Raw genomic sequence first — 72,089 nt, forward strand, 5'->3', positions numbered from 1 at the left:
TAAAATGAAATGTAAAAGAGTAGGGAAAAAGAATGCAAACACAGATAACACGCCGATGTGTTATCGAAGAGGAATCCAAAGAACTCAGTGAAAAACCTTTTTGTTGCCCTCCAAGCGGTAATCGATCCACTAGACAATCAGTTGGGATACATGGGTTAGCAAGAGACCCTCCAAGCCTAATCTACTCGCTGTACTTACACGCTCCAAACTCCCACTCCAACAAGACTTCTCGAAACCGTGTCTTGTCTAACTCTCCAGATCCCGCAACAAGCTCCATGTTGCATCTACCATCCTTGACTTCTTTCAATACTTCCGAGCAGCACCAAACGATCACTTGACACTCTAAAATGGTGTGTTAAGTGTTTGGGCTATCAACCTTTCAATGGTATGGAAATGAAGAGGTAGGAGTTGAGGAAAATCCACAAGCTATTGTGTGGAGGATTTTGGGTATAACAATTTCTAACTCTCAAGGTGTTTGGCTAGAGTTTTCTCTCAGAAGCACTCCTTAACATTTGTGGGTAATGTGGGTATATATAGTATGGGTACAAAAAGTGTGTATCAGATAGTACAGTCTGGCAGAACAAAATGTCTCACGGGTGTCTCGCGGGAAGGTCTTACCCGCAATATACTCGCGAGACACAGCTGTCTCCATCTGTACTGACTCTTCGCATTCCAGTCATGTGCAAGACACATGCTTCACTTCGCGGGATGCTTAGTCGCGAGCTACCCGCAAGAACTCTTCTGGCTTCAATTGCTTGAGTCTTCACACACTCTCTCTCTCTATCACACAACCTTTACAATCAAATCTCACAATAAATACAGGGACAAAAGATATAATAAAATTACAATCAAATTTGGCACGGAATAAAAGCCAACTAAAACCATAGTTGTAAATCACAACTTTACAATATGAAAAACCTGCAATGTTGGACAATCAAGAATGTGTGAGCCTAGCAAGATACGTTATTGACATTCCAGATTTTTTAGTGTGGATGGAGGATATTCCATCACAATTTTATTGTGCACTTCAAGTTGATTTAACCGGTTCAAGTTAATCAAAGTTTCTTGTTTTCCCCCTTAAAAAAGAAAAAAAGAAAAGAATATGCGAGGCATTTGTATTTGAACAAATTAATTTATTTTCGTCAACGTTTTTTCTTATTATGATTATTGTGCAAAAGTACAATTGTCCATTTTATTTAAAGGAGGCTTTTAAAATATATGCCATAACTTTATCTATAGGTATGTATGTATTTTTTTTTTCTAAGTGCTAAGGTAAATGAAAATTGTGAAAGCTAGTCCAGTGTGTATGTATAACAAAATTATGGTCTTGAATGGTAAAAAAATATTAAATTTCTATTTGCACCTTTCCGGTTTGGGATAATTTTGATTTTGTCCCATAATGTTTAAAATTTTGGACTTAGACCCCTATCCTTTTGTAAAATTTTGAAATAGGTCATTCTATCCATGCTCGTAATGTATTGATGTATTTGTTAAGTAATTTGTTTTTTTGAGAAAAAACCCTAGTCTTATTGAAGAATTAAGGGAGGCTGTTTAAATAAGCCTGAGTTACAATTTCAATGTTTAGTGGTACATTGTTCATCCAAACAAATAAAAGAGGGGAGCAAATTGCTCTTCATGCAAAAGAATGTGCTATAAAGTTGCAGTGCCTTCGTACATGGGAAAAGCATATAGGGGTGGGAAAATGGACGCTAGATACTAGACATAAGTAACCAGATGGTCATATTGAGCTAGGTTGCTAGAGTCTTTTTGTAATGCCTTGATGAGGATCTCTAAATCGCCTTTTAAAATTACCTGGTCCACTCCAATTTCTACTACAAACTCTAGAGCGCATCTTGCTGCTAGTGCTTCCACTTCAATGGTGATAGGCCAAGAATGTATTGACTCCTTTGGTAAATTAATCAAATAATTAGCTAAGTGAATTAATTAGATTCAATTACATGCAATGAGCATTGTAGCAGAAACAAATCACCAAATAACTAAATGTAGCAGAAATAAAATTTGACACGGGTAATTTGTTTTCGAATAGGGAAAACTACTGAGGCAAAACTCCACCGGCTGAATTTAAGGTCACCACTCCTGAAAATCCACTATTATCAAAACAAGCGGTTACAAGTAAAGGAATCCTAGTAACTTATACTAACCTACAGTTGAACCCTTACCCCAATACCCAATTGGACTTGTAATGTAGTGACAATCTCTCATTTCAATGTATGGTTCCCAGTACGTGACTAACCAATTGATGCGTGGATCTAAGTACGTGACTAACCAAAGTTCTTCAGTTCATCCACACGATGAAGATCAAGATCAAGAAGCTCCTTCAAAACCCTTGGCGCACAAACGCAGCAGCTTCTTAATGAGAAAGATGAACTAGGGCAAATTGTCTTCGGTCATAATTTGAGTGAATAATCACTTTGGATCAAGTTGCATCACCTTTGACGGCTCTTAAAATAATCCTTATATATGTCTAGGGTTGTGAGAAAAGAAACCCTTCACAAATACACATGGATATACGTGAAATCAGATCTGGAAATCTAAATTTCCTAATTTTTGATAGATACAACTATCGAGCTATTTGTCGAGTTTTAAATATTAAATCTCGATAGGTACATCTGTTGAGCTATCTGTCGAGCTTCAATGAATAGTACACTTCTCCATTTGATTCTTGGATAGATTTGCATGGTTTCAATACTTGGAATTGAACTCTTGTTCCTTGAAATATTAAACACATCCTAAATCTATCCAAATACAAGTAAAGTGCATTTTGTCAATGGATGAGCCAATTCTATATGACATATGTTCTAACAAGTTCCACATATGTCCTAACAAATGGCCGTGAAAGGTAGGTGTATTTGTTGTGTAAGAGAAGCCATAACTAGTCCAACTTGGTTCCTGATGATCACTCCAATTCCAGCACATTGTTCTTTCTCAAATAGTGGCCCATGAAAATTAATCTTATACCATGATGTGAAAAAAAGGGTGCCAGGATGTTAAGGGTCTAATCAATGGTGAAGTTGCTGCCGAGTGGTGTGAGGTATATTCCAGAAGTGTCTCTTTGGCTTGCTGCAAGATCTGGCTAAGTGTACAAGAGTGCTTTCCTAGCCTGAGATTGTTACGACTATTCCATTTTGCCCAACTCACTATTAAGAATAGAGTAGGGTCTCTATTCTCGGCAAAGATACACCCAATTAAGTCGATGAAGTTCGAGCATTGTTTGAAGTTGTCATGGTTCCATAGTGGGATATGGTTCATATTTCTCTGAATGTTGGGTAGAGATAAAGAGGGTGGATGAAATCTTCCTGGTAGGTTTTTTAGACTTCACATAAATCAACAGTAATAATCTGTCGACATACCAGGTTGGTATTAGGAGGCAAAGAACTTTTACAAGCAAGTCATAGTAGATTTTTTACCTTTCCGAAACATTTAAATTCCAAATGGCCTACAGTAGGGGTTTCAAATGCTCTGAGGTTGAAGGACCAGTTTATTGGGTGATAAATTCATCTTGTAAAAACTTGTATCCAGACTTGATAGAATATTCTCTAGTTGAGTTATATGGCCATGTCAGAATATCGGCTTTTGGAGTTTTGCACAATGGGATTTTTTGATCGCTGAAGCTTCAAAGTCCAGCAAACAATTTTCCAAAATATCCTTCCTCTAGCTCAGATTTTCTTGATCAATAAAAGTATTGACTATTGCATTGGGGTCTATATGCAAATTTGGTGAGATAATTTTTGGCTTTTGTTTCACTGGAAACCAATTATCATGCCAATTCCAAATTGAGTGACAATCTCCCACCCTCGATACCCCTCCCCTCCAAATAACCTCCCTACCTTTGATAATGCTCTTCCATGTGTATGATGCTGAGCTTGGATTTTTTGCCTCCATTAATGAACATGTGGGGAAATATTTCTCCTTGAAAACATTGTATAATAATGAGTTTGTATCATGGAGCAAGTGCCACATCTATTTTGCCAAGGGTTTGTTGCTGAACATAGATAAATCCTTGAATCCCATTCCACCTTGAGTTTTAGGCTTACACATTTCTTGCCATTTAATCTAGTGGATTTTTTGGCTATCTCTACTTTGCCCCCAAATAAATCGGTGGATAAGAGCTTTAATGTCCTAACACAGACCTATCAGAAGTTTGAAGCATGTCATGGTATAAGTAGGCAGTGCTTGGGCCATTGCCTTTATCAAAATTTCCCGACTCGCCTGAGATAGTAGCTTGCCTTCCATCCTTGGAGCTTCTTCCATACCCGTTATTTGATGTTTTCAAAACTCTCCTTCTTTATTCGACCAATAAAATAAGGCAAGCCCAAGTATTTTTCATATAATTGTACAGCCGGTACCCCAAGATCATCTTTGATCAAATCTTGCATATCCTGTGATGTTGACTTGCGAAAAAAAATATAGTGGTTTTTGCTCTGTTTACTTGCTATCCAAAGGCCTGCTCATATGTAGCAAGGATAGCTAGTAATTTATAACACTCATCTTCTTTGGCCCTGCAAAAAAACAAGACTATCATCTGCAAACAAAAGATGAGTTAGTTGGGGTCCATTGCAACGAATAGAAATTCCCGTGATGTTGCCAGTATTGGCTGTCTTTTGAATTAAGCCATGCAAAACTTTTGTACACAACAGAAATAAATATGGATAGAGGGGATTGCCTTGTCGAAGGTCTCTACTAGGGGTGATGTTGTCATTGGGTTTCCCATTTATCAAAATTGAGTATGTGGCTAATTTGTGATGGATATCGTCGAGCCTTTTTTTATGGACGGTAGTTGAGACATCATACTTCAATTGTGTTCTAGCAGATTGCTCCAATTATGGCAAAGTTGGTATAGTTTTATGCACGAAAATGATCCAAAAATAGTTCTTTTTGACCTGAAAATAGTGAAATATTTAATCATGACTTTGACATTTTTTTTGATATCTCATCCGTTTTAACTCCGATACTAGCCCGTGATCAATCATGTCAAAGGGAAAAAAAATATGATCTACAAGACGGTCCAACATTTATCCTGATCAGATGGTTGGAACAAAAAGTCAACTTTTTTAGTATCACTGGTTAGGGTTTTCGGTCTAACTCTTGCCAGAAATGGTGAAATTGACTTCGGTTTTTTGCATCATCGTCCGATTGGGGTAAATTATGTTACTTTTAATTTATTCCCCACTTTTGGTTTATTCCCCACTTTTGGCTTTAAAAATCATAGTTTTCACCCTTTTCTATGCTTTAAAGCATTATTTTGACGCGTTAATCAAGGCCAGACAAAAATCAGTATTGACAAAGGGGCAGGGCCCCGCAAAGCCCTAAGGAGTAGGGATTGGGGAAGGCATGTCGCCCTGCCATGCGAGCTAGGGCAAGTACAGAGTAAAACAAAGCCACACGGGACAGGGGTGAAGAGCCCCGTCCTTCAGCCCCGCCCCGCCCTAGCCCGCCCCAGCCCACCCCATGGCCATCTATCCTTAGGTACAAATGTCATTATAAGATAAATGGTACCTTATACATGAGAATCTTAAAATTAAGCAATAATCATTAACTTGTTTTGACTTTGAGAACAAAACCATACATCCCACGCACCTTTTACTAATTTTTATTAACATTTGGCCAATGTTTGATAGGTCAAAACTCAAAAATCCAGCAAAAGATTGATTTACCGAAAAAAAAAAAAAAATCCTCAATAGTTATGTATATTTTCCATTGACAATACAGGGTAGCAAAACAATATCTTAACAGAAAACGGCCACATATATATATATATATATATATATATATATATATATATATATTTATATAAAAGACTTTGACCAATCTTTATAAAAAGATGTTCGCCACAAAATGGTGATGCTCCAACATCAAACATTCAAACCCTTAAAAAAATCAGATAAAAAATAAAAGTCAGAGCTCTTTTATTTTTATAATTAGATGATATTTGTTCCAAATAACTAAAAATTGGTACAGCCTTCAATGCATTTTGTTACTGTGATGTTACCTGCACTCTAACCCTTGTTAAGAATACAATGCACTTTGACTCTGTGATGTTACCTGCAATCAACTGTCAACTTCCACCAGCCATTAAAAAAAAAAAAGTCAAAGCTATATATAAAGATGGATGACATTTTCTTTGCTCATTGTCTATAAATAGATTGAAGCTTTATTTATTTGATAACCTTAAGACACAAGAACAAGTGAGAAGAGATCGAGCAAGCAAAGCAAAAAACAATGCCTTCTCAAGAACAACCCAAACTCCCTATTATAGATTTCTCTCCTAACAAATTGAAACCAGGTACAAGTCACTGGGTATCCATATGCAACAATGTCCGGCAGGCTCTCGAAGATTACGGCTGCTTCGTAGCATCATATGATGATAAAGTCATCTCCTCGGAGCTTCACAATTCTGTTTTTGATTTGTTAGTGGATTTATTTGATCTCCCTTTGGAAACCAAAACCCAAAACACTTCTGGCAAACCTTACCATGGCTATTTTGGCCAAAACCCATATATGCCACTCAATGAAAGCATGGGAATTGAGGACGCACAAATTCTCAGCGGAACTCAAAACTTCACAAATCTCATGTGGCCTCGTGGAAACAAATGCTTTTGGTATAACTATATTTCTATATTTAATTATAATCCTAAAAATTTTATTATTTATTTTTAGTATTTGTATATATATATATATACCTAATTAATTATTTGTTCCTGCTTGTTTAGTGACACCATATACTCCTACTCAAGGATTGTTTCCCAATTGGAACGTTCGGTGAAGAGTATGGTATTTGAAAGCTATGGAGTGAACAAGTACTTTGATTCTTACATCAATTCAACCACATATCTTCTTCGACTCATCAAATATAGTGTGCCCAATGAGAACGAGAGTAACATTGGCGCCATGTCTCATACTGACAAGAGCTTCTTGACCATACTACACCAAAATGATGTGAGTGGTCTAGAGATCAAAACAAAGGATGACAGGTGGATTCATTTTGAGCCTTCCCCTTCTTCCTTCATATTCATGGCTGGAGAGGCATTCACAGTAAGTGTTACAGTCACCAATTTTAGCTCAATGCTAGCTTGTGCAGGATATTTCATATAAACAAGTTTAGTCGGGAATGAGCTATGTTTGACTTTTTAGTTTCTCCAGTAATGAAATATTTGTAGGTTAATCCTTTAGGAAATTACAATTCAATTGATTTTTGGATACAGTAAAATTTTATTTTCATTGATGATAATGTACATACGAAATTATCATCAAAAATAGAAATTAAAAAGAATGAAAGAATAAAAAATTGATAGGGTGCTGACAAATACTTGTTTTGATTGGCCCAGGCTTGGAGCAATGGCAGGATATATTCCCCTCACCACAGGGTTGTAATGAGAGGAGACAGACAGATATTCGCTTGCATTGTTCTCATTCAATTGCGAGACAATTCAAACACCAAAAGAGCTAGTCGACGATGAAAACCCACTACAATTTAAGCCATTTGATCATCAAGAATTTCTTCGTTTCTACAGCACTGATGAGGGCCAAAGGCATCCGTGTACAATCAAGGCCTACTGTGGTGTTGCCTTTTGATCTAAAGAAGCTCATGGTTAAACTCTATTGATTGAAGAGAACTTTGCATGGTTTTAAAAACCGGTACGGTGAAAGAACCGGTCGAGGAGCTAATTACCGGTTTTTTATGGTCGAACCGAGGTCCGACCGATGGTCGAACCGGTGACGTCATAAATAATTTAATTATTATTTATTTAAATTATATAAATAATTAATAATTTTTTAATTATATATAAATATATATATATATATATATATATATATTAACAAGTGTGTGTAAAAGTAAAACAAGTGTAAAAACAGTAAAATATTTTACAAAATCACTCAGTCACTCATCTCTCCCTACTCTCTCGACACTGTGCTTTCTCAAAAAAAAAAAAAAAATTTTCCCTTCCACAAACCAAACCTCCAGCCTCCGATCCACTCCCAGATGCCACTCATCACCGGCCATCGATCCACTCATCGACGCCATTCATCACCGACCACCGATCCACTCATCGGCGCCATTCATCACTGACCACCGATCCACTCATCGGCGCCACTCATCACCGATTGCATCTCCACTGCCATCGGCGCCATTCATCACCGATCCAATCATCAACGATCCACTGGGTTTTTTTCTTTTTTCTTTCCGTTATCCTCCATCGTCGTCGGCCCCACTGTTTCTTGGCCACCTCCACCATCGTTGATTCATTCTTTTAATCTCAGTTCTGGATTTTTTTTTTTTCTCCTTTATTGCTGTGTAGCTTTATCGATTTGGGTTTTTGGATGTTTTATGGGTCATGCGTGGTTGGGTTTGTGGGTTGTGGTGGATGGTTGGGATGTTTTGTGGGTCTTGGTGGTGGCTGAGTTGTGGGTTTTGGGTGGGTAGTTGAAATGGTTTGTGGGTAGAGCAGACTAGGAATGAGCTCAAAGGGCGAGGGCGTGCCGTTGTGCCGCTGTGCGTGAGGCAGAGAGAACAGAGTGAGGTAGACAGTAGAGACTAGAGAGAGATTGAGTTGAGTTGAGCGGCCTTGAGAGCTTGAGGTGAGTGAGAGAGTGAGGCAGATGAGAAGAGGGGGCGTGAATCGTGAGGTAAGAGTGAGATGGCTGATGAGAAGAGTGAGTCAGTAAGGACTTTAGGTTAGTTTTGAGGAGCAGAAAAAACGACGTAGTTTTGAGGAGCAGAAAACTTAAAAACGACGTAGTTTAGTTTGAGGAGCAAAACCGGTTTGACCGTGCCGGTTTCCGGTTCTCAGGTTGAACCGGCCGGTTTTTACTATTTACCGGTTTTTAAGTCATTTCCGGTTTTATACCATAACCGGACCGGATTGAAAGCCGGTTCCCGGTTGAACCGGTCGGACCGACCGGTCCGGTCCGGTTTTTAAAACTATGGAACTTTGAGGAGAAAAAACTTTATTAGAATAATATTTGAAAAGCAAATGGAATTTTAAGAAGGAGCGTGTTGTGTGCAGTATAACTTATCTTACCATCCCTTAAAAGTTATTATGGCTTTTGAGTGGATTTTGTGGGTGTTTTTATATTAGAACTTATTTTCTCAGCCTTGTATGTGTGTGTGTTTGTTTCTCAATAAAAAAAAAAAAAAAGGAAAAAAAGTAGAAAGAGAGTCATACAAGATATACAGGAATTAATGGATGTATTTGTAAGATAAAAAATTGACACAGGCTCGTTACCTTGATTTGAGGAGCCATGATAACTTAATGGATCGCATGCCATCTTGCCATGCATCATTAAAATATCTGTCCAATCAAATTTTTACTTTCCAATTACAAATATAGTGCCCGTTTGGATTCAAATGAATCCAGCGTCTGCGTTTTCTGAATTTTTTTTTTTTTTTTTTTTTTTTTTTTTTTTCAGTCGCATATTATGACCAATTCAACTGTGAACAGTGCACAGATGCACTGTTCACGGACCCACATATTCCACTTTTTAACAACTTTTTTATTAAAAATGGGTCCCACAATACTATTCACACATTTAAAAATTATTTTGCTACAGTGTTTTCAGTTTCAGTTTTCAGTTTCAGGAAAAATAAGCTCAATCCAAACGGACCCATATTGATTAGAAATAATCTCTATTTTGGATTTATTTTAGTCAAATTATTGTAGTGTTTCTTTTTTCTTTTTCAGTGTGACCATACCATCATACTTGATCGATACATAGCTCTTGAAACATGACGAAAGCTCAAGATTTTGATAAAATTCAGAATTACATTACAGTGTGAGCATACCAAGTGGTCTTTGTATGTAATGCTCTATTTGTTTCATTGTAATTTTTTTAATGTAATTCTCAATTTTATCAAAATTAAATCTTGAGCTTTTGTTATGTTTCAAGAGCTATGTATCGATCAAGTATAATTACAAAATATACGGGTGATATATACTATATTAAAAGGATGCATCAAATCGTTCCTAAAAAAATATGAAAAAAAAAAAAAAAAGAGTTACTGCTTAGACATGGGCTCTTGGGCCTACTAGGCCTATTATAGTCTAGTAGCTACCTTCAAACTCGTATTGACTCGTGAGAGAGCAAATTGAGTTTGAAGACAAGATCATGAAAGTGGGATAGTGGATGCAATATTAGGTTATCAACTACTTGATCAACAAGTTACTGAAAATTGTTTTTCTCTAAGAATTGAGTTAGAGAAACAACTTAAAAAAGAAAAAAGAAAAAAAAGAACGTTTTATCAATGATTCGAGGAAATATCTTAGATATGAAGGGGGGACAAAACGTAATTGTAGCATTGTTATATCTAGCAAGTGGTGAAGAACGAAGTGATAATTAATCTAAATATGTTTGATACGCTTATAAATTATGCCATTGAAAGTAATTTCAATAGCATTTTGATTCTCATAGTAAAAAATTGTTATTATAGTAGAGCATTCAACACCTAAGGCTTATAGGAGGCAAGCAATGGCACATGTATAAACCTAAGGTGTAGACACCTCACTTTGTACTCGGTTAATAATCTTTAGTCCCCAACCCCAATGATGAGCTTGATATGTTAAAAAAGGGTAATTGAAGTGTTAGATTTTGTGTCCTAAAATCCAATATATTGGCATGTTATAAATAATTAAATTATTTAATTATATGAGACTATATATAAATGAACTAATGGAACATTATCATAATCCTTGAGATGCATTGTATGTGATTTAGTTACAGAAGATATAAATCACAAGTTTCTTGTAAACTCAAAATATAATTCGTAGTTGGTGATGAAATTGGGCGTTTCAACTGCGAAAACTATAATACACCAACTAAGATGGTTTGTCTTGATTATGGAAGTGGAGATTTTTACTTGATGTGTTGATATGTCTTAAGTGTGTAAGACATATTGAGCTGGATTGCTATAAGATTAATTATTCAATTAACAACTGTCACATGAATAATTAATCTCATGACTTCTAACTTCATAGACTCTTAATCTTGAAAGGATAGTGAACCCAATCATGAAATGTAAGTTACTTTGATATATCAGAAGTGAGATCTAGTTTAACAGTCAAAACCTCGGTATGTTGGGTAACTACACGTAGTGTTGAGGGAACACATATTCTCAAAATGGAATCTATAATCTCTTTCTATAGAGACACAAAATATCCACTTGACATAAGTTTAATGGGAATTAGTTATTCAGGGCCGGCCACTTTAGTAAGAGTTACTAAAGTTTATATTTTATGAAATTAGATTTCATAAATATGAATAACTAAAGGATTAAATTGAATACTCAAGGAATAAAATAGTTATTTACAAAGTGACAGTTTATTATGACTTTGTTCACTATGGATATTTCATGGGGGGGTCAAATGATATCTGTAGGGATATTGGGCCCAGGAACTCTTTATTTATATATATATTGGGCCTGGGGCACAATTTGAGGATGTAAAGTCGTCTGAGGAGAAATAAACATTGTCAGGGGAGTTCGTGTTAGTAAATGAAGAAGTTAGTTTTAGTTATAAGGGTCCAGGAGGTTGGGCCGAGGATGAATGTCTCCTCGGCTAACTAAAGCTGAGGTCAAAAGAGGTGGTCTACCGTCCAAGGGAATGTTTCAGGAAATTCTGTTGATACGGATAAGCATCACAGAAACTTAGGATAGGGGGGAGTCCTAAAATATCCAAGGAAAAAGCTGCTACCACCACATTGAATGCTCTGCAGCTAACCCTATGGCCGCATTAATGTGGAAGTGATACTTGAACAGTGGTTTTCAGCCTTACAGCTACTACACAAAGACTTCAAGAAGGTGCTGATGGGACAAGCATCAAAACCAACCATCTGACTTGCACATGGAGGGTAAAGATGAAAGGGGAAAAAAGTATACAAGAATAAGGAGGCAATGAGAGAGAGGGATCAAGAAACTAAGAGAAAAATACTGTAGCAATCAAGAACTGAATTTGTAATCAAACTTGAGATATATATATGAACTGATCTCCTCGAACTTTACCGAGGACGATTTTCTTTAGTTCAAATCAGTCTAGCTTCCTTTTCATGTCATCTGAATCCATTTTACTTGTTTTCCAACTTATTAAAACTCAGTTTTCCAACCCACTCTCTACAAATTCATTGTATTGGGTTTTTTGGGCCTAAGTTCATCCATCAATTGGGCTGGGTACCCAAATTGAGTCCTTACAATTGGCGCCGTCTATGGGAATTACTGGTGTTATAGTGAGTCTAACGATCAACGATGGTAGGTTCAGGTCCAAACCAGGAAGAATCTATAAGGTCTCAACGTCAAGATCACTTCTGTGATCTTGAACAAAGGAGAAACCGAGAGGGAAGTATGCACACTACCCATACTAGAAGCCAGTCTCGAGGTGGGAGTAGCATCTCTCATGAGAAAAATGCTAAGGACATGTAGCTGGAGATTGATCATTTAAAGAGGAAGTTGCGCCACGAACAGAGAAGGCGAACTCCCTCCATTTTTGACTTCTCTTTTAACGGTGAAGAGGATGGTAATTATAGACGCAGATTAAGGACTCCTCCTAGTGAGTTTTTCTCATATGATGAGGACTACCATCATGAGCGCAGAAACAAAAATTCATCTTCCAAAGGCTTGGGGAATGATGCTATAAGTAGAGCACTCAACCAAATTTCTAGGTCACCCTTCATGCGCAGAGTTGAGGGAGGGAGACTTCCTTGGCAGTTCACCCAGCCTACATTCACCTTGTACAATGGTCGAACAGATCATGTAGAGCACGTGAGCCCCTTCAACTAGAGAATGGCCATGCACTCCAAAAATGAGGCTTTGATGTGCAAGGTGTTCCCCTCCAATTTAGGGCATGTGGCTATGAGGTGGTTTAATGGCCTAGGTACAAGTTCCATTGATTCTCTCAAGGAGCTCACTCAGGCGTTTGGATCTCATTTTATCACGTACAGTAGAGTTCCTCGGCCCTTGGATTCCTTATTATCCATGTCCATGTGAGAAGGGGAGACCTTGAAAACATACTCGGACAGATACTGGGAGATGTTAAACGAGATTGATGGGGATTTTGATGACGTGGCTGTAAGGACTTTCAAGGTCGGCCTGCCCACCAAGCATGATTTGAGAAAATCCTTAACCAAGAAGCCAGTAAGGAGTGTGCGTCGGCTTATGGACCGCATTGATGAATACAATAGGGTTGAGGAAGACCAACAGCAAGGCAAGGGGAAGGGTAAGGTTATTCCTTAAGAGATGAGGGATTTCAGGTCGGACCGCTACAACAATAACAAAACCCGAAGGGATTTTGCTGGACAATCTGGATCTATGGCTCCTTAGGTGGTTAACATTGTATTCTGAGAACTGGTGCATCAAGTCTTGGAAAAGATCAAGAACGAGTCATACTTCAAATGGTCAAACAAAATGGGAGGAGTCCCCTTAAGGCGTAATCAAAGCCTTCATTACCAATACCACCAAGAGTGGGGACATTCCACTGAGGATTTTAGAACTATGTGGAACCATCTGGAGAAACTAATGAGAGACAGAAGGTTACAACAGTTTTTGTATTGGCCCAACGGGTAGAGAAACCAATCAAGGTCAGGGGCTTAGGGAAGTGCTTCTTCAAGGCCCCCGTTAGGCACAATTAATGTCATCTTTGCTACACCTGGGAAAATTGGTTCTCATCCTTCCTGGGTGATGTCTGTAGCTCGACTACTAGCCGATGACTCTAATTCTGAACCGAAGAGGGTTAGATTGGAGATCCAATGGGTACTGAGTTTTTCGAATGAAGACAAGATTGGAACCATCCAGCCACATGATGATACTTTAGTGGTCACCCTCATAATAGGAAGGTATGATGTGAAAAAGGTGATGGTAGATCAGGGCAACAGTGTAGAGATTATGTACCCTGACTTATACAAAGGGCTGAACTTAAAGCCTGAGGATCTGATAGCCTATGATTCACCTTTGGTGAGTTTTGATGGGAAAGTTATCATCCCAAGGGGTTAGATTAGGTTGCCCATGCAGGTAGGTTCAAAGGTGGTTGAAGTGGACTTCATTATGATGGATGCATACTCTCCTTACACGGTCCATTGTGGTCAGACCCTAGCTTTATGCCCTAGGAGCCGTTTCTTCAACTCTGCATTTGAAGGTGAAGTATCCATCAGGGGACCGGATTGAGGAGCTTATGAGGAGTCAATCCATGGCTAGGCAGTGCCTCGTGGCTGCCATCATGCATCAGCCTGCAGCTGAGTCCTCGGCCTTTACTGAGGGGGGCTCATAGCAATCAAGGATTTTGGTCCTATCTACAAATATGGTGTCGGGAGAGGTAAAGTGTGAGAGGTTGGAGGAAATTGCTATAGATGGTGATCCGGAGAAGTTTTTTTAGGTCGGAACTCAATTGCCTCCTTGGGGGAAGGAAGAACTGTTGGCATTTCTTAGGAGGAATATTGATGTGTTTGCTTGGAATGCCTATAAGGCTCCTGGGGTAGATTTTGACTTCATTTGTTATCATTTAAACGTCAACCCAGCTGTCCTCCCTAGAAAGCAACCACCTCAGCGTTCATCTAAAGAGCCTTCTGATGCTGTCAAGGAAGAGGTGAACAAGCTTAAGCGGGCAGGGGCTATCAAAGAAGTATTCAACTCTAAATGGTTGGCTAATACAATGGTAGTAAAGAAGAAGAATGGGAAGTGACGCGTGTGTGTAGACTTCACAGACTTGAACAAGGCCTGTCCAAAGAACCCCTTCCCCATGCCTCGAATTGATCAGCTAGTGGACGCAACTGTAGGCCATCCTCGGATGAGTTTTTTGGATGCCTTTCAAGGGTACCATCAAATACCTTTATCCTTGAATGATCAAGAGAAAACAACTTTTGTCACTTTTACTAGGAATTACCACTACAAGGTGATACCCTTTGATTTGAAGAATGCGGGGTCCACCAATCAGAGGATGATGACCAGGATGTTTGAGTCACAACTAGGGAAAAACATTGAGATTTATATAGACGACATGGTGGTCAAGAGCAAAGCTGGAATCTGAGCACGTTAATGACCTCGGGAATATCTTTGAGATCTTGAGGAGACGCAAGCTACAACTTAATGCTTCTAAATGTTCTTTTGGTGTCGGATCAGGAAAATTCTTAGGGTACATGGTTACAAATCATGGAATTGAAGTTAACCCTGACTAGATTAAGGCAATCAACAATTTACAGCCACCTCAGAATCCCAAAGAGGTCTAGAAGCTAACAGAGATGACTGCTGCTCTAAACCGATTCATCTATCGGTCAGTAGGCAGGTATAGGCCTTTCTTTTAGTTGTTGAACAAGTGGAAAGGATTTGAATGGACCGAGGAGTGCATCCTGCCTTTCCAGTAGTTGAAGGATTATCTTTCTTGGCCACCCGTTATATCTAAACCCGAGATGGATGAGGTTTTGTTTGCTTACATTGCAGTGGCCCCGCACACGGTGAGCTTGGTGCTGGTATGGGTTGATAGTGGTGTACAGAGACCAATTTATTATGTAAGTAAGTCACTACATGAGTTTGAGGTCTGTTACCTACCACTGGAGAAAGTCATTCTGGCAGTGGTGCATGCAACATGTAAGCTCCCCCACTATTTCCAATCGCACTCAGTTGTTGTCCTAACCCAGCTCCTGCTTAAATCTCTACTTTGGAGTGCTGATTACACGAGGAGGATTGCCAAGTGAGGTATGATCCTAGGGCCTTTTGATATCAAGTACATGCCTCATACCTCTATCAAGGGTAAGGTTCTTACCGATTTGGTGGCCGAGTTTGCTGAAACCCCACTAGAAGAGAGAGTGGAGAAGCAGAACATGGATGAAAAATCGGTTGGTGCCATCTCCTTACAAGAACCTTTGTCCTGGAAGGTATATGTTGATGGTGTAGCGAACCACAGAGGATTTGAAGTGGGGCTAGTTCTGATATTTCCAGAGAGAATCATAATTGAGAAATCCTTGAGATTAGGCTTCTCAACCACAAACAATGAGGATGAGTATGAAGCTCTGTTCGGTTTATAAGATATATGTAATAAAAGTTCATTTTTGTTGGTGAAATATGAACATATATTTGTAATGTTTTCTTGATGGTGTATCTATTTGCAGCCACTCAACCACTTGGTGGAAAAGGAAAGAAGGCCAATAAGGGCAACAAAAGCAGTAAAAGAAGCAGAACATCTGATATTTTTTGTTTTTGTTATGGTTCCCACAGTTTATGTAACTGGTATTTAAATTGGTCAAGTGCTACAGTTTAAGTAACTGGTTCCCACAGTTTGGTTGGAAGATGTGCATGTCTGATGTGTGGTGGACCAGTAGTTAGGTTTTGGTTGTAAACCTCTATGCATATGGCTTAAAGACAAAACTGATTGTCTTTACTTTTGGCAGATGATAACATTATATATGTTTAATCAATGCAACAGAATTTATATTTGAAGAAATTTGCAACAGAAATTTTATTTAATGCAACATAATTTTTTCAATGCAGCAGATTTTATTTGTATTATTGAGTTTTATTTAATGCAGCAAATTTTATGTGTATTACTGAGTTTTATTTAATGTAGCAGAAATTTTTTAATGCAGCAAAATTTTGATGCAACAGAATTTTTTTAATGCAGCAACATTTTTTCATGTGAAATTGAGCACTGTGGTTGCTTTGTTTTTCTGTTTTCTTCTTGTATTTAATCTGGAATTAGGTAGTTTAGGTTAAGACTGAGGAGATTTTTTGTTTTGGAACTGTCTATTATCTCATTATGTTGAGATGGAATTTTTCAAAGCTGGAGACACGCAAAAAGGAATAAAATAAATACATATTAAACAAAGGCCTAAATCTGATTCACTGATTGTGTATTCTTTTATCTTTTGATTTGATGGTTTCATGCTCACCATGCAGTCCATATTAAACAAAATCTTTTATGGATGAAAACAGCATTTCAAGAATCCACTGTGGTTGCCTCAAAAGGTGCTTATAGACACTTATAGTTGAGCTACTAAATACTAAAAATGGCTCTAGTGAAGCCTAACTTAGAAGTTTTAAGAAATTGGCCACTTCAGCCCCTACAATACCAGTTGGAGGAAAAAGGGTGTGGTGAAACCTTACCATTCAGAAGTAAAATAATTGGAAGAAAAACCGTATGATACTAACTAAAAAAGTAAACATAAACTGAATGCAGTCTTGAGACAAATGTCATAAATATAAGACACCAACGTAATCACAACATTTCAGGGTCAGGGTACAACTTTGGGCTGGCAACCTCCCGCCATAATAACTTGTCCTTGGGCACACAAAACTCATGTGAATAAGTGGCAAGTTGTTGTTGTAAAGTATAACATGGGTCAATATACCTCATTGCATTGACATGTTCCCTAATACAAACTGTAATCACATGTGAACAAGGGATCTTATAGATTTCCCATTTGCCACAAGTACATGTGTTCTCCAGCTACCTTACTTCATGACTATGGTCTCCCCCATCAGATTTGTGTGGATTATGCGTCGTGCAAACCTGATATACACCGTCTTGCTGGTTAAATGGCCTCAGATAGTGTCTTGTCCCCTTTTTTTGTAATTTGCTTCATGTTTCTCCATGGCATGCTTTCTGAACTTCTGACCATGTTCAATATCGCCCAATATTTTAGTGCACCGATCATTGAAATAAGCGACAAGTTTGCACCAAATGTAGTCAACCAATGCAGATATAGGTAGTCCACGTGCACCTTTTAGAACTCCATTGAAATACTTGGACATATTGGTAGTCATTGCCCCATAACGACGTCCACCATCATGTGATAGTGTCCACTTCTCCAGACACTCCTTCATTAGATAGGAGTATGGCTTCTTTTTTGCTATATTGGGATTGGGATCCTTACTGAATTTGAGTTCAACTTCCTTAAGGCAATCCAATATTTTTTTCAAGTTTGCGATCTTGATGCTCGTATCCTGCTTTCAAGGCCAAAGACTTTAAGAATTTGTCATTAAATTGAGTGTTGAAGTTGCTGGCCACATGTCTAATGCAATATCTATGATATACCGGAACATAATCATTGGGCCACTGTGCAATGGATGATATTATACCTCTATGTCGGTCTGATATTATGCAAATGCCGGAATCGGGTACCGCATCCCGTATCGCGGTCTGCAACCAAGATAAAAACCATCCCCAACTAGCCCCCATCTCATCATCCACAACCGCAAAGGCAAGCGAAAAAATCTCATTATTAGCAATGGTAGCCATTGCAATCAACAACTTTCCTTTATATTTTCCATAAAGATGAGTTCCATCAATACTAATTACTGGCCTACAATGTGCGAATCTAGCAATGGAAGGAGCGAAAGCACAGAACCCATACTTGAATATAATAGTAACCGGTATGTCCCCGTTGATTGACCGAAAAGACACTTGTGTACCCGGATCGCTATCCTTATATGCCAACAACAACTTCTGCAACTTTTGATACGACTCTTCCCAATTCCCATGTATGTTTGCAATAGCCTTTTATTTCGCATCCCATATCTTTTAGTACGATATATCATGGTTAAACCTTTCCTTCATCAAATTTTGGAGACCCTTTATTTTGCTGGTGTGATCTACAAGTACATATGTATGAAGTTCTTTGGCAAGAAAATTGGAATCCATCATTTTGTCATCTTTGTTCACCCCAACTGATGGACAAGTGTGAGGACCACCATATATTGTGACGGCCCATAACCCGTTAAGCTTCCGTTGCGAGAATGCTCGAACTTTCCATGCATATGACTCATTCGCGCACTTCACACACAATCTTTGCTGGTTCGACCGCTCAGTTATATAATTCTTGTTGTTGTTCATAGAGTAAACTATTAATGCCTGTCTCGCCACCTCTTTATTAGGGAAAATCAACCATTTACTAAAATTCATTCCCTACACCCAACTTGATGAAAATTGTATCTCAACATTTGAAGGATCAACTATATTATCCCAAGTGTTTGCATGGAATGACAGGCCATGAGCTTCATATGTAGGGACTGTAGGCTACACACCTATACCATCGCCTATATCATCTTGAAACTCTATAGCATCATCATCATGATCTTCCATAACATCATGACGGACATTGTCAACATTTTCATAGTTTATAGTATTCTCATGAGAGTCATCTCTCCCAATCATCTCTTCATACTCATCTCTACCATGATCAACATCATCTTTGTCTTTCTCTTCCCTCCCTAGAGATTGAATACATTCTTGTTGATAACTAGATCCGCAAACCTCCATTGGAGTTGGTGTCTCTTGGCATGGTGGTGTATAACCCCCAACTGTGGTGCACGGGGTAAGAGTCGAATAACTATCCATATGTAATGATTGGAATTCTTCCCCGCCACCACCCTCCAAAGTTGTTTGTTGCACATCTTCACCGCCAACTTCTATACGAGGCTCCACACTTATATACAACTTGGCAGCTTTTAACTAGGGCGTAGAGTTTATCCTGTCAAACATAATCTTAACATGCTTGTCTTCTTTTATTTCAATAGGCGTGAAGACAATACGATCATTGAACACTGCATGAGGAGCACGATATATAATTTTTATGTCATGCAACTGACGATCCAAATCCAGCTCTTTCATAATTTTCTTTTTCAACTTCTTCAAATTGATCTCTCGCCATTTTTTTAGCTGAATAATCTCTAACTTTTTACCAAGCCCTTCATATGTCACCCCATAAGTCACATCACTGCAGGGCTCCCCACCATAATATAGATATAAATCAATCGAACTCATTACAAGCTTATAAGTCAAATAAGTTTACTAAAAGTTAGTGACGAATATAATATCTTTATTCGATATGAATTACAAAATATTGCCTCAAGGCAAATATAAAGATAACATTGTATAGTCCACCAAACAATTATAATCAATTGAAATTTTATTCTCTCCAAGCAAAAATTCGAATTTTTTAACTCAAACAAATTTTTACATGGTTGCTAACTTTAAAAAATTAATATTCGTTACACCTTATAACTAACAAAGCATTACACATTACAACACATTTCAAATAAATAATATGTTATCCATTCATTTGCATTATACATAACAACACATTACAAAGAAAAACCCATTGCATATTTCAAATAACAACCCATTACAAAGCACAAATAACAAATACAAAAAACAACAACAATAATAATAACAACACATTACTCATCAACAATATAAAAGTGGTATGTGTATATATATATATATATATATATATATATCTACCAAATGTAAAAGTGAGTATATATATTAGCCAGGTCTAACAAAAATTTTTTTAAAAAAGGTTTGAATATTTACCTACAAATTGAAGAAGAAAAGCTTTAATTTGTAGAATGATCAATGTGATTTGTAGAAGAAGAAAAGCTTTTTAATTTGTAGAATGATCAATGTGTGTGAAAGGTAGTTTTGGCGTGGGAGAGAGTTGTGAGAAGTGAGAGTTGAGTGGAAAGTGAGAGTTGATCAAAGTGTATAATCTGAGATGGTTGGGGTGGTTGTAAAATTTATTGGAACTCGAGTCTATCAAACTCGAGTTTCATTTAAATAAATTTTTACCGTGCTCGCATAAATGAGATAGGTGGGGTAGGTGGTGAAACTTATTAGAAGTCGAGTATGCTATACTCAACTTTTAGTGGAAGCTGAGTTTACTAAACTCGACTTTCAATAGTTTACCGTGCTCGCATAAATGGAGGTGGTAAAATTACTACACTTGGAAGTCGAGTGTACTATACTCGATTTTCACTAGTTCTACGTGGCTTTTTTCCTCTTTTTTTAATTCACGTCAGAACTGATTTTTAGTAGGAAGTCGAGTTTGCTAAAACCAACTTCCAAAAAGAGTCCAACTTACTAATTAAGTTTGAACGCATGCCATTTGTCTAATATTTTTCCGAAATTGTACTGTTTAGCAAATTTAGCCCTAGAAATACACTTGAGAGTTAGAGATTGTAAACCCACAATTATCTACACATTTCTCTTAGTTTTTCTCTACTCCTACCTCTCTAATTACAAATCCTTGAGAGGTTCTTAGCCCAAACACATACCTCACCCAATCTGAGTGTTGAGAGTTGTTTTGGTGTCTATTAGAAGCATTGGATGAAGCTATTCTTTGATGGATGAAATTTGGAGCTAATTGCAGGATTCAGATAACTAGTGAAAACAAGACTTAGTGAAGTCTGTTGGAAGTTGGAACTCAAAGGGCTCAAGTACAGTGGGTAGATTAGGCTTGGAGGGCCTTTTTGATATCCTTGTACTCAAACTTTATTCACTAGTGAATCATTTCGGCTTGGAGGGCCGCGGAGAGGTTTTTACGCCGAGTACTTCGGTTTTCCTCTTTGATAACATGTCTTGGTGTTATCTCATGTTTGCATTTTTCTTCCCATACTCTTTGTGCTTTACATATATTGTTTTCTGTGTATACCTATGCACTAGATTGTAGTTCCGGTTAATTGCATTTCATTTACTTTTATTCCGCATTTAGTTGAGTAGTTTAAAAGCAATTTAGCCGTAAGTTTAAAATTGAGGGTCTAAACAAGTTTTAGTGTTTTACACTATTGAGCTTTCAGATAAGTTGAGTCCTAAATTGCCAACTTAAACATGAGTTAAAGTGGTGAAAATACATGAATCACATAGGGAATGAAAGAGACCTTGAATGGGTTTATATTCAAGTGTGTTAGTCATAGTGTTGGCCCCAAGGGGCAATCCACTTTTATGGAAAAGGGAGGACCTACCCAAGTGGGCTTGCCAAAACAATATTTTGTCCACCCCAATATCCCAAAAAAAAAAAAAAAAACTCTTTATCTTGGCCCTAGAAGAGCTTGATTTACAATTCTTGAAAATCCAATGGATGAGGTTTTATTAATAGACTCAATTTACATTGATCGAATGGTCAAGTATGTAGTAGAAAGCATGACCCTAGCTTGAGCTTGCTTTGATAAAGTAAAACCCTGACTAACTAGGACATATAATTTAGTCAAAGATTTGATCGTCCGAATATATTAACCACCATTGGGATAATGGTGGAACTAATCACGAGCCATGATCTAATGTAGGACAAAAATAAGATGTCGTGAAATTGATAGTCAAACCAAAACAACCGAAGCTTGGAATCAATGGAAAGTATTCGATGCTATCTTTCTAATAGCAAATTGTATTTAAATGAACTTCAAAATATGTGAATGCATAAACCAAGAAGAAAAACTAATTTTTTCAAAGCTTTTACAAGAAGCTATCCATCTAGAAAGTTTGTTGGAATTTGTGTGGAAACTAATTTATAGAATAATCAATTATTTGTGATTGCTACCAACTCACTCTTGTAGGGCAAGGTTGGCCCAACAATACCAACACAAGCCTAATAATGCTATGCTACCTTTGACAGTTACCACTTAATGCTCCATTTAATGGCTCAGCTCAGCAAAGCGTCCTGGAATTTATGTCCAAACTTCCACACTTATTAGAGCATCCACATTGATGGAGTTATTTTTTTAGTTATTTGGCACTACAAAGAACTACTTTATCTATTTTACCTTTTCACTTTATAAAACATCTAACATCAGTAGTTTTATTTTAGCTTTCAACATAATAAAATAATATATCTACTACAATAAATAATTTATTTATTTATTATTTTTTCTCTATTCTTCACTGTCTTCACCACTATCTTCAGGCACCACCTCCACTACCAGTGTGAAACTTAGCACAAACCCAACAATCCCAAATCAGCACAAACCTAGCACAAACTCAACACACAAAGACGAACCTAGCATAAACTCGGCAGAAACCTAGCACAAACACAAACACAAACTCAGCCCACAAACACAAATCCAGCACAAACTCGACGATGATGGAGCTTGGGTAACAGATCGTCGATGGGGCTTAGGGAGATGGGGTCTCGACGAGATGTGTCTAGGGAGATGGGGTCTCGACTGGATGGGTTTGGGGAGATGGGTCTGTGGGTCGGTGAGCTAGCTAGCAAAGCAGAGAGGAGAAATGAAGCAGAGGACAACACAGAGAGAGGAGAAACACAGAGGACAAACGAGGCAGAAAGAGGAGAAACGAAGCAGAGAGGAGAAACGGAGAAAAAAAATTAAAGAGAAAAAAAAAAATTTATTAAAAAGCAAGGGGAACATAACATTTAATAATATATATATATATATATATATTTTACATGAGCTATCGTGCACAGTCAAAAGTAGATGTGCATTATAGCTGTGAAGCCAAAAAATATAGTTTTGGCATTGCCAATGTAGCCACATTTTGGTATTTGATGGTGCTAAAAATAGTAATATAGCTTTTTAGCACCACTAATACTAGTGCTCTCAGTTGCAAATGTAGATATGACCAAAATGATGTCGTGTGGTATAAAAATAAAGAGCAAGACTTATATATAATACTTAGGTGCTGTTCCTTAGATTCCTCTCTTAAAATTCTATCATGTGACTTTTTTCTCATAAATGGAAGTGTATTTTTTAAGTTAAGTAGTCATATAGTAGAATCTTAAGAGAGGAACTTTATGAACAGCACTTAAGGTATTGTGCATAAGTTTGGTCCAAAAATAAAATGATTTGAAAATAGATTGTGTCGGTATTAGTTTACCCAATTTGGTATAATAAAATGATAATAGTAAAACTCAAAAACATTTAGTGTGTGTTTGGATCCACTGAAGCTGCGTTTCACGTTTACGTTTCAGCTTTTTTTTTTTTTGTGACGCTAAAATGCTACTGTTCATCACTGTTATGAACAGTAGCCGCAACTTTTGACCATGAACAGTGTGTATGTGCACTGTTCACGAACCCATAAATTACACTTTTCAGCAACTTTTTCATTAAAAATGAGTCTCACAGTACTATTCACACATTTAAAAATTATTTTGCTACAGTGTTTTCAGTTTTCAGTTTCAGCAAAATAAGTTCTATCCAAACAGAGCCTTAGTATACGTTTGGATAGAGCGTTTTGTATCAACATTTGCGTCTAGCTGAAGAATGCGTCTATCAGTGGGTCTCGTGCATTGTTCATGGGACTCACAAGTCTCTTTTTTCAGTAAAATTTTTATTAAAAATAGGTTGTACAGCACTATTTACATATTTAAAAATTATTTTACTAATGTTTTCAGTTTTCAACAATATTATGTATCCAAACAGATATTTGAAAAAGGTGGCGATAAAATCGATGAATTCTACTTCAATCACCCAGTTGACTCTATGGTGTCGTCAACCCGAATCCAACTGTGTGACGGAGAACACCCTTGCTAAATAAACTCAATATGGCAACAATTTTGTTAGTTGGTCGGATTTAGAAGTATATGTAATAATAGCATCTCGAGTTTCTAAAACTCAAGATCTAATTAGAACTCGAGTTTTAGAAACTCGAGTTCGTTGTTTTTATTCTTCCTTACGTGGACAAAAATTCCACTTGGAGCCACGGCAAATCGAGTCTATAAGACTCGATTTCTGGCAACCAGTAAAACAAAAATCAGAAGCACTTTCAAACGACACATTTGAAAGTGACAGAACCCTTTCAACCTCACTCACTCAAACTGACTCTCAAACTCACTCACTCACTCTCAAGCCGTTCGTAGCCTGCCGTTCGTAGCGCACAGTTTGTAGCCCGCCGTTCGTACTCTCTCTTTTCAGGTTCTGGGTTCTCTTTTTCTTATTTTTCTTTATGCGATTTTTTGATTTGTGTGATGGGTATTGTAAATTTGAGTTCTTTTCTGTTTTGGGTTCTTGAAATTTTGGGTTTTTGTAGCTCAGTGTTAGTGGTAGCACATCTCATGAAAGAAATAGAGATTCACTGCACCTAATAATCTTTTCTCACTTTCTCCTCTCATTTCTTCTTCTGTTTCTTTTACTACCATTTGTATCTGATTTGGGTTTTCATTTTTGGTTATGCAGAAAGGTTGTGAGGCTGTCTATTGCGCAGGTTTTGACTATGATTTCACAGAAGCAAAAGGGGGCTCTGAGAGAAGCTTACAAGAAGAAGAAGTACCTGCCACTCGATCTGCGTCCCAAGAAGACTAGGGCCATTAGGAGAAAGCTTACCAAGCGCCAGGTATGTCTATCTGCAAGCTTGATTCATATATGCATTTTTTTTTATGCTTGTTTCTTTTTACTTTATTGGGTATGCTATTTCCAATTTTGGTTCATCTATTGTGATAGTTTTTAAAGTTTTTTGTGTGTTTGTTTATGTTATTAAATATGGGGTAATTGAAAAATGTTTAATTGGAAATGCTATAAAGTTTTGGAACATTATGGGTGAGTTATTGTAGGACTAATGTTGTATAGGTTTTTTCACCTTTTAGTTGCTCATAGCTTGTTGAGAGAATAAGAAGGGTTAAAATTTTGGGAATTGGAATGAAAAATTTTATGTTTAGCTTAGCTGAAATCATCACCCTTAGATGGAGCAGGCCCATACATCAAAAAGAGTTGCTTACTAACAAGAAAAATGTTTTCCATTTTGACCAATGGGTTGTCTGGAATTCCTATAGTTTTTTACTGACTCTGTGCATTTGGTAATTCGTTGAGCAGGATATATGTGAATTAGGGACCATTTTTGCTTCTGCTTGTATCGGTCATAGTTGGTATTTGTTGGTCGGTTTAAATGAATGAGAAAAAGTCATTATTAGATGGTATCTGATCATATGAAAGTTCCAACACACCATTTTAGGATATAACGATCAAATCACTTAATGTGCTCATTGACCATGAGATTTCCATAGTGCAAAGTGGGTTCTTGTTAGCTTTGATTATTACTGTTGTGTTGTTGGTTTGCTTAGATTATAAGTTGTGTGATGGCTCTGCGTTGTGTACTTGTATAGTCTTTTCCGAAGGTACTCTCTCTTTCTTCTAAGTGCTTTCTCGTTTTTGCTTCTTAGACTCCTCTGTCTCTCTCTCTCCAATTTTAGATTTATGAATTTCATGATTTGACCTAGGGTTTGGATCTTTTTGGGTTTTTTTTTTTGTGTTTTTTAAAAAATGATTGAATTTGATGTAATTGGTTTTGCATCATGTTTGAATTTGTTGGTTTGTTCTACAAGTTGATGATTTAGTGGTTTTGCATGATTTGCTATAGCTATTGTCTAAGTTTAGGTTTTGGGTTTCTGGGTTCTTTTCTCTCGGCCAAACTGTTGAACATATCAGAACATAATAAACTAACCAAAAAGTGTTGTAACATTTGCAATTTGTGCTCCCACACCCAAAACGTTGGGACTGACCTTCATTTATACACAGATTTGTTTACATGTTACGGGAGATAAGAGACAAGATATTTGAAAGATATAAAAATTAATAAATGGCATAAGAGAGTTCCTATATTTTTAGCTAATCTTGAATTGATTTGAGTTAAAGTTATCTGTTGTATTTAAATTAGCATCCTTATCCTTATCCAATAGGTGTGCTTCAATAGATTACATCTTGGTTTCAATGATTTCTGCAGATAAGCTTGGGTGTTTTTAAAAAAAAAAATAATAATAATAACAATAAGCAGTTTCAGACTCAAGTATTCAGCCATGGTTATTGTTGCTTTTGTGGTCTATGATTTTACTTACCCATAAACAGAAAAGGGATTTGTCCTGAAATCTAGTGATAGTAATATCCAAATTTTTTCTATGCTAAAATAACATGACTTTAGCTCCATTGTATTGATTAACATAAATTGGGGACCTCCTGTAAAATACCATTGAAGAAATATAAAATACCAAAGATCCCCACTTTTTTATTTTGGCCAAAAGATCCCCACTTGCATATTATTGGGCAGAGCATGTGAAATGTCTGCTTTTCCTGTCCTCTCTGTCTCTTTTACTCTCCCCCACATATATTCATCAATTATGAATCCAATTGAAAAATATATGATCAATTGTACAAAGGAATCCCAGCCCCAATACAAATTTGCAGACACGAGTTCTGCTATCACAGAGGCTGTTCACATAAGCTAGGTTCTAACACCCCCCAACCCCCCCCCCCCCCCAAAAAAAAGAAAAAGAAAAAGAAAAAGAAAAGGAAAAGAAAAGTCCTAGATCTAAATTAGAATAACTCGAGTTCCAGCTGAGAAATTTTTTTGCCCAAATGCTCTGTTTAGGCCGAGAGCCTACAAAAACAGAGCATTTGGGGGTAAAAAAAAATTTCCCAGTGGAACATGAGTCTTAAGACTCATGTTCCACTGGGAAATTTTTTTTTACCCCCAAATGCTCTGTTTTTGTAGGCTCTCGGCCTAAACAGAGCATTTGGGCAAAAAAAATTTCCCCAATGGAACTCGAGTTTCAAAGACTCGAGTTCCACTGGGGAAATTTTTTTTTTCACTCCCCTGGACATACAAAACTGTTGAATAGGTAAAGCAGAAACTGGGAAATTGCTGAGAATGTAATCTATAAACAGTCATTGAGAGGCAGAGAAGCCAAGAATGTAAATGCACTTAAATTACATCAAAACGTGCTCTCAATAGGCACCAAACTATAGAAAATTTTACAGTCTCTGCATAAACAGGGTTTTACAATGGAAATGCACTTACATCGCAGCAAAAGGCATTCTTAATATCAACATTCTAAACATGCCCAACCACGCTTAATTTGCAGTTCTAACCATACTACTCAAATCACAATCTTCATAAAGGTACATTGGATTAAGAATTACAAGTACATTCAACAAAAACCAAAAAGTTCACATAGCCAATACAACGTAGTCACTTTTCCTAAGATCGCCGGTCCGCATGACAAAAACGTCATCCATGGAAGCATGCCTGAAAAACATAGAGTAATCACGTTAGGAGACAATATAGTAAACAATAGGTAAACATGGAATGAACAACAATTATTTAACCGATGCATAACTTTTTGCCATCTACCTACCTACTTTGGAATATGACCGCTTGTGGAAGCGCCACGGGACTGCGGACATTTTCTGCGGTTATGCCCGGAAACATGACACAATCCACATGTCTACTTGGGTTGACTCTCTATCAAATCTGCATCCTCCCTCCGCCATCCCGGTTCTCGATCCTTATTCCTCACCCCATCCATCTCATTCCTTATTCTCGACTTCACTGGTCGACCTTTAGCCCGCAACAATGCTGGATTAGGCAACCACTTTGGCCCCATGGGATCCCTCCACAACGACTGTGACTTTGGAATCACAAATGCATGCTCATAAGTGTTAAGGGCATTGTTCAAACCATAACATGGGTGAATATATGTGGTCGAATCAATATGTAAATAGTCACATACTCTAATTGCATGTGAACAGGGGATCCCTATGTTTTGCCATTTCCCACAACTGCATGTTTTTTCCTGTAACCGAACTTCATAACTGTGGTTTCCCCCTCCTGCGCTACACGTGTTGAGCTGGGTAACTACTTGAAATATCAGCTTTTCATTGCTTAATGGTTTGAGATAATGTTTCTCAGATTTACGCTTATTTCCATCCCACATGGAGAAGGCATATTCACTCCATTTCTTACCCTCTGAGAACTCAAAATGGTATTCTTTGCGCCGGTCGTGGAAATATTGAACAAGTTTGTTCCAAGTGAACTCAACTAATGCGGCAATAGGAAGACCTCGTGTACCTTTCAGTACACCATTGAAACACTCTAATATATTGGTTGTCATTGTCCCAAAACGTCTTCCACCATCATGTGACTGGCTCCACATATCCACAGACTCGCCCATTAGGTATGTTTATGGAAGATAATCTTGATTCTTTTCCTTGCCATCCTTCCCCGTCACCTTCTTCTTATTCCTAATGGCCTCAATTTCCACTTGCTTAATGGACTTCATTATGGCATCAAATTTCACTACCTGACTAGCATATCCCGCTTTCAACGCTGTTGACTTTAGAGTTAAATTCTGAAAATGGGTGTTGAAGTTGCTAACAACATGTCGAAGGCAATATCTATGAAATACTGGTGTACTTCCATCATCCCTTCTAGGCTAGTTTGCAATGGCGTTTTTGATACCGAGATGTCGGTCAGAAATTATGCAAATGCCTTCCTTAGGTATCACGTGGCCAATCATATCTCAGAGGCACTGTAAAAATCACCTCCAACTAGACTCTGACTCACAATCCACAACAGCAAACGCGAGAGGGAATACCTTGTTGTTAGCGTCAGTTGCCATTGCGACCAACAACTTTCCCTGATATTTACCATACAGATGGGTCCTATCAATATTGATAACTGGCTTGCAGTATTTGAATCCTGATATGCATGGACCGAAAGACCAAAACACATAATGCAACAATACGACGTCATCTTCATCGGTGGATGTGATACGATAGAATACTTGGGTAGTCGGGTCTTGATCAATATATGCCATTAGCAATTTTTGCAACTTTTGGTAAGACTTTTCCCAATTCCCAAACATCTTCGCAATCACCTTTTGTTTCGCATCCCATACCTTGTAGTAAGAAGGTTTCTGCCTACTATATTTCGTCTCTATCATAGATCTGAGATGCTTAACTGGGGTAGTGTGATTCTCACATAACTTCTTATGGATGTCTGATGCAATAAAATTACAACTCATCATTCTACCATCATTTCGCACCCTAGTCGGTATACACGTGTGAGGACTCACATACACGGTGACCATCCATAGTTGGTGGAGATCGGGCTTCAAAACTGCGCAGACATACCACTTGCATGACTCATGCACGCATTTCGCACAAAGTTTTTTCGTCGTCAACCTAATGATCGTAAAATGTTTGCTTTCCTTAAGGGCACAAATTGTTAATACGCACTTCACCTCCTATTTATTGGCAAAAGTCAACCCTTTGCACAAATTCATCCCCTCTCTCCAAGTAGACACAAATGACATATCAATATGTGAAAGATCAACCATATTTTCCTAAGTATTTGCAGAAAATGACAATGCAGGAGGTGCTTAGGCAGGGATTGTATTCGTAATGTTTTGAACACTAATAACATTGTCTGCATAAGGTTCACTACCATCCAATGTCTAATCGTCATCAACGTCCCTCTTAAAGTCCCCAAGGTCTCTGCCAATTGTGTCTTCATACTCATCTCTATCCACAAAATCTTCACCGTTAATGGCAATATTCTCATCAACATAGTCGTCATCATCATCATCATCATCATCATCACCATCAACATGAACATCACTATCGGCATGAACATAATCATCCTTTACATGTGTAGAATATTCATATTGAGCATCTGGAACCGTAACCTGTAAGTTTGTGGTCGTTTGTTGGATATCCTCTTCCCAAACTGCACGCGGCTCCAATTGTATGTACAACTCAATGTTAGTTACTTCAACTATTCTCTCCAACTTGTCAAACATAATCTTTACATGTTTGTCTGTTTCTATCACCATATACTTGTAATTAATCCGGTGCTTCAAGATTTCGTTTGGCATACGATAAGTAATTTGTATGTTGTGTATAGCAGGATTCTCACACAACTCTTCCATGATAATCTTCTTCAATTCGTCAAGGGTCTTCAACCTATGATTAATTTGGGTATAATAGGTCTTTATACCCGCCCCTTCAAATGACAATCCCTTGTTCGCATTGACATTCTTAAGCGGACCACCGTGGTATAGGATTATATCAATTTCAAGCATTGTGAACCTATTCAAGTCAAGTTACTATGTTAGTTAGTTAAATCACATAGTCGTAAAGTGGGGGAAAAAAAGTAATGCGATCTTAAGGCTGAACATATTCAAGTCAGAATTTTCATAGGTAATTATTAGTTTTATAGCCATTATGTAACTTGTGGTACCCATGGTTCTAAGTTTGGCTTCAGAAGCAAATTTGAAACATATCTAGTGGAGCAACCCCGAAAAATAAAAGGTAAGGAAAATATATATATTTAAAAAATACATAGAACAAGAGAAGACTTTACAAAGATGATGTAGCATTAACAAAACATATTAAATTAACAAGACCAAAGTACCTTTTGATAACAAGAACACAATTTAATCAACTAACACACACAGACAATTAAAGCTAACGAACCATCCAGTTATTTCACCAGTACATGCCCACAGCTCCAGACAACAGCAATAACCACCCAACCTTAGTTGCAAAACATTGGAGTCGCCTATTGATACTCAACAAACTAATTAAGGTAGATCTTATGTAAACATATGGTTCTGATCCAGACTCTAGAACATAAATATAAGTTACCATACTCAAAACCTTAGACCATCGCTTGGCAAGTAATATACCATAATACAAGTTAAAAACATGGTATGAGCATTACTCTAAACTATTTATGATTATTCATAAGGCTCAGTCATGATAACAATTCCAATGTTAAGATTTTCATCGAAGGCAGAAAACAAATGATATCACATAATTCCTTTACCATAGTCCGTACAATTCTAAATAAAACTTATATTTCTTAGCTTTCAAACAAGCCTTAGTTTTCCACTAACATAATCAACATAAAAAGATCAAATAATTCTCAAATGTCATTTCCAAATACCAAATTGTTTCCAAAATGACCAATTCTTATACTTTTTTTTATTTTAATAATGATCAATTCCTTATACAGTCATGTATTGTAGGTCACTACATTTTAAGAATTACTTTCAGGAGTATGATTATGATACCCATTCATTCCATTCAATCACTATCCATTTCATACCCAAAATAATGATGAATAAAGTCAAAAAAACTTGTAACACACAAAATAGGCAAATAAATACTCAAAAAATTAACACTAACAAAACAAACTTCTATAACACACAATATTGGTAAATTAACTAAGTTATGTCAACTATGTACAAAATAATTAGTCAAACTCTTTAACCCACACCCATAGACAACTAATACCCAACTACAATGACAATCAAATTATGCAAACCCTTACCTGAGATATCAATTTGTTGAGAGGGAAGAGCAGTGCGAGAGGCAGTGTGATGAGTGAGAGTGAGAGGCAATGTGGTGTAGGAGTTATGGGTGAGTGAGAGTTAGTGAGGGTAAGAGTTAGTGAGGTTGAGAGACTCAGTGAGGATGCTTTGTTTTTGGGTGAGAAGGCTGTGTAGAGTGTTAGAAAGTGTGTTATACGAGCTGAGTGTTAAGAGTGTTCTGTTTAAATAATTTTTCCCAGTGGAACTCGAGTCTATAAGACTCGAGTTACTTGTATTTTTAATGCACGTGAAGTGCTGTATCTTTACTTGGTAATTTTATTTTGAGGATCTCGAGTCTAAAGACTCGAGATCCTTGTATTTTTAACCAAATTTTATTTAACCAAATTTATTTAATTTATTTTGTGCACGTGAAGTTGTGTAATGTTATTTTGTGGATCTCGAGTCTTAAAGTCTTGAGATCCACAAAATAACATTACACAACTTCACGTGCACAAAATAAATTAAATAAATTTGGTTAAATAAAATTTGGTTAAAAATACAAGGATCTCGAGTCTTTAAGACTCGAGATCCAGGTGGCAATTTTGTCCACCTCAGCCAGTAGAAAATATGTCCACCCTAGTCTTTAACGGTGGAGTTTTTAAGTGGATTTTGATTTTCTAAAACTCGAGATGCTATTTTCCTTTATTCTTTCAAACATTGTCCAACTTACTACATAGAAAGGCCGAACAAGGTTAGTCTGCCCAAAACCTGAATTTTTTTTCTAAATAACAATAAATATTAAAAAATTTAGTTAATTATCACATTTCAAAACAATATTGAAAACTAGCATCTCGAGTGTCTAAAACTCGAGTTCCAAGATAAAAAATCGAGTTTTTAAGTCTCGATTTGTATGTGTATTAGTTTAAAGTGGAAAAAAATTAAGCTGAAAATCGAGTTTTAAAGACTTGATTTCCATAATTGAATAAAAACGCCGCTATAGGTCTATAAAACATCACTATAGGGCTTAAAAACGCCACTATAGGACTCCATAAATCTGTACTTAAGAAAATTTTTTCTAGGAAAACGCCGCTATAGAACTTTAAAACGTCACTGAAAGGCTTAAAAACGCCACTATAGGTGAAATTTTTTTCGCATAAAACTCGAGTCTTAAAGACTCGAGATCTATGGGGCATCTTTTTAATATGGGTTGTTTCGAACGTTGCCTAACTATATACAATTCTTTTGCATTGCTGTTTCGCACATTACCTCCCAAAACCTCGTGTGACGGATCTTCTCAGAATCCAATATTTATGCTGTCTCCAAAACAAAACAAAATCTTCATTGGTATGAAATTATAAAATAAAGAAAATAAATAAAAAGTCCTCAACGATTCTGCAAAGACTTAAAGAAGCTTGGGAGATTATAGTGAAGAAGGTACTCGCTCATTTCTCACCATCTATCAATTTTTGATTTTTTATAAATTCTGAATATGCCAATTGTAAATTAGTTTATTTTATTTGATTTGGTGGGTTATTGGCTAAGCTCTTTAAAGTATTAAGTATGTATTCGTAGGTTTATATGTTTGGTCTTGCTTTCAAGTTTGAGTTAAAATTCGTAGGAGAAAACAAAATGGGTATAGTTAGTTACATTGACATCTACAAGAGTCTAAGTTCTTTACTAGAAATTTGTATTAGTTAATGGATTACTGTAACCCACACATCCAATCTTAATCTAATCTAATCTAACAGGAATTAGTTAATTCCCAAAAAAAAAAAAAAATTGAGTTAAAAGAACAAAAAAATTAACAAATATCTGAATTCTCCGTGAATCTGTTAATGATTTATTATATATGATGTAATTAATGATTCAATCCTGCTTTCATCTCCAACTTAAGAAACTATGACAGATACCAATGATTAATTATTTGTTTGTATTGAAAAAAAAAAAAAAAAGTACAATTGCTTGCAGCATTGTAGGTTGAAGGAATTTGGTTGGCTCTCACACCCCACATGGTAATGAGGTTCATCCCTTCTTACTCATGTGTATCTCAAAAACCCATGAATTTGAACTATCTTTCTAAACACATTGCTGCATTAAGCAAATACAAAACAGACATAAAGAGGGGTTTCATTGAACGGCCTCAAATACTACCTTTAACTTCTAGAGATGCTGTTGGCTTGCGTGTCTTTGTGCTCTCTGACTTGCACACAGACTATGCAGAGAACATGAGATGGGTGAAGTCCATATCTACTGTGAGGCACAAGAAAGATGTTATTCTCATAGCTGGTGATGTGGCAGAAATATACGGAAATTTTGTTTTGACTATGTCTCTTTTGAAGGATAGATTTGAGCATGTCTTCTACGTACCAGGAAACCATGATCTTTGGTGCCGTCGGGAAGGAGAAGATTATGTAAGAAACATCATTTATTTCCTAGAAATTCGCATCCTTCAAATTCTTCTTGATATGTTATGTTCAATTATTCCATACTGAGATGTACTAGGCTTATATCTGTCTCTCTGTTTGAATATTTATGAATGTACGCACGCAGGATGGTTTCTCAGGTTATCATTGGTTAGTTAAATAATTTCTTAACATTACAGGTTTGAATCTGTCAATGAGGTGACCCAAGTGGGGCCAATGTTTGGATACTCTAGCTCAGTTTGGTTGATATTGGATCAAGTTGCTATGGTTAAGCTTAATAACCCTGTTGAAGTTTGATTTATTAAAAAGAAAAAGGCCCTGTTAAAGTATGGTGGGTTGACAGTGCCTAATCATGGTCAACAGTGTAATGGAGTTTATCATTTGCCTAGTCTATAGTTCATTTGCATGTTATGATTTAATAGCTGTGCCGTCATTTATTGAAATTTCAAGGCTAAGATATTCAAGAAGCTATTCAACTGTTTATCATAAGCAGCTTTAAATAACTTGTGAACTTTGTGCTGAAAAGTGTCTCATTTCTTCTACATTTCTTTTTAAGAAGTAATGTCACTGTATCATCCTTTTTTGAACTATTCATAAGCTCTGTTGGCCTTGTGTTGCTCTAGTTTGGCTTGTTAATTGATTGAAATAAGAACGTAAAGCGTGAGTTTTGATTCTTTAGGCTGGTGAAAAACAGAGGCAGTGCTCCTGGGCATAAGCACAAACTGCTTAGCTCATCAGTGGTGAATGCTCCTGGATTACTTTACAACTGGTTCTACAGGTGGGGTCATTTGCCTGTAGGTTCTACTAGCTAAAGGCGAGTCCAAAGGGCCGTTGTTTAGAAAGTTCCCTACATTAAAATAAAATAAAATAAACACAGAGGCAGCTTATTGATAATCCTAGCTTGAGCAAAGACTATTCTGCTTATTACTGAAGACTCTAATTACTCTCATGTTGGAGTGTGTAAGAGAGCTAACTTTCATGTACTTCAGGTTCAACTTGATCTGAAAAGTCAGCCTTTTCTAAAATTAAGCTTAGCTTCCTTAATTATTAATTAATTCTGGAGGAGAATCTTAATAATCTGAACCTGAGCTTTGGACAAGCTGTTTGTTCTATCAAAAGCCCTAATTTTATTTATATTCTTCCCACCCCCACCCCTCTTCTTCTTTTTATTAGTTTTCTCATTAAATCTTATACATTTGACCTTTCACTGAAACTATATGGTTTCATCTTCTGTTATCAGTTAGACAGTGAAAGTTGATCTTTCTAGTGCTGGCTCTTGCTCAATTTTCAATGCTTAGCAATGATATTAGTTGTATCTTTTTCAGAATTTGATTCCTGTTAAAGCTTGCTCTTCAATTTCCTTTTATGATATTTCAATGCTTATGGAAATAATCATCTGAGCCTTTAAAGTTGTGTTTTCAGGTCGATTCTCTTCAAAAGCTAAATAAATTGCTTGATGCATGTAGAGTACTTGGAGTTGAGACTAATCCTATGGTTGTAGATGGCTTGGGAATCATTCCTTTGTTCTCCTGGTACCATGAGGTGATTGGTTTATTAGTGTGTATTTTGCATCCATTCTGCAATTTTTAGCTCCAATAACATTGATGACTTTTCCATGTGGCGCTTAATTATGAATTCATGTGTGGACGGACCCCCTTTTATTGCAGAGCTTTGATCGAGAGAAGGATATAACTGGCATCTGCATTCAATCGTTGGAGATGGTGATTCACTTCCCTTCCTCCTAGTAAGGGTCTTTATGATTTTTATCTATAGTAATGCTTGATGTGGGTTCCTATTCTCTTAGCAGAGCAGCAGGCCTTTTGTTTTCACTGATAAGAGTCACCTACTGCAAAATGACTAAACTGAACTGGCAATGTTCTGCACACTTTCATGATGCCTAACTAGTTGTGTATTAGATAAAAGAATTTCATTCCTAGATTGTTTGGGCCCTCATAGATAATGGATTTGCATCTTACAGGCTTTATATTTGTAGCATGGTGTGTAAATTTTGCTGTCTTCTTACCTTTCTTCTCATTTTAGTTAATGGAACAGTAATTGGACAAGTGTTGGTAAAAGCACCAGGCACACATTTAAAAAAAAAAAATTGATAAATTTGAAAATAATTATAAATGGGAAATACAACAATTAGTGATCAAATAATCGTATATATTGAAATAAAACATTTTATATAATTCATATAACATTTATATAAGCCGCTCCTTTTGCAATTTTACCACAAAATTGCGATTCAAGGCATTTTTATTTTCTGGATCAGCTAAATATGAATACTTCCATCAATACCCTTTCTTGAATCTCCAGTAGCCATAATGCACTTTGACTAATTACTAATATTATTTAATAATGTAATCACTTAATAATAAGTATCAGTTTATAAGAATTAGTCAATATAAAATCAATGGTGGACTGTGGAGTGATTGCCGTCCCAAATGGGTCTTATAGAATTTGTAAAGTTGGAGGGGTTGGGAAGTGTATAGTAGCACACCGTAACATTGAATTTTATATATGAAATCAGTGGTTTATACTTTATATCAATAATGTTAAGATACTATGGCTATATTCAGTTTTAGTTTATTTCTTTTGAAAATTTAAAATAAATAAATAAATAAAGGGAAAAAAAGTGCGCCTTGCTTTTGAGGCGAAAAGCGTTGGAGCTTTGGTGCTTCTTGCTTTGTGCTTAAGCGTGCTTTTACCAAAACTTATTGGACATTTGAATGGATTGTTTAATTAGTACACACTAAATTGATCACAAAGTTATGTTTATTTATGATGAATCTCATCACTCTATGTTGTAGGGTTTTTTTTTTTTTTTTTTTCCCCAGTTTATTTGGTGATTAATTGCCTTAGAGGCTAGGATTTGTTTCACACTATTCCACTTGAAGTTGGTTGTTGGACACTTGAGTGCACTATTTGGTGACTGATAAAAATATAAGTTCATTTTTGTAGGTGAAATATGAACATATATTTGTAACGTTTTCTTGATGGTTTATGGTTCGTCTGTTTGCAGCCACTCAAACACGCATAATTATAAATGTTACATTGATGGAACACATATATAGCAGCACCTGGTGTAAAAATCTTGGAACTGATGTGTCTGGCACCCACTTCTGTCTTAAAACATGATATCATGTCCATTTACTCAAACCATTTCATGTAGGCATTTATAATGACAGCATATAGATTTTTGTATGTTGAAATCTTGAGCACATATATAGCAGCACTCCACGTAGAAACCTCAGAATGATATTCTTGTGGGATGTTTTACTTCCTTTGCATATCCATCCATCTCCATTATTTGTTGGTTACTTGGTTTACATCATTTGGGTTTTCAATTTGACTTCTTTATAATGCAGTAGGTCCTCAATTATAATATAGGTTTGTGCCCATCCTTTTGATTCTCTATGTAGGCATGTAAGGACTTTCATGCATGCAAGTGGCCTGCGGGACTTTCAAATGGAGATACCTCCCTGTCTTTGTACTTTGATGCAATCAATGAAAAGAGTCTTAATGTGGTCAAGGAAATCCAGGGGACTTGTAGCCAAATAATTACATTTTCTCACTTTGTTCCCAGGTCAGTTAATCACTCTTCTGATATCTAATCTTCTTCAGTTAGTTTCCTTCTCATTTAAATTGGATAGTTGGAAAATTTGCTGATTGTAACTATGACCAACTTTTAAGAATCTTATATTATTCGCCATTTAAATAAATCATCAGAATTGATGTTTATGGTTGTCATTTTCTTGAATTTACTTACTAGTTACAATTGTAGACTTTATTGGTGGGTCAAAAAATTTTCTTTTACTAGAAAACCCGAAGCATTGGTGTTTGTCCCTCTAATCAAATAAGAAAGCAAGGGTTGAGGCCAATGTGTTATCAGTTGCAAACCATGGAACAACATGGCTAATCAAATCCTTCAGTCTAGTGAAAAATTTCAACCAAGTTTGACACAAAGTCGTAGAATGTATGTTTATAGTAATATTCTTATTCTTTGCAATTGTCACTTGATGGCCCTTAAGCTTTTTCTCAAAATCTATGATAAATTACCAATTGTTTCAAGAGCCTAAGCTATTAAAAAATGGTGAATTTTATCCCTAAACCATTATTCTAACCCTCCTCTTGTGTGGGCCTCAACATGTGGGATTTTTAACCTTTTAAATAGAAGGTATAGTGTAGGCAAGGTTCAAACTCAAGACTACTCGTTTTAATACCATGATAAATTACTGATTGTCCCTTGGAAAAGCATTTGGCCGCAGTGATCAGTTTTTCCCTTGGAAAAGCATTTGAAAGCAGAAGATTCCCTCTAGAGTGGCTTTCTTTGTTTGGACCGCTGCCTTGGGGAAATGTCTAACAATTGACAATTTAAGGAAAAGAAAGGTTTGCATTTTGGATTGGTGTTATATGTGCAAGTGTAACAGTGAAACCATTGACCATATATTCCTTCATTTTCTGGTTGCTCTGGAGTTGTGGGATATGGTTTTTGGTTTATTTGGAGTTTGTTGGGTTATGCCAATGTCTGTTGTTGAGCTTTTTGCTTGCTGGCAAGGTCGATTTGGTCGCCATCACAATGGAGATATATGGATGGTTGTCCCTCATTGTTTGATGTGATGTATTTGGAAGAAAAGAAATAGTTGGTGTTTTGAAAACAATGAGCGTTCTATGCCTGATTTCAAGCTTCTTTTTTTCTGAACCTTATTGGATTGGTTCTCAGTATGGAGAAACCATCATTTTTCTTCTTTTTTGGATTTTCTTGATTTATGTAATTTCTGTATTTGATATGTACACCCCTATATACTTCCTGTGTCCTTGGGTGTCTCTCTCTTTTCGTTATCAATAAATCCTTATTACTTATCAAAAAAAAATTACTGATTGTCCCAAAAAGTTAAGCTGTTAGGAAATAATGAATTTAATCACTTAATCATTATTCTAACAATCTTCAAGGATCTCATTTGAGCAATGAGAGACATAACGAGTCCAAATCAATATTTTCCTCTTTTGTGTTAAATCTCAGGCCAATTTATAGTTGGGACTTGGTTGTATTATCTGTCTATTTTCCTCTCTTTGTATTAAATCCCTGGCCAATTTATAGTCGGCAGTATTATCAGTCACTATTGTATGACATTCTCATCTCCAATCTTCTCTACAATGTCATCTAGCTTCTCAAACTTCATCTTAGCTAGTTTTGAAATTTCTAAGGTGTAATATCAAGTGTAAGAAAAATGCTTCCATTAGGACTGTTCACTAGAAAATTGAGTATAGATCATCTTCCTTTTCTTTTCTTTTTTTAACCATCAAACATAATTGAGCCACCTGTTTTCTTCCATTCTTGCCTATAGTGAAGCATATCTAATGTCCCATGCACTTCTTCAAGAACTCTCCCTAATGATGTGGTAAGAAGGTGGCTTGAGCCTTGAGCTTAATCTAATGATGCTGTAGAAGAACTTAGCCATTTGCTGATGAACTGTCTTACATTCTTCTTTTTTAAATATTTTTTTCATGGTTGTCTAATTTAATTTTCTAGGAAAACCATCCATGGTTTTCTTTATTTTTTTTTTAAGTAAAAATTTTGAACTACAGCATCTTCATTCTCCATATCCAACAAGCTCTTCTTTTTATAGGATTCTTTCGAATGAGTTTTTAAATGGCCAAAATTTTTTTTCCTAACTTCCTCTAGCACTTGAGACAGGGCCTCAATATTTTCACTAGTTCCAGTTAAATAATGTTAAGTTGATACATACTCAAACTAGCAAAGGAAACCCAAAGAACTTGTAGAGTTTGTGGAATTGGTTAAGATGAAGATAGTAGCGGCTGCATTAATGGTAGTAGTGATGGCATTGCTATATTGCTTGTGACTAGCAATGTCTGGGGAAATATTGGTGGAAGTCGGAGGTGTAGTAGTTGTTGTTGATATGGTGTGGTGCAGTAGTGGGTGGTGGTGAAGCAGACTAAATTGGTGTTGTATAGGAAGTGGTGGAAAGGTGGTGGTTTTGGTGGTTGGAATGTATCGGGTGTCAATGGTGTGTTCCTGTACTTTGACTTTTATCTTGGCTTTGTTTAAAGATTCCTGCAAATTGTTTTGCCCATTTTTTCCCTTTCATTTCTGTCTTTACCAAAAGGAAAGAAAAGAATACAAATGGTTCATGCCATATGAAGTGAACTTTATGTCGAAAAAACCAGAGCCATGTTGGTTGAGCCACAGTGGCTTTGTGAATTTTTAGTAGCATTACTGTATTGGAAATTTGAGCATCCTGAATATAGAGCATTTTGTCCAACTATAAAAATTCCCAAGTAACCCCTGAACCTCAACTACAGATTAGTTATGTTGTTTTGTGAATAGAGCATCCTATAATTTCTGTGTGGCACGTAATTGATTGCATTCCATCTTCTTCAGGCAAGAGCTGTGTCCAGAGAAGAGGATGCTATTCTATCCCAAGCTCCCAAAAATTATTGGCTCGGATTATCTTGAGGTTCGGATAAGGTCTATACATGGAATCCAGGGGAGTGGATCTGCATGTCATGTGTTTGGTCATACTCATTTCTGCTGGGACGCTGTGCTTGATGGAATAAGGTAAGGTTTGTTACTAGTTAACAATGGTAAAGGTAGATCCTGAGGAAATTTACTAACAAATATACATATTTTTTCAGTGAAAGGATATAGAGAATGTTTTTTGAAACTGAGGCTTGGTTGTTGTTTAAATTTTTTTGATAGGTAATAAAATCTTCTATTGAAAATTAAATAGAGAACTCCCTGTGTACTCAAGCAATATACTAGGGAAACAACAAAGATCGACACAATTTACGTAGTCAAAAAACTCCTCTAGAGGAGAGAATAAGTAACTACTTAAAGCAGCTATCTAATCATACAGCAAACAAAGTAAGGACAGTTTCAGCTAGAAAGACGAATTCTCAATCCCCTCAAAATTTCTCTTGTTCCTCTCTTTTCTGATGGTACACATAAAACAAAGAGGAGTGGCCCTCCATACATCAACAGAATGATGTCTCCCAAAACCCCGTCCAGCAAGCCAAAAAATTCATTACCCTCTCAAGCATATCCCACTGAATCCCAAATTGACAGAACACTATAGACCGGATATCCAACAGATAGGCACAATGAAGTAGTAATGATCTGTAGTCTCCCCACTGTTCTTGCACATACAACAGCAATCAACAAGACAGATGTTATGCTTCTGAAGATTATCCCTGGTGAGAATTTTCCCTTGAGCTGTTGCTCATGTCAATAAAGCAATCTTAGCAGGGACCTTAACCTTCCAAATACATTTCCATGGGAAGAATAAGGTTGATTGGATGGTAATGTAGTGAATAGTGGAGAGTTATTTATACTGATGCATCAACACACACACACACATAATATAATAACATTAAGATTTTGAACAGGGAAATATCCCATGGAATGATGCACATAATATGACATTAATATTTTGAAACGGAAACATCCAACGGAATTTGGTGATAAAATGTTTCATTTATGATAGATAAAATGAAGAATTAGTGATACCAAATGTAGAAATTTAGACTACTTATTTATTTGTTTTTATTGAAATCGCACATGCACTTGTGGCCTTGAACTCATGACTTCACCTTCCACCTTGTAAAATGTCTCATTTTAACTAGAGCTCATTGGCGAAATGTAGACAACATATTCCTAGTTAAACACTTCAAGAGACCTAAACTCCTAGTTTCTCTCTCTCTCTCTCTCTCTCTCTCTCTTGTACACACCCTGATGGAAATATACAAAAAGTAAGGGAGGATGTGCTGCTGTCTATATTATTATTTTCAAATGTTAACAATCCTAACAATAACAGGCTTTTGAGATATCTACACTACAGGTGACAGTGACAATATTTTAAGCTATTCCACATCTTGAGAATTTTCAGGGAAAAAAATTAGATTACCTCTTTTTAAAGTTTCCAAAGTAATTGCAATGGGTTCTTTAAATTTCTGTAGCGCTTTCCAGCCAGGGGGATGTGGTAATCCTTTTTCCTTGTTGTGGAAGTCTTGAATGGATTTCCAACTAAAGCAATAGAGGGAGGTTACATGATGGGCTTTGTGGAACTTTGATAAAGAAATAATGTAAGAGTTGAAAAAATTGACTTTTACAGGGCGGATGATGTGTTTTTAAGACAATTGAGATGTTTGAAGTTATCATTTTGTGGCTGTCTCAGGTTTGAACTAATTTTATTGTGACTGTGCACTGTAGATGTTGAGGATGTGATGAATTTGGTGGTGAGATTGGGGAGTTGGATAAGTAATGTTCATGAGTTTTCTGGCATCCCTATTTCATCTAGTGAATTATACTTTATGCAAAAGTAAAAGGAAGTGCCTAGCTTTTGCCCTTTTTTTTTTTTTTTTTTTTTTTTTTTGTGGCGCGGGGGGTGGGGGGGGGGGGGCGCTACAATTTTGATGAGCCGGAGGAAATTGATAAGGCATACATTTCTGGTGAGGAATGGATTATGGCAGTTTGTCATTGAATTTGTGGGATTCCCTTCTTTAAGAGCATTCACATCAGTGGATGCAAAGTCTTACAAAATAGAAAAAACACTTCATTTTACACATTTTGACTAAAAAAACACCCACATCAGTGGGTGTAAAATTGTGCATAAATGCACGAGTGCTACAATAACCATGCATATATGCACAGTTACTGTAACTCTTGCATTTAATATTTTACTAATTTTTTCTCTCTCCTTCACCTCACTCTCTCATTTTCAGCTTCTCACTCTCACCTCTCTCTCTTTTTATTTCTGGTCCCTCACTCTCACTCACCGATCAGTCCAACAAGCCGCCACCGACCAGTTTTGGATTTTCTGTTTGATCTTTTGTTTGATCAGTTTTGAATCACTCACCGTACGAATCACTCACCAATACGATCTTTTGTTTGATCACCTCTCTGTTTAATTTTTTGTTTGATCAGTGGGTTTTAGGGTGATGGTGGTTGGGTGGGTTGATGATGGGTGAAGATGAATATTTTATTTGAATAAATGTGTATAATAGACAAATTGATGTAGGTGTTTTGCAAAAATTGAAATGTAAAATAGAAAAAGTAGGTTTTTTCCGTGCAAATTTACAAAATTTTTGCATCCACTGATGCGGATGCTCTTGTTAGAAAAATTGGTTTTGTATTGCATACAAAATACACGGCGGAAGTAACAAATCACGGATCTACTTCATTCATGAGAGATATGGATGCTCTTGTTAGAAAAACTGGTTTTGTATTGCATACAAAATACACGGCGGAAGTAACAAATCACGGATCTACATTCATGAGAGATCACGTGTAACTTTGAATTATAGAATAAAGAATAGAAAGTGTATCTTGATGCAGTGAAATTCAAAACCAGACTTGAGAATACCTCTAATTAACATCCCAATTCCACATGGTGCCCGAGAAGAGTGGTCTCTCAATCAGTTTACACGTATGTGTTCAAGGGAGAATAAGAGAGTGTCTTACACTCACATACACACCATTTTCATACATCTGAAGTAACAAATCACGGATCTACTTCATTCATGAGAGATATGGATGCTCTTGTTAGAAAAACTGGTTTTGTATTGCATACAAAATACACGGCGGAAGTAACAAATCACGGATCTACTTCATTCATGAGAGATAACATGTAACTTTGAATTATAGAATAAAGAATAGAAAGTGTATCTTGATGCAGTGAAATTCAAAACCAGACTTGAGAATACCTTTAATTAACATCCCAATTCCACATGGTGCCCGAGAAGAGTGGTCTCTCAATCAGTTTACACGTATGTGTTCAAGGGAGAATAAGAGAGTGTCTTACACTCACATACACACTATTTTCATACATCTGAAAATTCTATATGTTTCTTTCCTTATATATAGGATTATCTAATGAAGTTAGCCTTTTGGGCCTTCCCAATTGGGCTTTAGTTTGTGGTTTAAGATGGGATCAAAGAAAACAAATAAGAATCTAGTTCTAATAGGCCTTAGGCTTATCTGTCAATTCTTGACAAATCCAAAATTATCTTTAATTATATTTAATATCACTATATAAATTTAATTGCACTCTATTCCTTATCTCTAATGATATCATTTAACCCTTTTATGAAATATCCATAGTGAACAAAATCATAATAAACTGTCACTTTGTAAACAACTATTTTATTCTTGAGTACCTGGTTTAATATTTTAGTTATTCACATTTATTGAAATCCGATTTCAATAAATATAAGTTTTAGTAACTCCTTACTAAAGTGAACGCCCTGAATAACCAGTTCTCATTAAACTTATCTCAAGGGGATATTTCATGTTTCTATAAAAAGAGATTATGGATTCCATTTTGAAAATATGTGTTCCCTCAATAGTATGTGTGGTTACCCAATATACTGAGATTTTGACCGTCAATATTAGATCTCATTTCTAATATATCAAAGTAACTTACATTTCATGATTGTGTTCACTATACTTTCAAGATTGAGAGTCTATGAAATTAGAAGTCGTGAGATTAATCATTCAGGTGACAGTTGTTGATTGAATAATTAATCTCACAGCAGTCCAATTCAATGTCTTAACACTTAAGACATATCAACACATCAACTAGAAGTTCTCACTTCCATGATCAAGGCAAACTCTTCAACGCCCAATTTCATCATCGACTACGAATTATATTTTGAGTTTACAAGGAACTTGTGATTTATATCTTCTGTGACTAAATCACATACAATGCATCTCAAGAACTATGATAATGTCCTATTATTTCATTTATAAATAGTCTCATATAATTAAACATTTTAATTATTTATGATATGTCAATAAATTGGATGTTAGGGCATAAACCCCAACAACTTTAAGTATTAATTATTGTAGCAGTTTTAACATAACTATGCAGGAGAAGAAAGTGGAGGGGGTGGAGAGAAGGAAGAGACTTTAATCTAAGGTGTATAGACATAAACATACTATCAAACGTATCAATTAGGTTGCACGGACACGCCATTTTTTGGCGTTGTGTCGGTGTCAGATACTGGAACGGATACGACTCATCGGATTCCGGTGTCCAGCAAGTGTCTCTTTTTTTCTTTTTTTCCTCACTTCTCCGACACATCCGACATGCCAGCGGTGAAAAAAAAAAAAAAAGGAAATCACAGATTTTGACAGATGGACTTACCAATACCATTGATTTTGTGATATACCCTAAAACAAGAAGCCTAAGAAGTTTGCCATTGCCCTCTGTCTCTCGCTGGAGCTAGATCAGGCCAATTGGCGAGCTCCATAGACGTCGACGCCATGCTTGTCCCTTCCGATCTCTCTCTCTCTCTCTCTCGGAGTCATGTCCTACCTCTTTAAGCTTCTCTCTCTTTTTTTTTTTTTTTTTAATCCCACTCTCACTGTCACTGTTGATAAGCCAGTTAAATGTTTTTGTAGGATGATGTTTTTGTTTTGTGATAATCTTGAAAGTTTAAAACTTGTTATCCTTTTATGTTTTTAGTTTGATGTTGAACTTGTTATCCTTTTATGGTTTGTACTCTAAACATTTTATGTGTATTATTGTATTACTTTGGGTGTTAGTTTACTTATTTGTAGTTCTTACATAATTTAAATTCTAGACATAAACTTATTTTATGTCTAAAAATATTTAAAAATATGCCTAAATATAAAATTTAATTAATTATTTAACCGCCGTGTCCCCACCATGTCGTGTCCTTAATTTTTCAAAAATTGCCGTATCCCCATGTCCATGTCGTGTCCGTGTCCGTGCAACATAGCGTATCAGTTCTCCAGAATGTTTAGACAGGGATTGCTATTATTTGTTTATAATTGTGAATGATTAATGGTAAATGTATTCTTTGGGTGGTTGGTTACATACAGAAGAACATGCAGAATGTTTGGACAGGGATTGCTATTATTTGTTTATAATTGTGAATGATTAATGGTAAATGTATTCTTTGGGTGGTTGGTTACATACAGAACATACGAAATATTTTACTAGGAAATATAGAGACTGGTTTATGTGTGTCTGGAATGTCCATTCACTTTGCAGGAGATGAAGATAGAGAAGAAGATGATGATAAATGTTAAATATTGTATTAGTTTCACCGTTACATATGGATTCACCCTTCTATTGTCATCTTTACATATCCAAATATAATAGTGTTGACTTGTAACAATTGTTTGTACGATGCATGCTTTGCCATGAGCAGTTGAAGAAGCATTAGTAATTGCTAGAATTTTTTTTTTTTTTTTTGAGAAAGTAGATTTTCTTAGATTTAAACACAGGTTGTGTAGTACTTGAGCCTGGTATTTGTTAAGACTTGATGATATGACTTTTACTCGTAAAAGGAAACAAGAAAGAAAGAAAAAAAGCATATACCATATTGATACGGGTTACACTTTCTTCTCATTCTTATTGCCGCCATTGATGTAATGCAGGTATGTACAGGCACCATTGGCTTACCCAAGAGAACGCAAGAGGAGGATGAATGGGGGTGAAGATTGGCTACCTTTTTGCATTTATAGTGATGGAAACTTTGCTGATAGACTCTCCCCATGTTATTGGTCTGATTATTATTCTGCCAACCCAAGAACACCTCACAACACTGAGCTTGCTCCTTGGGTTGCCAGATTCTACAACCAAACATAATGCTGTACATTTACTATACCCCACTTGTTTCTATTCCCTATTCCAATGTATAAACTCAGATATCTCTTTTGACGACTATCTGTAAAATGATGTTACTTCCGAATGGTGTTTATTTCATATATTTATTTATAGATAGTGTTTATTACATACAAATAAACACTAATTTATCAATAGCATATGAGTAATGTTTATTACATGCACCTTAATGCACACATTTTTTACACTTTACACAACTGAAAAAGCAACATATATATGAGTAATATTTATTACATGCCCCTTAATGCACACATTTTTACACTTTACACACCTGAAAAAGCAACTAAAATCGTGAGTTCGACCATATTTATTCATTCTTTATTTATAGACTCCATCTGATGTAGCTGGCAACAAGCCAACCTCCTTTGTGTATAGTGCATCTTATCAATGATCATGGAAAGCTAAATCAGCTCAAGCTGGTTCAATTACTTAATTTTCTAGCTTCTGCAGCTTGTTACTTTTATCCCGGAGTAAAATTCTTAAAATTATGTTACCGGTAACTCTTAGAAAAACAATGGATCATTTTTGAGTATATAATCCCAAGGACAGGCCAAAATCAAGATATTCTTGTGTCAAATTGGAGAAAGCGGCAAGGTGTTATCAGTATCTGAATTTAATCTTAGGTAGCATACAAGAGTGATTACGAAAGAAATAAATTGTTCGGTGCAAAAGAGGGAAAGACAATCTCATTTCATTTTATTTCACGAGGCTGTCCGTATATCAATATGGATTGGCATGACAGCCAGCCTGCTGATTGGAATTAATTTAATTTTTTGGGTGGCATAGCTGATTAAATCATTTTTAAATGAAAGAGTATATAATAGAACCAAATGACCTCGTTTATTTTAAACTCATATATATGTTACATTGTTCTTAATAATTATCCCAACAATTACAACAGCTATAACATACATACATACATACATATATATATATATATATATATATATATATCCAAAAAGAGGAAGAGGAAGTTGTTTATTATCTGCAACTGTTGTATGTCTAGTGTTGTACTTAATTAGTGAGTTGTTAATAAAATGCCAACCTTTCTTCGGTTGCATCATATATATATATATATATATATATATATATCCAAGAAGAAGAAGAGGAAGAGGAAGAGGAAGATGAAGATGATGTGGGAAAGAAATAGATAATAAAATGCAAACACACTTATTTGTAATATAAGAAGAAAACAAGAGCAAGGTGGGGAAAACCACGTGCAAATTTATTACAAAATAAACAAGAAGAGGGAACTAGTAATCTTCAGGAGCCAAAGGCTGGTGAGTGTGTATAACCATGTATTCATATATGAGTCCTGCCAGTGCACCTCCAATGAGTGGGCCAACCCAATAGATCCACTGGTTGTCCCATCTCCAACCTACCAAAGCTGGTCCAAATGCCCTTGCAGGGTTCATTGATGCTCCATCAAATGGTCCACCTACAAGGATATTCGCCCCCACGATTAACCCAATTGCAAGAGGTGCAATTGTCCCCAAGCTACCTCTTTTGGGATCTATGGCAGTCGCATAAACGGTATACACAACCCAAATGTCATCACGATCTCTAATATAAGACCACGCCACTCTCCCACCCCATGTGATACGTAAAATCCCACTGGTCTCTGAAATTTAATTAAAACGCAACAACATTAATATATATATATATATATATATATATGAATAAATTAATTAATAGTATATTAATAATGAAGGCCGATTCAGGGCATATATATATATGTTGGTATTTTTACCATATTGGTGACGAGCCTGAGCAAGAGGGTTGCTACAATAGAACCCAAGAGCTGAGCAATCCAATAGTAGATGGCACGTACAACTGAGATCCTTCCGCCTAGGAGGGTGCCGAAGGTAACGGCGGGATTCAAATGACCACCAGATACGTTTATACTGGCTGACACCGCTGCAAAAAGGGCTAGTGCATGTGCAAGTGCGATGGCTACTAGCTCTGACGCACTATTGCCGCCTGTATCCCTGTAAATCTTGCCTACCAAATACACAAAATACATGCCCATGAATTATTTTATGAATTATTGATTCTTCCATAAACTTAATAAATGAGAACTTATGATCATTTTGTGTAATCAATGCCATAATCATTTGTTTAAAAAGGATCCAATTTAAATGAGAAGCAAAGCAGAGACAAGTTTTAAACTTGTGATCATCTGTGTTAATGTGTACAGTGTTGTAGGTTTTAGGCCCAACTAGATTACTTGTATAGCACACATTCTTGTACTGCACTTTTACTTGTATTACACTCATATGCCTCCTATATAAAGACATTCATGTATATTTTTTCATTTGAGAAATACAATACAATTCATTCAGTATTTCTAACATGGTATCAGAGCCACCTTCTTGTGGACATGGTTTTCTATTCTTGCGGTATATTTAAGAGCAATCTTTGTCTTTCTAGGTGTTTTCTCGCTGCGTTCATCTTCTTTGACTTCCTACTGCTGCCGTCAAAACTCTCCGTTATAGTCATGCCACCGTTAGAAGTCGCATTAATACTGCAAGACTATTGCTTTCCTTAAACTACCGTCACAAAGCCAAACTTCATTTAAAGGATCTTCTCAGCCTTATCAAATCTCAAAATTTCATCAAGCTTCCATCTTTAGTTTGAGAAGGGATGTTAGAGATATATTAGCCCATTAGTATAAGCCCAAGCCTAATTCTACTTTGTGTGCAAGCAAAGTCTCCTACTTGTACTAGAAGTCTATTAATCTAGAGTTTAGTCTACTATATATACACATGTTATAATTCATTGTAACACAGAATTTGTACTACCCTCTAATGTATTATTAATGTAGCCCATTAGGGTTTCTTCCGTGGATGTAGGCCGTTAAGCTAAACCACATAACCCTCGTGTGTTATTATGTTTTACACTTTATGCTTTTGCTTCCGCATCCTGTAGACTTCTCTGTCCAACTACCAGATATCATTGATCCATTTTCTAGTTCACATTTTAATGAACAGGTCGAAGACGAGCCACCTAACCCCAACCCTGAGCTTGGGTCCCCTACTTCTGCTATGCCTGAAGATCTTGCATAAGGCATTCCACCTCGTCACTCAACTCGGGTAAGGTCTATTCCTGCACATTTACTTGACTATCACTCTTCCACTGACCCTTTATGGCAAATTGCAATAAAAGAGGAACTTGATGCATTATCTAAAAACCATATTTGAGATTTGGTGACACTCCCTCCTAGGAAATCTGTGGTTGGTTGTAAACGGATCTATAAGATTAAGACTTGCTCTGATGGGTCCATTGAGCGCTACAAAACTCGTCTCGTTGCAAAAGGTTTTACACAGGAGTATGAGATTGATTATGAAGAGACCTTTGCTCCGATTGCTTGTATCTCATCTGTTCGTGCCCTCTTAGCTGTTGCTGCTGCCAGTAAATGGGACATTTTTCAAATGGATGTCAAAAATGCATTCCTTAATGGGATTTAAGTGAAGAAGTTTATATGCAACCTCCTTCTGGTCTCTCTATTAACTTTAACAAGGTTTATATTCATTTCTTCGTCGCACTAACAAAGGCACTATTTTACTTTTCCTGTATGTGGATGATATGATCAAAACTGGTGATGACCTCAATGGCATTCAAGAACTTAAGGATTTTCTCAGTCAGCAATTTGAGATGAAAGATCTTGGACATCTCAGCTACTTCTTGGGTCTTGAAATCACTCATTTTACAGATGAACTTTATATTACTCAAGCCAAGTATGTCTCTGAACTCTTATCTCGATCTGGACTCACTGATAGCAAGACTATTGACACTCCAGTTGAGCTTAATCCGCGTCTGACTCCCTCAGGAGGGAAACCATTGTCTAATCCCTCTCTTTACAAACGCTTGGTTGGCAGCCTAGTTTATCTCACTGTCACTCGTCCAGACATTTTTTATGCTGTTCACCAGGTGACCCAGTATCTGTTTGCTCCACGATTGACTCACTATGCTGCTATTCTGCGCATTCTTCGATACCTAAAGGGCACCCTCTTCCATGGTCTTTTCTACTCTGCTTAGTCTCCTTTTGTTCTCTGTGCATTTTCTGATGCTGATTGGGCAGAAGATCCCACTAATCGTAGATCCATCACTGGTTATTGCTTTCTTCTTTATTTTTCTCTGATTTCTTGGTGAAGTAAAAAACAAACTCATATGGCTCGCTCCAATACTGAATCAGAATATCGTGCCCTTGCTGATACCACATCTGAGCTCCTTTGGCTACGATGGATTCTCAAAGACTTAGGTGTGTCTACATCCTTTGCTACTCCTCTTTATTGTCACAACCAGAGTGTCATTTATATTACTCACAATGATGTCTTCTATGAACGATCTAAACATATCGAATTGATTGTCATTTTATCCGTTATCATCTTGTCCATGGTGCTCTCAAGCTGATCTCAGTTTCCTCTAAAGATCAACTTGTAGATATCTTCACCAAGTCACATCCTAAAGAACGCCTTCGTACTTTGGTTGACAACATCTCATATCCACCTTGAGTTTAAGGGGGGCTATTAATGTGTATAGTATTGTGGACTTTAGGCCCAACTAGATTACTTGTATAGTATACATTCTTGTACTACACTCTTACTTATATTGCACTCATATGTCTTCTATATAAAGGCACTCATGTATATTCTTTCATTTGAGAAATACAATACAATTCATTCAGTATTTTTAACCATATGTTGTAATATCATAATCATTTGTTCCAATATCATGATAGTCCCAAACTTAAACTATTAGGAAAAGATTATTTTAATTACTTAAGTATTATTCTAACACATGCATGCACATCAGCATCAAGATCTTATATTTTACTTAATTATCACTGCAGTACTGCACGAGAAGCTTAGAGCAAGAAAAGAGTTAAAAGCTGAGCATGCATGTAGCGTAGAGTTGGAGATATACCAAGAGCTAGTAAAGAGCCTTCGCCAGCAAAGACAAATATGAAAGTGGAAATGAGTTCTGCTAAGGTGGCTCTGATGGAGTCAGGGTGGGTTGCCTCATCTGCCCTCCCAAACGCATATCTCCGGGGCATGGTGATGGTGGCACGGGATACTAATTAATGATTATATATTTAATTTTCTTTTGAAACCTTTCTAGACTAGACTAATAATCACTCTTTGACGACCAACCTCATTTTTGATGCAATATCTAGTTCTGATGATTATGCTAGCTGCTCCTTTACTTCGTTAGTGACCTTGTTTACCAAATGAGAATTAGGGTCTAGGGAAGAGAAAATGAAATATGAGGAAGGCAAGGTGGATGAAAGTCTTTGCATGGCTGAAAAGTGGAGATGTTATAGCTTAAATTTGGTGTGGTAGAAGCTTGACACGTAGATGCATGACTTAGCTAGCTAGCTATTGATTCCAACTGGAACGGTCTCTATCTATTTCTTCTTTCGACAGTATATTCTACTATTCTATTCACCTAACTCTATCATCAGAAGTGAATGTGTTTGGACATACGCTTAACTTCATTCTAGACTGAATAAGAATAGGACTTTTATATATATATATATATATGTACCCAGTGCAACCTAGCTAGTGCTATATATAGACCTAGACATCTTCATTTCAATCCCCACTAAGAGGGCATTTTGTTGTCCGTAATGTGTCAAATATTACAGCAACATTACGGTAATGTCATTAATTACGGCGTCTGGTTCGTTTATTTGTAAGAAAAACATTATGATAATGTAAGATTACCAAGACATTCGCATTACTATAAATCATTGTAATGTGATTATCTTATTTTTTAAATTTTACACGTAAATCAAGAGTGAACAAAATATGGTGTTAACAATTGCTCTTTATTTGTCTGATATTTTGATTGCAATGAGAAATATTAGACAAAGAACAAGATGGAGTATTTTGTTACCCCTAATTTTTGTGCAATAATGGCACTACGCGTGGACCGAGATCATAGGCTGAGTCATTGAACTGCCAATGAAAATCTGATCGCTTTGGTTTCGGGTATTTTAGGTCAGTTTAAAAGTTTCTTAGTATTTTGGTCATTTAGACGTTTTGGGAGTACTTTGGTCACTATATATGTTTCAAGGTATTTTGGGTCATTACATATGTTTCAAGGGTATTTTGGACATTTCAATGGTTTTGGGTATTTTTGGTTATTTGATAGGTTTCAAGAGTATTTTGGTCATTTTGGAAGTTTTAAGATATTTTTGGTCATTCTAGAAGTTTCAAGATTATTTTGGTCATTATGAAAGTTTTTAAGGAGTATTTTGGTCATTTCAGAGATTTCATATATTTTAGGTTAGTTTAAAAATTTAGGGGGATTTTTGGTCATTTAGAGGTTTTGGGGCATTTTGATCATTTTGATGCATTTGGGGTAATTTTGGAGGTTTTAGGGTATTTTCGGTCGTTTTAGAGGTTTTGGGATGTTTTGGTCATTTTGATGCATTTGGGGTAATTTTGGAGGTTTTAGGGTATTTTCGGTCGTTTTAGAGGTTTTGGGGTATTTTGGTCATTTTTTTAGAATTCAAGTGTATTTTTGATGTTTTAGGTGTAATTTGGTTATCTAAGGTCTTCCCAGGGTAGTTTGTTGTTCAAGAGAAATTTTAGCATTTTTAAGTGTTAAGACTATTTTGAATCAATTTATTAGTATAATAATTTTAATTGTTTCTAAGAATGTTTGTAAATCAAGTATCCTGTGTTACATTATTGGATTATGATGGGAATCTAATTAATGAACCAAACGCCTTAATCTTATCTTATATTGTTGTAATGCGGTTTCATGTATCAAATATTTCAAGAATTTAACATTGCAATGTAATGTAACATCAAACTAATCAAATGTCCCTTAAGAATTCCCTTAGTAAGGATTCCCAAAAATAAATACATAAATAAGTTTTATGAAAAAGAAAGCATCAAATAAATATATAATTAATTTCTAGTTAATAAATTTATATCAAAATTTATTTAGAGATATCCAAAAAAAATTTATAATCTTTTAATATTTTGTTGCTTAACCTAATAAATAGTGATTTTTTATAGTTATATTGTGTTGCTTTTATCAATTCATTGAGTAATGTAAATTATGTAATGAATTATGAATATGTCTTTATTTATGTAGGTTGAGACTAAAAGATAGTTTTATGATTATTTGAAGTTATGAATACAAATCCTTTGTCTCTGTGTTCCACTTTGCTCCATCAATCAAAACTTGCCAAGACTTTTTTTTTTTTTTTTTTTTTAACTCTAATTATTTTATAAGGAAGAAAGTCAAACGAATGCATGATAAATTGTGATTGGTTGAGCATAAAATGGGACAAAGGATTTGTGTTCGTAATACATTTTATAATCAGTTTCTATTTCTCTACACTTAATTTTTTTTTTATTCTACTTATTGTAATTAAATAGATAGAGTTTTTGGTTGTATTTAATTTATATCGAAAAAAGTGAGTAGATTTGGATTTTTTTTATTTTTTTATCTATTTTAAATTTGGATTGTTAGATAGGCTTGAATGGGTTTTTTTTTTTTTTTTTTTTTTTTGTATTTAAATAATTGTACTATTATTGGGTCGAAAAATTATTTGCTGGATTAAGTTGATGACTTTTTTTTTTTGGGTTGAGTGACTACTTTTTTTTTTTTTGGGAGAAAATGATAAGAGTAAACAAAAAATGGAAATATAAAATAATTTCCAATAGGTTTGTGAAGGGAAAAACACTATAAAACTGAAAATAATTTTTTTGTTGGATTTGATTTTTTTTTTTTAAATGGCAATTCAAGAAAAAAAAAAATTGTACCTAGTGCCCAAAACTCTCAATTTTTCCAAAAAAAAAAAAAAAAAAAAAAAAAAAAAAAAAGCCTCTTAACTTTTCCAATACCCAACATCAACCTCATTTAAACAAACTAAAACCCAAAGTAAACCAATACTTCCAAATAAAAAAGAGAGAGAATCTAGGCAATTTTTTTTTTTTTTTTTTGATAACAAACTGAAACTTCATTAATTAGTAATAGCCGTAGATACATCATGGAGAAGAGCTTGTTCAATAAAACAAAGGCTCTCTTCAATCCAAGCACAGTAATCAACAATGCCTAAAACATGTTTAGCTAACAAATAAGCAGGAATATTTCCATTGCAACAGACATGGGAGAATTTCACACTCTTAAAATCATGAGCAACCGCTGCAATACCATAAACCAGAGAAGCCACTGAAGATGGTGCTGGGGCAGAATCACACAAAGCTTGTGTCATAATAAAAGAGCCACCCTCCAAAACAAAATCTCAAATCCCAATCTCCCCAGCAAAAGCAATTCCAACTTCAAAAGCCTTAGCCTCAATTTCAATCGCTCCCAAAGGAAGATTAAGCTTCATACTATGTCCAGCAATAAAATGTCCTTCATTGTCTCTGATTACAATGCCTTTTCTAGCTACTTTTTGAGCAGAAAACACAGCACCATCTACATTCACCTTACAGTTTAAACCTGTAGGAGGCACCCAGTTTTTCTCTGTTGCACTAGACTTCTTCACAGGTAGACTACAAGCTGACCAATATTCATCTAAGTATTGGATACACCACTAAAAATTCTGGTTCTCAGATTTTCTCATCCCTCCATACTGTGTTTCATTTTTGTTTGTCCATAAAGCCTATACAATGGTAACAACCAAGGCCACATCCTCGTTTGACCATTTAGCCACCATTACAATATACCATAGAAAGTCCATAAAACTTTGAAAATTCATTGAAGAAAGTAGATGAGAAAATTGAATAAAGCCCCAAATTTCCCAAGCTTTAGGACATTCCATTGACAAATGAAATAGAGACTCAGCATACAGCCCACATTCCTCACATAAATCATCAACAATCACATGTTGCTGGATTGAATTAGTTTTTGTTGGCAAAATATCTTTGGCTGCTTTCCAAACAAAATGTCTAACCTTATTAGGGACTTGAAACTTCCACAATTTTTTTCCAAAAGGCATGCATGCTACCACCATCTGAAACAGAGCAACCCACATTAGTTTCCTGCATCTCCAAAGCAATCTTATAAGCACTCCTAATTGAAAAAATTCCATTTGCAGTTTCAAACTAGATTTGTTTATCAACAAGCATATGATTACTTAAAGGAATTCCCTCAATAATTTCAACCTCAAAAGGAAGAAAAACCTAATTAAGAATATCCAAGTCCCATGACTTCTTTTCCACATCAATAAGATCACTCACCATAGAGACCCGTGAACATGATTGTCTAGGAGAGATAAATTGATGAGAAGAAGAATTAGGAATCCACTTATCATCCCATATCCTAATACTCTGACCATTACCCATACGCCATAGAACTCCTCTTTCAACAATCCCCTTGGCCGAATGGATACTTCTCCAAATAAAAAAAAAAGGCTTACTCCCCTAAAGATGCATGTAGAAAATCACAATCTGGAAAATATCTTTCTTTGAAAACTTTATACACCAATGAATTCTGACCCACTTGAAGACGCCAACCTTGCTTCACTAATAGAGCCAAATTAAATGGTTTTAAAAGTTTAAACCCCATTCCTCCACATGACTTAGGCAGACTCAATTTCTCCTAACTTAATCATGCCATTTTCTTTTCATCCTTCTTTTGTCCCCACCACAAATTCCATATCATACTAGTCAATTCATCACAAAGGGAATCAGGAATAGGAAAGCAACTCATAGCATAAGTCGGAATAGCTTGTGCAACAACCTTAATCAACGCTTCTTTCCCAACCTTTGACAACAACTTCTCCTTCCATCCTGCTAACTTTTTTGCCAATTTTTCTTTAATATTATTGAAGGTATTTTTTTTTTTCTTCCTACCCACCAAAGAAGGTAAACCAATATATTTCTCATGTTGTTTAATAATTTGTGCCCCAAATCTTATCTTAATCTCCTCTTTAACATCATTCTCAGTATTACTGCTGAAAAACAATGAAGTTTTAGCCCTATTCAATTGTTGTCCCGAAGCCTCCTCATAAACTTTTAGTACATGCTGCAATGAATCACATTCAGCCAAAGTAGCCTTACAAAATATAAGACTATCATCCTCAAAGAGTAAAGGAGAAAGGTTAGGGGCTCCATTACAAATTGCCACTCCCTGCATAAAACCATACTGCGCACTTTTCTTGATTAAAGCTAAAAGACCTTCTGCACAAATTAAAACAAATAAGGAGACAAAGGATCCCCTTGGTGTAAACTACGTGAAGGAGTGATTTGGCCTCAAGGAACTCCATTAATTCGAACAGCACATGAAACTGTAGAAATACACTGCATCATAAGTCTCCTCCACCTTTCCTTAAACCCAACTTTTCCATTATTTTTTTTCCAAACAAATCTACTCCACCCTATCATAAGCTTTACTCATAATTAATTTTAAAGCCATCTACCCAATTCTTCTATTTTTCTTTTGATTGATATGATGCATTGTTTCAAAAGCCACCAAAACATTATCAATGATTAACCTGCCATGCACAAAGGCACTTTGAGAATCACTTATAACGTTTGGTAAAACTTTCTTAAGTCTGTTTGCAAGAACTTTAGATGCCCATTTATAAATGACATTGCATAAGCTAATGGGGCGAAAATTAGTGACTTTCTTGGATCCATAACCTTTGCAATTAAAACAATATGAGTCTCATTAAATTAAGGAGGTATAACACCTAAATTAAGGAAATCCAAAATAGTTTTACTAACCACACCGCCAATAGTAGGGCAAAAGTGTTGAAAAAATAAAGGTGGCATACCATTAGGACCTGGAGATTTAAGATGATACATTTGTTTTAGAGCTCTACATACCTCAAACTCTTGAAAATCGGTAGTTAACATTGCATTCATCTCTGAAGACACCTTCGGCTGGACAACATCAATTAATTCAGAGAATTCCATAGGATTGGAAGTCTTAAACAGGTCATCATAATAGTTCAAAATGATATTTTGTACAGCAGAATCTTCATTCTTCCAAACATTATCTTGGTCAAACAATCCATCTATTGTATTTCTTTGAAAGCATGATGATGCCTTAGAGTGAAAAAAGGTTGTATTTCGGTCCCCTGCTTGAATCCAATTCAGTCTAGATCGTTGATGCCACATAGAATCTTCCTTATCTAATCTCATAGCAGCCACATTCTCAGGAGTATTGGATTGGAATTCCAACCACTATAATTGTTTCTTCAAATCTGCAATTTTCTTACCAACATGTCCAAAGACATCTCTATTCCAAAGCTACAACTTTGTTTTACAATTTGCCATGTATTGTTGACTAGGAAATTCAGTCCCTAAAAGTAATCCTTCTTCCCAAGCAGATTTAACAACATCCTCACAACTCTCATCCTTCAACCACATAGCTTCAAATCTAAAAATCTTACCATAATTTCTAGATTTTGGCTTCCTCACCAATTGCAAAGACAAAGGACGATGATCAGAAACTGATGTAGATCTATGGAAAAGTTTCGCTTGAAGGAACTTAATCATTCAATCCACAGTTGCTAAAGCCCTATCCAACCTCTCCCTAATTTGAGTCCCATCAAATTTTTGATAAAGCCATGTAAACTTTGAACCAACAAACCCATATCCTTCATACCACACCAATTCAAAATGTCAACAAATTTTTTCATTTGATGAGTCGGTCTCATTGCACCACCTTCTTTCTTAGATAATCCCGTTAATTCATTAAAATCACCTATAACCTATTGGAAAATCTAGTTTTGCATTTCATACAAAACACATAGCAGAAGTAACAATCACAGATCTACTTCATTCATGAGAGATAACATGTAACCTTGAATTTTAGAATAAAGAATAAAAAGCGTACCTTGATGCTGTGAAATTCAAAACCAAGACTTAAGAATACCTCCAATCTTCATCCCAATTCCATGTGGTGCCCAAGAAGTGTGGTCTCTCAATCAGTCTTTATGTACGTTGGTTCTCAAAGAAAATCTTTATTCTTCTCCTTATAGAGAAAAACTGGTTTTTTTTTTCTTTTTATCATACATACATTTTAACTACCTTGGTAATTACTTTATTTAATAACTCTTATTAAATAAAAACTGATTATCTAATTGGATTAGGCTTTTGGGCCTACCTAATTGGGCTTTAGTTTGTAGCTTGAGATGAGACCAAAGGGAACAAATAAGACTCTAGCTCTAATGGGCTTTGGGCTTTTTTGTCAACTTTTGACAAGTCTAAAGTTACCATTAATTATATTTAATACTACTATATAAATATAATTGCACTCTAGGCCTTATTAATAAATTATATCTCAAGAGTCTAATGATATCATTTGACCCTTCCATGAAATATCCATAGTGAACAAAGTCATAAGGATCTGTGACTTTGTAAACAACTATTTTATCCTTGAGTACCCAGTTTAATCTTTTAGTTATTCACATTTATTGAAAACCAATTTCAATAAATATAAACTTTGGTAACTCCTTACTAAAGTGGGCGCCCTGAATAACCAGTTCCCATTAAACTTATCTCAAGAGGATATTTCGTGTCTCTAAAAAAGAGATTATGGATAATATCTTGAGAATATGTGTTCCCTCAACATTACGTGTGGTTATCCAACATACTGAGGTTTTTACTGTAAATATTAAATCTCACTCCTGATATATCAAAGTAACCTATATTTCATGATCGAGTTCACTATCCTCTCAAGATTGAGAGTCTATGAAATTAGAAGTCGTGAGATTAATTATTCAGGTGACAGTTTTTAATTAAATAATTAATCTCACAGCAATCTAATTCAATATGTCTTAACTCTTAAGATACATCAACACATCAACTAGAAGTCTCCACTTCCATGATCAAGACAAATCATCATAGTTGATGTGTTATAGTCTTCACAGATGAAACGCCCAATTTCATCACCAACTACGAACTATGTTTTGAGTTTACAAGGAACTTGTGATTTATATCTTCTGTAACTAAATCATAAAAATCACATACAATGCATCTCAAGGACTATGATAATGTTCCATTAGTTCATTTATAAATAATCTCATATAATTAAACAATTTAACTATTTATGACATGCCATTAAATTGGATTTTAGGGCATAAACCCCAACAATCTCCCACTTGCCTTCAAAGACAATTTACCATATATCCGACATTTATTTCCTTTAGGGTAATTCATATTCACTCTATGGCAAGGTTTGGAAACAAGTTGCAGTCAGATTTATTGCATAAATTATCTTTTCTACTATTACATCTCACGTATTCATATCTCTATAATGAGATAATATGTATGCTTAACATGTATCTTCACCACCCAGGATGAACGCATATCTTGAAGTCCAACTTCATGAATCACAATCAAACTACAAATCAATATTTGTACAACCAGTAACTATCAAATCCTCACTTTGGTGGACAAGCATATAATCCCTCATTCTCCTAAGATATTTGAGTATATGCTTTAATCCCACTAAAATAAGTGATCTTAGATTCAATTGATATTTGCTTACCATGCCCACCGCAAAATAAATATTTAGCCTAATATATAGTATAGCATAAAGACTTCCTATTGATATGGTATATGGAACCGTCTTAATATGCTCTTCCTTTTATATGTCTTAGGACTATAGTCCTATATAAATGAGCTTCAAACTTAAAAGGAAAGAATCATTTCTTGAAGTATTACATGCTATACTTGTCTAGAATCTAATCAATTTAAGCAGTTTGAGATAGACCCAATATCCTAATTTCTGGATTTTAACAAAGTTTAATTCTTAGCATGTGACTAGTCTTTCTCAAGTACTTTATATCAAACTGGACTAGACAACAAAAAACTCCATTGATGACAATGACTCTACATCATTCTAAATTATTAGAATGTCATCAATATACATTAAGAAATTTATTATTTTATATAGCTTTTACACACATAAGGCCTTTTAATACTTGATCAAAATCAAACAACTTGATTGCTTGATCAAAGATGATATTGTATGATCTAGATGCTTGCTTTAATCCATAAATGGACTTTAAGCAACTTACATACTAAACACTACTGGTTCTTTGTTATGAAAAAATCTAGTTACATCATATAGATGTCTTTCTCAAGATTGCTACTAAAAGAAGTTTTCTTGATATTCATTGTCATATTTCATCCAAATGAAATATAATGAATAAGAAAATCTAGATAGAGTTAAACTTGACTATTGGTGAAAAAATCTTTTCATAGTCGAACCATTTCTTTCTAAATAAATCTTTTCGCCACTAGTCTTGACTTTGAAGATGTACACCTTCAAATCTATCAATCTCACTTACTTGTAGACCTTTTTGAAAACAATAGGCTTAATGCCAATAGGCGCCTCTACAAGTTCTAGACTTTAAATAGAATCTAATTCTATTCACATAACCTTGATCCAGTAATCAATATTCATATCATCTATTACCTTTACGTAGGACCGATAATCAAATTCATATCCTTGTGGAATGACTTCAAAAGATTATTCCAAAAGTATGAATTTATTTAGTAATTGATAATCCTTCCTCTACAACATTGTACCAGTGTAATAGTTATCTACAGAATAATATTTTGTGGTGTATCTAATATAACCATCTCATTTCTAAATGTATTTTATAGTTGTTTTTCAACAAATTCTGACATTTTTCTTCTAGAACATTCTACTTTTAAAAGAGCCCTATTCCTCCTTTATGTATGCACTGACTTAAAGAAGTCATTGGAACTTCATTCCCTTACAAAAAGGAGCCCTAGATCTTATTATCTTCTAAATAGAATTCATTGACTGGGAATATAACAAAATAATGGTTCTAAAAGCCCATCTTTCACCAATCTTGAATATTATTTAAATTAATAAGATCTAGACATAAGTGCCAAAACATACAATACCGAAGGATAGAAACTTTCTCTTTAAACAACACAGCAAAATGAACACAATTACTGAGAAAAAGAGATAGAGAAGAGATATGTGGGAATTGGGACTTTAATTATATCACAAACAAAACTCAGTTCCACTGTTTCCACCACAATTGCATTACCCCATACAAAACAAGATCAAAATACACAGAGAAAGAAAAACTAGAACTCTTAGAATAGATAGGACCACTAAAGGCACAAGAAAAACAAGGAATTTGACACTATTTTGGAAAACAACGCATCTTTCCCTGGGGAGAAAGGAAACTTGCTACAATAGTGTGGAGAGAGTTGAGGGAAACCAACTTTAACCACCCGAGAACTAATGTATACTTCCCAACGTATGATAGAATCTATCTGGGCAATGTTGATACCAAAGAAGGAGAGAGAACTTATCATGTAATAAAAAAATAAAAAAAATTTAAAAAGAGTATTCTTAACGAGTGTCCTAAGGGTAATTGTTAAAATTAGTAACTGCTAAATTATGGCAGATTGCACTTTTCAAAAAATAAAATACACATGTAAATGCACAAATTCAGAGACTGTGTGTGTATGTTTTTTTTTTTTCTTTTTTTTTTTAAATATGTGTACAGTTTGACTTTATTATTATTATTTTTAAATGTATAATTACAGCCCTTAGGGTATTCATCAACAAAATCCTTTAAAAAAAAAATGTCTCTTCATTATTCTGTTAAACACATAAACAAGAAAACTGATGAAAGTTGACAAAGGGACTAATAATACTAAATTTTACATTAGTTGTCAACATAGTGCAACCCTTATCTTTTACTCAAACTTGGGACTAGTTATGAACTAAATATATGAGACATGCAAAGTTTATAAATAAGAGTGTAACTAAATTTTACATAGTCAGTCAATCTAAAGTAACAATCGTCTAATTTTTTATTTTTTTAAAAAAAAAACAAAAAAAAAAACCCATTTTTGTAGGTTTTGAAATGCAAAATTACTACTCATTTTTTTAACATCTCTTTTTTATTTTGTTATATTTATATTAGACTAGTTGTAAATCGGTCAAAAACAAAGTCTAGGAGGTACACTTTAGTTTTGTTTTCCTAGTTGTAAATTAGAATTGGCCGTTTGTGTCTTTGAGATCAGATGTGGGAGGAGAAACTACAGAAGATAGAAACCGGCTCAGTCTTCCAACACCGAACCAATTTTCGGTTCATTTTTTATTATTATTTTATTTCTCGAACTGCCTTTATTTATTTATTTATTTTTAAAAAATCAAATTATAAAATCCGAACCGCATTAGGATTAGTGACCATTGTTTGAAAGAGAACAACGAAGCATAGCATAGTTTCAAAAAATTATTCGACCATTGCTCTCGAACCCTTAAAGAATTTTTCGTTGTTGTTCCAATTAGATCTTTTCCACCATAAGATTTTAGAATGCTTTTTCTGGTATGGTCAGAGAAGTGGTGGCCCTAGGATTTTTTTTAGGAGGTTAGTAGTAGCGGAGTTAGGAATTTGTCATGGGAGTGATTAAAAATTAAAATGATTATTTATTATTATTATTATTATTATTATTATTATTATTATTATTATTATTTTTTGTATATGCAACTTCCATATTATATACAGTAATCTAAAATAAATACAATTTAGTACACAATACAACTATATCGTGTAATAGTCTAAAAAATTTATTAATAGTTTAAAGATCAGTAAGACAACAACCATTGAATGCATAATAGCTTATTATATTTATGTGTAATATTAATTAAATAAAAATATATAATAAAGAAGAATAATAACAAACCTAGGAGTGGGACTAGGGATGTTTGTTTCGGGTGTAAATGGAATTGAGAAAATATTTTATACCCTCACGTGTGTTTGGGTGCACATGTAAAATATGGTCAACTTGAAAATCATTTCCTTTAACTGTAAAATAGAGCCCCTTCACCCGTAAATCCATTTATAGATCCCATTTACCTTCAAAACCCATTTTCCGAACTCTCACACCAGAAGAGAGAGAGAGCTAGAAGGGAGAGTCACAAACTCCAACCACCCACCCCCGAATCCAGTTAGATCACGCAGCCCCATTCCCCTCCACGCATCACTCACAAGTCACGCCAAGCCCAAGCCAAAGCACGAAGAGGTTGGCCGTCGGTGAAGCCCAGATCATCGTCCTCAACCCACAGCCCTACCGTCATGCATGCGATTCGGGTCAAATCGTCTACTTGCGATCTCGTCGCCACCACCCATTCGATCTCATTGCTACCGCATCTAGATCAACGCACCCATGACCGATCACCTCTATCTCTTTCTCAATCTACCTCTCTTTTTTCCTCAATAACTCACTCTTTCTTCCTCCCTCTCTCAGTTTGACCGAGGATGACAGTGTTAATGAGTGATTTTGTTTTGAGTTTGGTTTTTTTAAGTTTATACATTGAAATTTTCTATTATAAAATTTGTTTGGAAGTTGAGAAAATGTGAAAAAGTAATAGAAAAAGAGCATTTTCAAAATAAAACCAAACACCTGAAAACATTTTCCAAAGCAATTTTCAAAATGCAAACAAACACTTAAAAATATTTTCATTTCTCAAAAATATTTTCACCTAAAAATATTTTACACTTAGAAAATATTTTACATGTTGCCAAACATAGCCTAGGAGTAAATGTGAACTAAGAAAAAAAAAAACTAATATATATATATATATATATATATTTGCTTTTAAAGTGTATGGTTTTTTAACCATACACATAGTCACTCTCTTAGAATTAGAGCAAACAGAGATAAAAGCTAAGAAAACTACTTGATCAAATAAAGATAAAAGCTAAGAAAACATAGATTGAAGAAAGAGAGATAGAGAGAATGAAGAAAGAAATCACAGATATAAATATAGATCAGTTGGTTGGAATGATAGCATAATTTTTTGTTGATGAAGAAGAAAAATGCAAGGAAAAACAACTTCGTATTGTTGTCTAACAGAAAAGTAAGCCAGAGTTCTAGATAAAAGGTTTATTTATTTATTTATTTTTAAAGAATGAGCAAAAATTTGAAACATTTTTTCTTTATTATAAAATTAAATATTTTAAGAGTAATGCTGTTGATGCAACACTTGCACAAAAATTTCATAACAAAATATACGTGACAAGTTGTTAAAAGTAGGGGGGAAAAAAGGTGATATATTAGCAAAAAAGAAATGTAAAAAAGTGATGTTATGGGTCAAAATAAAAACTAGTTACAACTTGTCACTTACCCTCTATTGTGAAAGTAGCATTAAAATTATCATATTCAAGTTTATTTAAGCTAAATTTAAACAAAATTTATGGTAAGGGTGTTCAAATATAAGGGGAGTTAAAACAATTTCTATAAAAGAATTTATATATATATATAAAATAAAAAATAAAAAATTCCAGGTTAGGGGGTTTCATTTAACCCCCTGGTCAGCACGTAACGCCGCCCCTAGGTCAGACTAATGAAGGGAATGAGAAAGAAGGAGATGGAGAGTGACGGTGAGGAAGGGTTGTGGTGGTCTAGAGGGTCATTCATCGGGAAAGGGACCTTTGTCTCTATGTATATTGCAAAACCCACTTTGGAAATTACATGGAATTTTTTTTTTCATTTAACATTATTTTTTAAACATTTTCATTAGTTGTCAAGTTTGCAAACTAAGTAACAAAATAGCATCTCAAGACTCTAAAACTCGAGTTCAATTTATAACTCGAGTTTCTAACACTTGAGATTCAAGGAATGCTATGCTGACCTGGATGGAATATCTAGTTGGAACTCGAGTCTTTCTCGAGTTCCTTCTTCGGTGGATCTAGATCTTCTTCTTCCTCAGATCCAGTTTTGTTGGCGTCACCCTTCTGTTCCAATCCCTCTCCCCGACGAGTTCAACAATCTCTCTCTCTTCAACCGCGCTGCCTCTCTCTCCAACACATTCTCCCACCTCTCCTCCAAAAACCCGAAACTCAAGATCGCTTTCCTCTTCCTCACCAACTCTGACCTCCACTTCGCCCCTCTCTAGTAGCAGTTTTTCCAAAATGCCCTTTCCAAAAACCTCTATAATGTCTACGTCCACGCTGATCCTTCCGTCAATGTCACCCGCCCTAAAGGCATCGTCTTCGAATTCCGCTTCATTCCAGCGAAAAAAACCTACCGCGGCTCACCGACGCTCATCTCCGCAATGCGCCGTTTGCTCGCCACCGCGATCATCGACAATCTGGCCAACGCGTTCTTCGCCGTCATCGACGATCGCTCATCTTCTTCAGATCCAGTTTTCTCCCGGTCGTCTTCTTCTTCTTCTTTTGATCTGGATCTTCTTTTCCTTCTCTTCTTCTCCTTTTCTCCTTCTCCATCATCAAATCTACTGCTATGGAACTCGAGTCTTTCAAGCTCGAGTTCCATGTGGCTAAATTACTCCACGGCAGCAGTAGAACTCGAGTTTGAGAGTCTTGATTTTTGTCATTGATCTCGAGTTTTTAAAACACGAGATGCTAGTTTCCAAAATCCTTAAAAACCTACGTTAACTTATTATATTCTTTCACCCTACTGCACTATCCTGCAAATTCCCTCAATTACATGCTTTCCCTCAGTTATGGCTGTCAAATCTGCCACTGAAGGCCCTTTTTGACTGGCTGTCCTCATGTAATTCAGTCCTTTGCTTTAGATATCACTGCCGCTAAGAAAGGGGACACTGTCTACAATCTATTTCTGGAATTTGCTTCGGGAGGAAGCCTTATGGATTTAATTGAAAGTTACTGTGCTTTTGGTTCTCCCATGCCCGACTGCCTTATTTGCCAATACACACGCTCTATTTTGATTGGGTTAAAACACGTGCATGAACATGGCTTTGTTCATTGTGATATCAAGCCTGATAATATCCTGTTAGTGCCTATTGCAGATGGGTTTGACGTCAAGTTGCAGATTTTGGGTTGGCAAAGAGGAGATTTCTGTGAGGGGGACAAGGTATTTCTTTTCTCCTGAAATGGTGAAGTCTGGCATGCAGGAGGTGCCGTCAGATATTTGGGCTGTAGGTTGTACAGTGCTCATGATGCTCACTGGAGAGCCACCATGGGACACTGCATTGGTTTCTGACATTATATCTCACGTTGCTTGTGAATCACCACCTATTCCAAGCTATATTTCAAAGGCAGCGGAAGACTTCTTGAGGGGCTGGCTGCTTTTTGAGGAATCCACTGGAGAGAATGACAGCTAAAATGCTATTGAATCACAAGTTTCTGATGCAATTAGATGGGTGAGACAGTTTATTTACTTTGTTAAGCATCCTGTGCCTGGGGCGATATCATGGGTTCAAGGCCTTCAACTCGTTGCCAACCTTCCTTTACTTTTGATGTTTATGCCACTTGAAATTCACACCTATAAAACATTTTTGTTAGCAATTTGCTTTGTTGCATTCCTTTGTAAATCAATTTTCATTTTTTAGATGGTTGAATTTTTCTATCTCAGATATTGTAATCTACCATCTCAATACTAATGACTTAGTGAATATTATGTATTTTCCAATTGTGCTTTTTCACCTTTTATTGTTTCCTATTACTGGATTGAAACTGTCTTATTTTCCAATTGTGCTTTTTAAACTCTCTCTTTTACTTATCAAAAAAAGAGAGTTTGTTTATATACTTCGACCATAGAACTAATATTGGGCTCTTTATTATTTGCGAGTCTAAAAATTTCAAAGGATATTAATTATAGCTCAAAATTATGTAGTTAATAGCCTTAATTTTTTAGGCACGATGGCTTTGAAGTTTATAGGTACTTCCTCTTTCAAATGGTTTTGTTAACTACCATTGAAAAGTCTTGAATGTACCAGTGTAGCCACAACCTTAAGCAGGGTAGCTGGGAGATGCAGCCTATTTTGGTTTCAGTTAGCTGTGGGACAGTTTCATCTCAGGATCATTCTGGATTCAGTTAGCTCATAAAGCAATTTTACATCGATCCAAAAAAAAACCTTGTGATAGAGGCATCTTGAACTTATACAAGAGTCACATGACACCTTGTTTAACTTATGTTTTGTTTTCAATCCAATTGCAATAATCTTGTTTCCATCTGTATTTAACTCATTAACTGTGGCATCTAAGATATTAGTGAAAGATGAGAAGAAAAAGAAAAAAAAAATTGATAGATTAACAAAATGGCAGATAAGTGCTAAGAAATAGATGGTGTTATCACTATGCATGGTAATGGTAGCACAGGTTGATGTGCTTGTTCCTGGGTTTGGCTCTTGGAGTTAAGAGTGCAGGATGATTGTCACCAGGTCTGAAACTTTTTTTTTGGCTCTTGGAGTTAAGAGTGCAGGATGATTGTCACCAGGTCTGAAACTCTTTTTTTTTTGGGGTTCAATCAGCATTTATTTTATTTGAATTATGAAAATATTATATCTCATATTGATGGATTGATAGTTATGTGGAGCTGTGGAGGAGTGGGAGAAGATAGTGTGGAGGATGAGGCAGTGGATTTACTTCAAGGATGGGTACAAGACCAAGGACTTGAGCTTCATGGAGAGAGTCTGGTGGGTCTTTCCCAAGCTTTTTGATAAGGGTCTTGTTTATAAGGGTTTCAGGTCTGTTATTTTTGTGAATTGGTTAATCAAACTTGTTTGTTATTATTATTATTATTAGTTTTTTATTTATTTAATGAATTGGGTAGTGAAAGTATTAAGCATATGCTTGCAGATTTTCAAGGCAACACCTCTTCTATCTGTTCTTTTGTAATGCTAATGGAAAAATGGTTCCACAATTGACTGGAAATGCAAGAAATTGAGCTGTTAGCCGAAGTAGATTTTGGTAGGAATTAGTGAAGATGGTGAGGAACTACTAGTCATGGATTCCATTGAGAAAAGCTTTCTGATGTTAGGGTTTGATCTCTCTCATTGTGTCTCATATTTCTCATGGTTGATTACTTCTTTAGCTTCATGAATTAATGCATTTAATATTTTTCAGGTTAACTGTAGGACTGTTCTAGGTGGTGAAGCCTAGGCTTTCCTGTATCACCCCAACCCCTTTTCCCCTTTTGTTTTCCTCTCTTCTTCTCATGTTTTGATTATTGTGCATTATAAATGTTTGACACATTGTTTCATGCTACACGGGTATTGTTCTGTAATGGTTACTTTATACTTAGCACTTGAAAAAAAAAAAAGCGTTATTGTATTTAGAACACAAGAAACCATAGTCTGCAGTGAATTTTTGGTACTACTAAAAGAATAGTTGATTGTCGTGCATAGGGCATGATAAACTACTGGAGAAATGCATGTAAGAAGAATATTTAAGAGAATAGACCAATATTTTCATCAAAATATCTTATACTTTCTTTTTGGTTGTGATGCAATATTCTGTTTATTAAGTGCTGAACATTCTGGTTGGTATGGAAATGGTGTTTATGTTTTCAGGTTCTTAAAGTACACTTTGGTTGGTATTGAAATAAATTTGATAAAGCACAGCCATAAAATAATAAAAAAATAACAAAAAAAATTAATTTTGTATATAAAATTCTTGGACAAAACCAGTATTTCTGGAATGGACAATTAACGTTAGCTTGCTTTAATGGTTCAAGCACTTAAAAAAAAGGATGCTGGGAATATCTTGCCAAAACAAGCATGCATAGTGATTTTTATCTTTTATTTTTAGCATTTGAGTGAGAATTTAAAATCGTGTGGCATTCTGTAGATTGAGCAGAAGAATTATGGTTTAATTTGTGTGAACTGTCTTGCAAAGCCTTTTAAGGCCCAAATCATAGTTTTTACTCTCAAACTAATTTCAGTATTATGGAATGTTTTATGCGAGAAATCATGGAAGTAGCTGAAAGATGCTATTATTATAACAGTTCTTGAGTGGGAATATTTTTAATCATATCAGGTTGATTTTAAAATTGCTTTGTGGTGCACTAATTGTTCCCATACTTTCACAAACTATGATGCTAAGTTCATATAAATATGTGTGTACATATATATGTAGGTTTGTGCAAATACACGCAAAAACACACACTTATGCTTGCGCTTCATTTTTAGTCAATTAAGTTTATTACTTTTAGAGAATAATTTATTGTGTTAAGTTATGTTACTTAGTGAACATATGCAACATATTGGTGCCACGTTTTGCCTCCTAATTTTACCTTCAAAAATACTTGTCCTAGTATGTCAGGTCTAGCACTGGGTTTAGTTGAGTTTGCGTTGTGCGTAGGTTACTGTTAGTATATTTTAGAAACAGTTAAAGCCAGTTGAACCATCTGAAATAGTTTTTATTGGCTTTAAAAAAAGTTTTAATAATTTTGTTGTAATTCTTTGAGGCTATTTTGTGTGTGCGTGTGCGTGTGCCTTTTTCTTTTCTTTTTTTCATGCGCACTGAGTAGTCTATTCCTGTAATAAAATACAATGACCTGTAAAAAAATAAAAATATATTCATTGGTTTGACATGTTAAATTATTCTCCCACCCCACATGCAGAATCTCTGTGTGCCTACTTGTATTGATGCATTAAATTTGCTATATATGAGTTCTAAATTGTTGAAGGTGTATTGTCTTCTAGAAAATTTTGTTCTTGTCCTTGTTTCAGCTGCTCTTTTTCCCTGCAATTATGTGTGTGTATACACACATACTTACAAATACGTATGCGCATATGTATTTATATATGTATTTATCAAATCCAAATTCAGTTTTAATGGCTCTTTATTAACTCTATAGGTGGTTCCATATCTCTTGAACTTTCATGACAACTTTACATGAATATTGGGTGGTTCAACCGTGAGAGATTTGGAGGTCATACTGGAGAAGAAGACTGTAGGACAGTGCTTTCAACTCTTTATAATGTATGGTGGTGTGTGTGTGTGTGTATATTGTTCTTCAATTTTCAATAATTAGTCTTTTTGGATTGCATTCCATCACATGATCAACAGTGTCATCTTACAATTAGTCTTGTTTTCTGTGGTTTATTTTAAATTATGGTCCTGATAGTGTTGGTTCCTATTCCAGTTGGTGTAGTCCCTGCTACTGTTGTGGTTTTATTCTGTCCATTATTTTAGTCCTATATATGCACATTTAATTTCAGTTTCTATCTCCTCTGCATATTAATTTCATTTGTTCAGCATAATTTGGCTCATCAGCTAGTTGTTTCATTTTATAGATTAGCATGTAAATGGCTTGACTGGACATCCTGTAGATTTCATAGAAACATATGCCATATCTTTTATTAGGGGGGGAAAATTGAGTTTTTGAAAAGATATAGTGGTCAAAGTAAGAATTAGGTCATGCAAGTGGATGGTTTATATGGATTTTATCTAATCAAAATCAAGTAAATATCCAGTCATGTTTTACTAACGTCTTTGTGACTGCAAAGCCATTGGGCTGTAGTTCAATGCACCTTCTCCCCTTATAAGAGTAAGGTGGAGGATGAGGTTTTGGGTTCAAAATCCACCTAGTGTGTGTGTAACTTATCAATAGAGAAATGTCTTTGTGATTGCAAAGTTTTACTCAAACAAAGGCCCTATTGATTTCTGCTCCTTTTTGGATGGAAAAGGTGTTCCAGGCCTTTTGTCCGGCAATAAGATCTGAGCTCACCTTGGTCTAAAGAAGAGAATTTTGGCACCAGCTACTGTTGGTAAAAGAGCACATAATGCGCCAGGTGTTTGTGTTCCAAGTTTTTTATTTCTGCTTATTCATATTTTCTGGCAGCATGCCCTTTAGCTATTGAGGAGATGTCTGTCATCATGACATTCACTTGTGTGTTTTTCAGGTCCTTCTAGTGTCATGTAAAGTGATGGAACCATTCATACCAATTATATTGAGGTTCTATATCAAAATTTTCGCAAAGTTTCCAATTGATCAGAGGATAGCATTTATTATTGCAGGTTTCTTGAAGAAGATGGGAAAGTATGGATGACTTTAATTAGGATGATTTTCTTACTAGAGTTTCCTTCTCTCTATTCCATGTTTCTGTCCTTTCTGAAAGTCTAGGCTCTATTGTTGTCTCTACTCTTGTGGTGGTGGGTAGGGGTGATCAGGATTAAGCAACTTATTGCAGATCATATCTAACTGATTTTTGTTTACTAATTTTTCTTTTTGGTTATTCAAGCCATGAAATTAAGGTCAAATTGGATATTGACTCTGAATGATCCATCACTTAAACTTGTGCACAAAATAATCCCATTATTATGAATTTCTTATTTTGTGGCTGAAGTTCAATAAATTTCATATTGCTTTTTTGATAATACTTGCTTAACTATATCATACATAGTAAAGGTCCTGGGGAGCTGTAGCCCAACTGGCAATCCATCCTTATGGCCTGTTTGGATTAAGGAGAGAAGGAGGGAGAGTGGAGGAGAGTAGAG

The 72,089-nt window shown here is 35.6% G+C and overlaps 2 protein-coding genes, 1 long non-coding RNA gene and 2 pseudogenes across 8 annotated transcripts; 2 read left to right on the forward strand and 3 right to left on the reverse strand.

Moving 5' to 3' along the window:
- The first annotated feature begins 6,240 nt into the window (after nt 1-6,240).
- On the forward strand, nt 6,241-7,593 carry LOC115964680 (annotated as a pseudogene).
- A 9,937-nt stretch (nt 7,594-17,530) lies between these two features.
- On the reverse strand, nt 17,531-19,325 carry LOC115964681. Its single transcript, XM_031083942.1, has 4 exons — nt 19,013-19,325; nt 18,591-18,853; nt 18,024-18,485; nt 17,531-17,932 (listed from the first exon to the last, which is right to left on the reverse strand). The coding sequence occupies exons 1-4, from the start codon at nt 19,323-19,325 to the stop codon at nt 17,531-17,533; spliced, it is 1,440 nt and encodes a 479-aa protein (XP_030939802.1).
- A 5,173-nt stretch (nt 19,326-24,498) lies between these two features.
- LOC115963286 lies at nt 24,499-46,963 on the forward strand. Of its 6 annotated transcripts, none has more exons than XM_031082244.1 (7): nt 24,499-24,631; nt 24,893-25,049; nt 35,646-35,765; nt 35,891-35,944; nt 37,649-37,812; nt 40,630-40,806; nt 46,654-46,963. In XM_031082244.1, exons 2-7 carry the CDS (start codon nt 24,930-24,932, stop codon nt 46,862-46,864), a joined length of 846 nt encoding a protein of 281 aa, XP_030938104.1. In that variant the 5' UTR covers nt 24,499-24,631; nt 24,893-24,929; the 3' UTR covers nt 46,865-46,963. The 6 variants fall into 6 exon arrangements, with proteins under 6 accessions (XP_030938104.1, XP_030938100.1, XP_030938098.1 ...); XM_031082240.1 differs by lacking the exon at nt 24,499-24,631 and adding an exon at nt 34,012-34,211 and having other exon boundaries at nt 24,961-25,049; XM_031082238.1 differs by lacking the exon at nt 24,499-24,631 and adding an exon at nt 33,769-34,211 and having other exon boundaries at nt 24,971-25,049.
- LOC115963287 lies at nt 32,501-33,159 on the reverse strand. The gene is made up of 2 exons (XR_004085780.1): nt 33,077-33,159; nt 32,501-32,568 (listed from the first exon to the last, which is right to left on the reverse strand). It is a non-coding gene; the product is annotated as an uncharacterized LOC115963287 (long non-coding RNA).
- A 1,190-nt stretch (nt 46,964-48,153) lies between the features above and the next one.
- Nucleotides 48,154-51,956, reverse strand: LOC115965836 (annotated as a pseudogene).
- Between the last annotated feature and the right edge of the window lie 20,133 nt (nt 51,957-72,089).

Source organism: Quercus lobata, chromosome 10 (genome assembly GCF_001633185.2).
Source record: "Quercus lobata isolate SW786 chromosome 10, ValleyOak3.0 Primary Assembly, whole genome shotgun sequence".
NCBI classification, from domain to species: Eukaryota; Viridiplantae; Streptophyta; class Magnoliopsida; order Fagales; family Fagaceae; genus Quercus; species Quercus lobata.

What these genes read in the sequence shown, in the direction of transcription:
- LOC115963286 (XM_031082238.1), top strand. Translation starts at nt 33,810, where the DNA reads ATGGTAATGAGGTTCATCCCTTCTTACTCATGTGTATCTCAAAAACCC. An exon ending in TTTTCTCACTTTGTTCCCAG is followed by an intron (nt 37,813 to 40,629) that starts GTCAGTTAATCA and finishes CATCTTCTTCAG; the next exon opens with GCAAGAGCTGTGTCCAGAGA. An exon ending in GCTGTGCTTGATGGAATAAG is followed by an intron (nt 40,807 to 46,653) that starts GTAAGGTTTGTT and finishes GATGTAATGCAG; the next exon opens with GTATGTACAGGCACCATTGG.
- LOC115964681 (XM_031083942.1), bottom strand. Translation starts at nt 19,325, where the DNA reads ATGGATAGTTATTCGACTCTTACCCCGTGCACCACAGTTGGGGGTTAT. An exon ending in CCAAAGAACTTCATACATAT is followed by an intron (nt 18,486 to 18,590) that starts GTACTTGTAGAT and finishes GCGAAATAAAAG; the next exon opens with GCTATTGCAAACATACATGG. An exon ending in GGCCCAATGATTATGTTCCG is followed by an intron (nt 17,933 to 18,023) that starts GTATATCATAGA and finishes CCTTGAAAGCAG; the next exon opens with GATACGAGCATCAAGATCGC.